Raw genomic sequence first — 72,089 nt, forward strand, 5'->3', positions numbered from 1 at the left:
GTCTTCAAGAAGAGCAGATGCGCGAAACTGTAGACCTATATCTCTGACGTCGATCTGTTGTAGAATTTAAGAACATGTTTTTTGCTCGAGTATGATGTCGTTTTTGGAAACCCAGAATCTACTCTGTAGGAATCGTCATTGATTCCTGAAACAGCGATCGTGTGAGATCCAACTCGCTTTATTTATTCATGAGACCCAGAAAATATTAGAAACAGGCTCCCAGGTAGATGCCATTTACTTGACTTCCGAAAGGCGTTCGATACAGTTCCGCACTGTCGCCTGATAAACAAAGTAAGAGCCTACGGAATATGAGACCAGCTGTGTGGCTGGATTGAAGAGTTTTTAGCAAATAGAACACAGCATGTTGTTCTCAATGGAGAGACGTCTACAGACCTCTGGCGTGCCATAGGGGAGGGTTATGGGACCATTTCCTTTCACACTATATATATATATATATATATATATATATATATATATATATACTACAGCATTATATTATCCACGAAAATGATGCTGTAGTATACAGAGAAGTTGCAGCATAAGAAAATTGCAGCAAAATGCAGGAAGATCTGCAGTAGATAGGCATTTTGTGCAGGGAGTGGCAACTGACCCTTAACGTAGACAAATGTAACGTATTGCGAATACATAGAAAGAAGGATCCTTTATTGTATGATTATATGATAGCGGAGCAAACACTGGTAGCAGTTACTTCTGTAAAATATCTGGGAGTATGCGTACGGGACGATTTGAAGTGCAATGATCATTTAAAATTAATTGTTGGTAAGGCGGGTGCCAGGTTGAGACTCATTGCGAGAGTCCTTAGAAAATCTAGTCCATCAACGAAGGATGTGACTTACAAAACCCTCGTTCGAACTATACTGGTGTATTGCTCACCAATGTGGGATCCGTACCGGGTCGGGTTGACAGAGGAGATAGAGAAGATCCAAGGAAGAGCGGCGCGTTTCGTCACAGGGTTATTTGGTAAGCGTGATAGCGTGACGGAGATGTTTAGCAAACTCAAGTGGCAGACTCTCCAAGAGAAGCGCTCTGCATCGCGGTTTAGCTTGCTGTCCAGGTATCGAAAGGGTGCGTTTCTGGAAGAGGTATCGAATATATTGCTTCCCCCTACTTATACCTCCCGAGGAGATCACAAATGTAAAATTAGAGAGATTCGAGCGCGCATGGAGGCTTTCCGGCAGTCGTTCTTCCCGGGAACCATACGCGATTGGAACAGGAAAGAGAGGTAATGACAGTGGCAAGTAAAGTGCCCTCCTCCATATACCGTTGTGGATGTAGATATAGAACACCAAGGGTTAATACTTCTAACATACCGGTATTGGTGTATGTAATTTAGCCTCCGGATCGTTTCTTTTTGGACGCCCCTTATGTTTTTCTTGTTCAGCACACACAACAATCGTTACCCATCCAGTCTATTTTGAGAATTACTTAATTTGATGTGATATTGGCAAATTGGGCCTGAGCTAAGTAATGTTTGCCCTTTACGTCAGGGGCAGAGGGGTATGTAGCTCGGCCGCTGCAGGGTAAACAGAGTTCACAGGGGGACTATTTTGCTGCTTGTCTTCCAGTGCTGACAGCACACGAGCGTGCGCAACTCCCACCGACTAGCTTCAGTGGCATAATGTGAAACTGAAGTAACATGTATTCGTAAATGCGCGTTATAGAGACTGTCCTCTTCAGACGTGGTACATCGGTATGTATATGTAGCAAGCAACATGCCATCAGATTAAAGGTGTTGTATTATACTGCAATGAGTGGAAGACAGACGGCATTCCAGGTAGTTGGTAAACTTTTACGATAATGTCCCATATTGCCAGTACTGTTGTTAATTAATGTAGCAAATTTATGTAGGTTACCAGTTTGATGTAAGATCGGTAGGGGAAGAGGTGGTAAAGCGGCCATGATGGGACAAGTGGCCAGTGCACATTTTTTGCCCTAACAGCGCTGATGCCAGCCAAAAAGTGGTGACACTAGTTGTAATATACTGCACATCGCCACTGTCTTTAGTGAGATTTACACAGGAAGCTTGTTCCGTTATTTTTTGAGACTTTTTTTTCAACCTCTTTTGGCCTAGAGACGCAGTCCCTTGTTATTTATTTCAGCTTGATAGTTTGTTCCGTGGCTCACTGATGACAGCATGGCGTTGGCGTTCGATTGGGAGTGACCGAGGTTTTCACGCCAATAAGTGTTAGTTGCATACAAGAAATATACATAATACAATCGATAAAACTGACTTCTAGACTCTTTTATACACAAATCTATCATCCGCCATCATATACTTGTGACTATTTTGAAGTAATTAGATTATATTATTCAAAACCATTTCTGTTCTGTGATAGTTGACCTGATACAAAAATCCGATTGAAAACGGCTTGCTGCAGGCACTTGATATTGGTTCAAGTACTGGGTCGTGACGATTTATAGAAAATGTTTCCAGAAATAAAAAAAAAGCAGACATGAGAACCTGTTGCGATGGCACTGGCGACAGTATCCACTTATCTTAGCCAGCAGAAAAGTGTATTTATTTTCAATAAATAATGTTCTTTTTCAATAGCAAATACTTAATGTTGTGCCGTATAGCACGTAGATTCGAAATGTATAAGCTATCAATAACCACGGTTAGGTTAAAATTTACTTTTCCCACTTGAGTGGCAGTTTTAAAAGCACGCCAGCCTGCTGTGCTACCTGAGGTGTCGTCCCACAATGTCAGTACTGGCTCTTTAGCAAAGAAGTATCTCTGCATCATCCAAATCTCTTGCCTGTGGTTTGACATCAACGGTAAACGACCCACTGCAACTAGAGGTCAGAACACAGTTTCCAGTAAACTGACCCTGGCGCCTCAGACGATAATCTGCCTATGACACGTAGACAGAGTTCAGCTTTTGTCATCTGTGTTCGTCAGAGCGAGTCAAACAATCCCATTACCTCCACGTGGTGCAGTCCTTCTCGAAGGACCCGAGCCTACGCCTCTTGCAGACTGTTGTCCCGAGTCCATCTCGCAGCTACTCCATCTGTAGTCATTCCACTGCAGCCAATAGTATGTGCCATCTGTCGGTTAATTCTCCCTTGTTCCCCATGCCAACGACTGGACCATTCTGAGCTTCTAGAAGATGACATAAGTTGCATGTGGAGGTTTGCTGGGCATACTGTACTGCGTTCTTCACTTGGCAAGTTCCACTATCTTTAGCCATTCATCCGTATGAACGGCTTTCTACTACGTTCAAAACTAGCTGGCAAACGCGGCATTGCCCGGGAATTAATTTTGCCAATTTTCTATTAGAAAAGAAATATTATTCACTCCTGCAGCAGACTCGGTATGAGATGATACGTGAGAATTTCTGTACGGTGGCCGCAGCTGCTTTTCATGTTTTCAACGCGATTTTGTAAATGCCTATATGACAACGCTGCTTCATAGCTTCTGTTTGCGCCTACAGCCGTTTGGGCTTTGCAGTTGAAACCTCTCGGAAGTGCTGCCAGGTGTCTGGGATTTCCTGAAGTGGATTCAATTGCAGGAGTGTCTTAGCTGTAAAGAATAAATGTATCAAAACTCTATGCATAGTGCGGAATTTTTTCACGCATCTCAGTGATTTATGACGTCATATATCCTGATCTGTCATACAATGATATAATTTTGAAAGTACATTCATTGGCATGTCTGGATACTGTTGCGAAGAGAGCTAATAGTAAATAAGTAATAAATTTAAACATCATGCAAAATGCGTCAGTTTTCCACGCAACTCACTGTTCCTGACGTCATATCTCCTGAACTACGTTTAGTATCGCTATATAATTTCTCATGTTCATTTAGTGGCATATGTGGATACTATCTGCGAAATATATTGCGAACATAATTAGTACTATAAAAGTAATAGATTTAAATGCATACATTATGCGGCAGCTTTTCACACGTCTCATTGCTTACGACGTCACCTCTCGTGAACTATGTTAGGTAGGTGGGTCTTACCTCCACAGTAAGGGATATGTGTAGCACATTTGCTTGAAATTGATCCAGTGGCTTATAAGGACACACACACACACACACACACACACACACACACACACACGCATACATACAGTTTTATGATGTGTATGAATACTAAAAATAGGGTCACACGATGAAGAAATTTTAACCAACATACCCTACAGGCATACTAGAGTAACATTTTCATAGTGTTTGGTCAAGGAGTTTACGTATAGGTAGAAACATTCGAGACAGTGAGAATATGACTCGGGCATGAAGATGTGCTCAAGGTCTGCCACAGATTTCCATTAGTAACGAAGTACTCCTTAATAGGTCAGTATCACCGAATAGTATAATGTTTTGCAGTTGCACAAGCAAACCTACACAACACAGAAGATAACACATAAAAAGCTGAACATCATTGCGCAAGAAAAGTGCTATTTATAAGCTAAATATATGAATTACAAAAAAAATCCAAGGAAGCGTATCTTATAAGTTTAATGCAGGTGGAAAAGTCCCACACATTCAAATATCTAGAACGTCAAACTGTTTGAAAAAGAATTGTAGCAAAAAAAAAAAAAAAATGGTTCAAAAGGCTCTGAGCGCTATGGGACTTAACATCTGTGGTCATCAGTCCCCTAGAACTTAGAACTACTTAAACGTAACTAACCTAAGGACATCACCACATCCATACTCGAGGCAGGATTGGAATCTGCGACCGTAGCAGTCGCGCGGTTCCGGACTGAGTGCCTAGAACCGCTCGGCCACCGCGGCCGGCAACTGTAACAATCACATAACGCAAAAATATCGGAAAATAGGTAACTGAAAAGTTATACATTATTGAATTTCAGACATTTTTGTGTTTCTCAGACTAACACATTTTAGAAGAGGTCAAGGAGAAAAAAACGGTAGTAATGAAGACAAAAGTATAAACTCTTATATCTGAACCTAAACGACATTATCTCACCAGAGGTCACATCGAGTACAATAGGCACCCAAAAATAAGGAAGGAAAATTTCCTAAAATAAGAACAACATTTTGACTCATTCGGATAGTATGTATACTCGTATGGAGATCATGAGAGGAAATAAGTAACTCATAAGACCAGAAATGCCTGTAAACCTTATATTGATCAGAGGATGATGATTTTTTTCAGTAATGGTGTCACAACCTGCTGCAATTAGGGGAAGTATTGCAGTCTCCACTAACGCATTGCAACTACTTTTTATTTATTTCTAGAGCAATGTTGTCGATCGTTTGTGTGGATATGAAAAGGGCGAGAGAGAGAGAGAGAGAGAGAGAGAGAGAGAGAGAGTGGAGGGGGGGGGGGAAGGGAGGGGAGAGGAAGAAATGATTACTTTGTATGACAGAGATCACGTGTGTGAAAGAAGTGAAGTATTTATGAAGTTTGGCAAAGAGTAAAGTAAAACTGAGCTTAATCTTGGACTTTTCATTGGTTATTTTGATAGTGCATACTGCCTATGATTGACTAGGCTACTGTACCGTAATCGATGTACCATATATATGGTGGTAAAGAGTCTATGTAACAGAGACACATTAATAACAAAAATTTTAAAGTTATACAAGAAAAGGATTAATTCTGACGATTCTTCTAAATTCTGGCTGCAGCTGAGCACATACATCCTGGAATAAGACTGCGTAATTTTCTTTACCCCTTTTAATTTCTGCTTAGTTGCGGGAAAGTCGAGATAAAATTTTAATCTGTGAGCCAGCTCGCCACTAACGAGACTTTGTGGCTGCCGCGAAGAGATGGCGCCGCCAAATAGCTCCAGCAAAGACTTCTGGGAGTTCCGCGTCTCTTCAAAGGCGCCTTCTTAGTACCAGATATAAACCAAACCACGGAGCAGCAGAATATGAATGACACCAGAAATGCGCGCCAGTTATTGACTAGCCAGGAAGAAATTAACCAGGTTCTGGGAAAGGGCGGCCACGAATTCTTGAGCTATAAAAACAAGACCCGTAGGCCCCAGCGGTGATATAGGTTCTGTAAAGTAATTAAGTAAGGCGTATGTATAAATACGTCCTCTGTTACAGGAAATACATCACTGCTCAAGCAATGCTTACTTCCATTGATATGAAAACTAATGAAGACTACTGCAAAATACAGCTACGATACTCCGAATTTCATTATATATTGCCAGAATTTCTGAAGGACAAGGATAAAAAAGCGCCATCGGTTAATACCCCGATAGGCTCCTGAATTTGAGGCACATCGTGTTACTCCACACTGTCAATGTACCACTAAATAATGTCAAATCAAAAGTAAAATTCATCAATTATCTTTTGTCTGAAAAACTCCCTCCCAAGAATAGAGAAATATGCATCCATCTACAAGGAGATTAATAAAACTGAATACTACATTCAACAATGGAAAATCCAGGATGGACTAACGACAATATTACAGGGAGGATGAACTGCTATTCATATTATAGAGGAGACGTTGAGTTGCAGACAGGCACAAAGAAAAGATTGCTATACACTTCAGCTTCCGGCCAAAAGAAATTCTAAAATAAAACATACACACACACACACACACACACACACACACACACACACACACACACACACACACACAAGAACAAGCACAACTCACACACACTTTATCACTGTCTCTGACCGCTGGGGCCCGATTCAACGGCCGAAGGCAGTGGTCATGTATGTCTGAGTTGTGCTTGTGGTAATCTGTATGTGTTTTCTACTTTAGAAGAAGGCCAGACTTACAGACGGCTTTTTGTTGTGCCAGTCTGCAACTTAACATCTACTCCATGGCGAGTAGTAATTTATTGTCACTGAATACGACATTATTAACCTCTGGTCACACCATTCGTCCATGTCATAGGGGTCTATTTGTTACAAATCAAAATGTCACGTACATGGTGCAAATACAGGGTGGAGTAAATAAAAGTGGTCCGGAGAACAGAGTTACAACGTACAAAGAAACAGAGCAGAAGAAAGAAAGTACAGTACCAACCTGCCTATAGCAGATGTTGAAAGTGGTCACCATTCATCTCTTGGCACTTTTTGGCCCTGGTGAGTAAGTTGCTGCAGGCGAATCGAATCTGGACTCCTGGAATTGCCGCAATCTCATCCGAAATCATCTGCTGCAGTTCTTGAAGGATATCACGGCTATTGCGATACTCTTTAGATTTGAGGGCTCCCCACACAAAGTAATCGCACACTGACAGATCAGGTGACCTGAGTGGCCAGCTGGGGCCACGACCCGACTGATCTCTGCTAACAATTCTGTCAGGCGTGAAGGTTGTGTAAATATGCTCCAAGGTTCGGCAGGTTCTATGGGCAGTTTCTCCATCCCTTTGGAAGTAACTGAAGGTATTTTCCTCCTCCATAAATGCAACCACAAATGGTATCTTCTCGTCCGGGCCACTTATATTTGCCGCATCCTGTATAACTATCGGCTTTGAAAAATGAAAACATTGATGTCAGTACAAGAAACAACAATTTAAAACACGTGTATCGTACAAAATTCATTTTAGAAATGTCACACTTGGAGATACCTAATACTGAATGATGCCTATAGTTTCTATTTACCTATGTAAACCACTCATCAACATATAGAACTGTTCGCACAGTGCACTGGCTTGTTAGGTACTGCCCTAATGAAGTTTAGGTCCTCTATTGCTTCTATGAACCACTATGTGATGGTGGTGTTGTAGGACCGACTATTAACCGCGGAATCAGCACGGTGGAGTTTGTTATGTTGTACTAATATAAAGACGCCCGCCCTGTTAGTCGTTCGGTCTAACGCACGGCTTTCCGGATTGGGAAGGAGCGCCTTGTCCCCGGCACGAATCCGCCCGGCGTACTTGTGCCGAGGTCTGGTGAGACGGCCAGTGTGTTGTTTTTAGGTGGTTTTCCATCTGCCTCGGCGAATGCAGGCTGGTTCCCTCAGCTACATTATGTCGGCGATTGCTGCGCAAACAAGTTCCCCCCCCCCCCCCCCCCCCCCGTACGCGTACACCACCATCACTCTACCACGCAAACATAGGGGTTACATTCGTCTGGTGTGGAACGTTCCCTGAGGAGGAGGAGAGGGGCGGGGCTGCTCCACCGCGGGCCTGAACCGTACTATAACCCTGAAAGAGTGGTTCGGTGTGGGGCGACGGAGGGGTGAATCGAACTGCAGTAGTCGTGGGGTCGTGGACCGCTGCGGCGGGGACAGAGCCTCTCCGTCGTTTCTAGGCTCCCCATTAACATACAACACAATACAGTATAAAGACTATCGGAAGAGAAATCAATAGCGGGAACCTTCCATAGGTTGCTCTCTGACGAAGTCGAAACTACAAAATGGATCTGATCACTATCGGACTTATCATCTGAGGTCATCAGTCTCCTCGAATTACAATCGTATATGCCGGCCGCGGTGGTCTCGCGGTTCTAGGCGCTCAGTCCGGAACCGCGCGACTGCTACGGTCGCAGGTTCGAATCCTGCCTCGGGCGTGGATGTGTGTGGTGTCCTTAGGTTAGTTAGGTTTAAGTAGTTCTAAGTTCCAGGGGACTGATGACCGCAGATGTTAAGTCCCATAGTGCTCAGAGCCATTTGAACCATTTTGAACAATCGTATGTTGGGTTATGTTCATATTATCGTAAATTTGTAACAGATTTTGCCGAAATAGCAGAGCCGTTAATAAAGCTTTTAAGGAAAGAGGTCAAATTTCAGTGGACGGAGGAATGCCAGCAAACTTTCGATGAATTAAAAATGAGATTAGGAACAGATTGAACTAAGTATGAAAACAAGCAGGAAGGATGTATCTACACACTGTGAAACTTTCACACATGCAGAATTAAAACTGTACTTTTACAAAAATTGTGTGCATTTCTTTTGGAGTGACCCTCGTATAAACTCCACGTTAAATCCAGAGTTTTTGGAAACGTTGCATTCCTTGCACAGGAAGGATCTATCACGGTCAATAAAGCATTGGAACACGTTCGAAGGTTACAACTGCATCGGAGCAACAGGATAATGACGGTGAGCATTTCAGCCAAAGGGTGTGTCGTTTTTCTATTTTTCTGGAGTATAGCTTTGTGGAGAGTGTGGAAACGTGCTCCAGTAGAGGAGGTGCCCACACATCAGTTGCCTACGGCTAGGGAAACCTGTCTGAACGGTGTACAGGTGTACAATTAATGTTTTGATGTTCTCGTTAGTTTTAGTCTGTAGAATGTGTTTTGTGAACAAGGCATGTTACGCAACCACCGGCCACGTCTGTGATATTTCGTTTCGGGACGAATCGTGTTGAAACTAGGGAAGTGTGCTACACTAGTATTAGTCTTAGTCGTAGGAAAGAGTAAATTTTGTCAAAAGTCAATGAAGCCGCGGCTGGGCGATAGAATCTGAGCCGCTGGCAGAATGTTGTAACACTTGACAGCTAGTAGGCCAGGAAATGAAAACATGGCACTCGCGAGCGCGTTGCTGCGACGAAGGTATTGCGCGCACGATTTGCTTTGTGTGGAACAACAACGAGGCAGCAAACCACAGTGTTGCTTGAAGTTATAGCGATATGAGGCGAGGAACTAAGCCAGACCCAAGTGGAGATTTGTAGATCGCTGACGTTTGGGAATTTAGCCCTGCCATAGTTTCTGTCTGTCTCTGACAATGCGTCAGAAGCGATGGGAAAACTACTATTAAGAGAAGGGCAATTTAAACTAGTCACACAGCGTGCCAGATCTGTCGACAGGCAGGTTAGACCCGTGATGGTCTACGCTTATAGGAGCCAGTCTGGCAGCGATGTTGTAAAGATGCTATGTAAATCTGCACTTCATTTCCATATACTTATTTGGGCTATATTCCGCCTCCAGGGATGCAGCACCAGGGTCGGTTGGAACGGCAGCTGGGTACTTGGAGATTGCACAGTCTGCCTGAAGGAGGGCAGTAACAGAGATCTGCAGTAGATCCAGGAAGGGCCGCTTTCGCTTCCCACCTGCGTACCAACGTCTGGGCGAAACGTACGCTGTGGGATGCGCAGCAGCGGCGCTGGAGACGGCGGCAAGTGTTGTCATCTGGCAAGCACCTCTAGCGACAAGTTTTGGCATCGCATCCAGGAGAGCGCAAGTTCGAATCCCGTCCTGTCCTGGGAGCAGCAGACGCCCGAGGGCCACGGGTGGGCAGTACACCCACTTTCATTCCATGGTCTGACAAAGCAGGCCAAATGGGGCAGAGGGTGGCGTAGACCGGGGACTGTAGCAGTCTCTGAAACTGCGGTCATCAATGCAGCACGAGGCGTAAGCTCTGCCGGGTGGCGATCGGACAGAGAACGGCAGACTTACTGCTGAGAAGCCTTGTTGAGTCCAGCAGCGACGTCAGCATAACGTTGGCCTACCAGGAGTTACTGAGCCGGCTGGACTCGCGGAACAGCACACGAGCGGCACACCGACGCTCTTCTGCACTCATCGAAACACTGTATATTAGGTGAATAAAGAAATGCTACCAAATACTACTGTATCACTCTGCCCTGCCCCTTGACGAGGTTGGACTTCCTCGGCCTCCTGACAAAAGACGGTGTGGTGGATTCTGGCTTCAGCTTACGCACCTGGAACTCTGGTGGTGGTTGGTTCTGAGCACTATGGGACTTAACATCTGTGGTCATCAGTCCCCTAGAACTTAGAACTACTTAAACCGAACTAACCTAATGACAGCACACACATCCATGCCCGAGGCAGGATTCGAACCTGCGACCGTAGCGGTCACCCGGTTCCAGAGTGAAGCACCTAGAACTGCACGGCCTCACCGGCCGACTTGGAGCTCTGGGTTCGACTATCGACGCCCCCTCAACAATAGTCTCTAGTAGTGTCTTGTCTTAATGACCAAAAACTATTGTGGCTAACAACTGATAATATTGAAAATTACTTCATCCAATCATGTTCTCTTGTGCCCCTGTTCAAGGAGAAAATGTAATGTATGTTCGGTTCCTTTGCTGCTGCTAATGGACAAGCCATGTCCTTCACATAAAAAGCCTACCAACGGGTTGGGCACTTAGCAAAGATTTTGGACATTCAAAGGATTCAGCACGCTCTGTATTACTGTGTCCTAGCGCCTTCCTAAGAGAATTTTCAGCGTATCTAATATGTATCAGTGTAATGTAATGGAACAAAGTAATGTATCAATTTAATTACAATAATTTGTGCTATCACCCATTATTGATGTAGAAATATAATACTTACATTATAATAACCTATCAACAATGTATCGAAGTATTAAACATATGAATTTAGTCCAATGCAGCGATGCAAATAATGTACTATGTTAGGTGAAAGGGCTCAAAGATTTTCCACGGCCCCCTCATCTCAGGCTGGCTGTAGTCTGGAATTATTAGATTTTTTGTTAGATATTATTTTACTTTTATCTGCTGTTTTCTGCTTTCTTCCTACATATTGAAGAATTGACTATTGCCGTTTTTTTAAAATACATCGTACGATTTCAAACGTTTACAGAAACGTTGTTTTGATTATATTTTGAAATATTGTACCTTGTATATTTCAGAATATTTCCTATTTCTTGCATATACCTTTAAATTACTTCTTATGCTTGAAGTTCTGTCAGCTTCCTTTTTTATACACTGAAATTGTAATAGCTAAATTACATTATAAAGAAATTTCTTTACTTTTCTTGCATTTGTAATTTTGTTATTATCCTCTTTTCTCGACATTTCCTGTACTTTTAATAATAACTTATAAGACAACATTTGTATCTTGGCACACTTCATTTTTAAACATTTTTCTTCTTGGCGCTTTAACGATCCTTTGTATTTATAACTGCATATAAAGTAATATATTTAGGTTAAATTTTAATTATTGTAAACATTTTGCATTTACAAGTGTATAAAAGGAAATTTGCTTAAGTCGATTATAAATATTTTTTTAAACTTTCTCTTCCTGTTTTAAATTAATTCTGTCTATTTTTGTTAGTAATGTAGAATTGAAATAATTGTATTTATATTAAAAATAGAATACAGCACACACAGAGGAACAGCCACAGCAGAATATGCAGAAACAGGTCCGCATCTTCGTGGCGGTCACGGGCGATGGCATGGCCAGTTGACAAGCCACTTAACATGCAAGTGGCCTCGACGGCTAAGAGAGCTATTTTCTCTTGGGCTTGTTTCTTGTATTAGGTAGCACATGGCCCACCTTTCTGGCCAAGGTGGTGAGCTGCTCCGTAGTGTTTAAAGGAAAAAAATGGATAACGTCCTTAATGTGTTCCATTGCGCTATTAAAATGTACCTGGGTAAGCTCCTGTAACCCAATTACTTGCTCCTGTAATACGGTTATAGTGTTCTGATATTCACGTATCCCCTTGATACTGCAGAGATCATTGAGTCTATTCTCGAAATGAAAGTCTCGCACCTGAACTCTACCAATCTGAGAACGCAATGGTTCCTTTATTTCGAACACTGCAATTACACAGGAAAATTCTGTTAAGGCCAGCTGTATGAGGGAGGCAGTCGCACTACCCATCAGCAGGTCCGCCAGGGCCTCTGTGCAGTCGACTACCTTGTGCAGTCACTGTGCCAGCAAGAATGCGCTTCCTCCAGTATTGTCACTACGAAATTTCGCTTCATTGCATAGCTCATGTTTTCTTAAATCCATCAGACTATTTACCTTCCTTTCGGTCATACTGAAACAAAAACGGAAACAGATTAATATTCGCCAAAACCAGAATCAGTTAGAAATATATTGCTCGTTTTTCTATTGCTCACGACTCACCGCACTCTAACAGTGCTCTGCTACCAAAATGCGATGGAGCAAGTAATTAATAGGGCTAGCTGTGATTGATCGTTACTCGTAATTATATTTTATTCCACGCAAAATACCAATCATCAAGAAAGGAAACTACCGACGTTTGAGAGCTAAAGATTCATTTGCCAGAAATCAGCAGCACATAATTTAATATTAGGTACACCTCTATAAAACTAAGTAAAACACATTTAACCTTATTAGTTATTATCTGACTAATGATATATAAAACAGAGCCGTTTTATGTTAATTTAACAAATCAATAAAAATCTAACTCAAATTTAACAGCAATTTAAATTTAATTAAAATGATATCACAATGTAATCACTAAATTTCTTATGTACGTATTCAGACACTGCTCCATGAATCACAATCATAACATCTCAGCTACAATATCATCGAATGCACAAGTCAAGACCTTGCGACAACGTCGATGAACCAAAAGTTATTCGGCTGTTTATAAGAAATACCGACCGTATGACATCCAAAGAATACAGTAATCCAAAGGCCCCAGAGATCGGCCTCCTGCCGTCTGTTGTCACCGTGTTGCGTCCTCCAGTCCATCATTCTTGCACCGGCGCAGCTGGCGATCCGCCCCAGAGATCTGTAAGCATCTAAAAGCCCTTATATTTTGGGCGCAGGCGAGGTATATCAGCGCTACTACAAACGAAACTCAGCAGCATCCTTCACTGCTGCCGCGTGAACGCCTCACTGGCGTATCGTTGATATTGCCGTCTCGTGAGGCCTTGATAACACTGCCAAATACCTCGCGATCTGATGATAATTCCACAGCAAGCCACGCATATCGAAGTATTTTCTCGAAAACTGGAAATTACAACAGATTGTGAATGAGGACGTGTATTTTAAATGCGTCGTTTCTAATTGCTGTTCCTCCTTGCTATGCTATGAGAATATGGCGTTTCTGCGAGCCCTGAATATCGGTAAAAGAGTAAACGGTAGTGTTAGCAGTTGTTGTACCTCCAATGACATTGTACCAGGCCTCTGCCAAGGTCGCCGTGTGTTTGAGTACTTCTTCTGACCTCACGGTACGTAACATACTGTTTCACGTATCCTAGCGAGCCCAGCTTGTTCACTTATCACAACTATTCATCTGTTCAAAATCCCAGCTTTATGGATGTCAGCAGGTTACCTATATAGTAACATATATTCTCTTCTGTCTTGCTGAAAAGGGGTTAACCAATATCATGGGAGCTGAAACTAATGTGGCTGCTGTCAAAGTGGACGAGGCCTTGTTCTCTATTACAGCATTTACTTGCTTAAACAATTCTGTATTGTCTTCCTTCAAAGCACGTAACTCCTTACGTAGATCTGCATTACCTAGTCTCTTATTTGTTCTATTGAAGCTTCAGTCACTTCCTGAGTGGTAAATTCCGTTGTTCTTGACCTCGTATTGTGTTACCATCATCTAATTCACAAAAGCACAAGGAGAGAAACAAAACAGGATGACGACAAACGCACTTAAATTGTAACAATATCACGATACTACCTGCTATATCTCAGTTTCTTCGGCTGAGTGCCTCCTCATGGTTCACACTTAATACATCTCAAAAGAAAAACTACAGGTGACGATTGAGCCACGCCTCTTGTTCCCAATACGATACTTAGCCCATGCTAAATAGCCACAAACTAGCATGCATTGCTTCCACAACTCACTTTCCACACCCTCAAACGATCGTCCAGTGGCACAAGCCTCACTCACAAACCATAAATGGAACCTTGCTGGTAGACTAACTGCATCGCCACCGCAGGAAATAACCAGAGTGGTGCTGATGATGCAGTACGTCGTGGCTCTCGACGTCGTCCGGAGTCCACTTCGCCCCTTCTGTCTCTAATTGGTAGAAGTCAGCAGCCACTTCTAACGCCAGTTGTAGGGGGTTCACTTGGCCACTTCTGACGGTGATGGTGGATTACATTAGATACCACGCTGAAAATTGCAAAGGCGTTGAGTGTCGGTTAGAAAATCGGCAGGTTCATGGAGACATGTCGGTGTCTGATAGTAAATCATAGAAAGAGCTAGACGTACAACAGTCATAGCGTTGCCGGGTGTGGCTCACTGCTCTGAGTCACAGGCTGATCCTGGTCGGTGAACTGTGCGTAGATCCGCAAGCGGCCTCATGTAAAGGCCAGTTCACTGTACTGTCCCTTCGAGCCAGCTCTGGATCTACAATTTTTTGCGAACCGGGGCAAAAGCCCCCAACCGCTCCCCCTCAGTTGTTGGAAATAGGAAGTCAATTAAGAAAAACAGTTTTTCAAAAATATGTTCAATTTGTAGAGTACATCGTTCTGAAGAGTTTAATATATAAAACATATATGTTCCAGAAAATGTAAAACATGTTATTTGTTCTTAAGTCTGCCAAAGTGCAATCCCATGCCTCTTCACACACCATTCTTCTTTATAAGTCACTGTATTTCACTTTGTGGAATTCAAGCATGTATACTTTGTAATGGAAGCCATCAAATCTACATTCCAGAAAGTGGAAATTAAAATGTCCTGTGGGGCCTCTCCTACTGCCAATCTACAGGTTCGACATCCTAAGCCCCTTAAAGAGAATAAAAGACCCTCTAATACGGGTGGGATTATTTGTACTCGGGAGAATAATAACTTTTCAGAAAATTTGCACTCCTTATTGCCTATCAGCCAACAACTTTCTCTTTTGTGTGACATAAAATTAAATATAGGAAATATAAAAGCAGTAAAGACAAGAGACAACCAAGACAGTACACATTTCTTCAATGCTTAGGTCCCAGCATTTCTTCCCTCTAATCTTGCTAGTTTTACACGGTATCCATCCCTTTCTGCGAAAAACTCTGTCACCATATCAAAATTCGTCGAACGTTTTGCTACATGAAAAATCAAAATGTCGCTCTCTAATACTTAAAAAGCAGATAATACGAATAGTACCCAAAACTAGTGAGGTTTCTCGGTTTGATTATATTTTGTCATTATCTGCTAGATAAAACTAAATAGGCCTTTATAATATTGTAGCAGTTGTAACACACACCAAATAAACGAGACTGTTCTGGCATAAATGGTCTTGTTCATCTACCTCCTTTAAATAAATGTGGCAAATCTGGCAAAAATTTTATGTCAAATGTAATCTTTCTTACCTGTTATTCCTTTTAGTTGTTTATTTCCTCTTCCAAAGTCTGAATGTATGGAATTCACTAATGATTATAACAACGGTTTTCACTAGCATACCCACTCTACCACATAAACAAACAGCAAATGACGTTCACCCGTTCGGGTTTATTCAGCTCAGCTCGTATAGCCCTGTCCCATTTTGTATGCGAGAAGGGTTTTTATTTCTTGATGCGACGGGGATTCCCCTGGTAGAGACATCACGTACACTATATATGCACTCAAAAATCAACTTATGATACGTTCAGAGATAAACTTACGATGTGTTCAAAAGTGATAAAAAACTGACAAAGATGCGCTTCAAAATCATACCAACAACCGATAGACCAACGTGCGTTGTATGCTAAGTGGTTACTGCAACAAGTTTTTTGTTCAAGAGCATGAATTTGGCACCCCCTGAAACTACCGCCCACCCCCGCTAGATTCGGGCCTGCTTCGAGTAGGCGGCATGTAGCGCGGAGTTACATTATCATCATGAAACGCACCAACATGATGCGTAATAAATTTCTCGCAAAATTAATTTTATAACTACTGTGTAACTGTGGTGAGGTTTCTGTCGTATATACCTTTTTCTTATTTTATTAATGCAGCCATGTATATAAAGTCAAAGATTTAACTCAGAGGAACAAATTACAAAAGCATGTTGTAGTTATGGTGTAAAAATACTGGCTTAGTCAGCGAAGCTTGCGCGGAGTCAGGCAGAAGTAGGTTGCAGAGAAAGTGTTGCTAGCTAGAACTGTTCCGCTTCAAGACGCGGTGCGCGATATTATAAGGGAATAAACTGCGAGATTTTTAACATATGACCAGGCACACTACGTGGTTGAAAATGACACACTACATTGTCATCAAGCGGAATTAATATTCAGGAAGAGTACTGTGACACCAAACTTATTGTATGGAGCGACACCAAAGAAGAGGATATTGCCACACATAATAGAGGGATAATGCCTTACATAGAACCAGCAGCAATTCATCAAAGTGAGATCCTACCAGTTTCATCTCCAGACTGTGCAAAGCTAGCCAGCCTAGCAGTTTTCCTTAAGTGAATAACAGAGTGTTAAGTGCAGCGACAGTTACAGAGTAAATGACCTTCACCTCAACCATTTACCTAACGGCGTCCTGTGCTATCACCACTGTTAACTCCGAGAATACTACCAGTGAAAAAAATAGTAAAAGATTGAAAGTGAAGGGCTTATATAATTTCGGTAACTAAGACAAATAAGTGCCATTCGCAAAACTGAGAACTAATCAGAACTCTTTAAAAGTGTAATCGAAATGAATTTTGACGAAATATTACTTTGGGATAATACATTTCATGTTTCTTGTGTGCATTGCAAACTATGATCACTTTGAAAATTACGTAACAGTGTAACGTACAATAATTTATTCTTTCGTAAACGAAACATTACGAACTTCCCAGAAATAACTTACTATGTTAGAGAACAAGTATTAATGAACATATTCGTTTCTAAACCCAATAACAGCATTACAATGAGTAACGCAAAGCCATTCATTAAGCGAGTTGTTTCGCAAACAATTAACTTTTACGTGCATGTGTTCAGGACAAATTATTTTGCTGTTTATCTGATTAACTTTAAATTAAGGTATTATCTCTGTATTTACACCTGAGCTAGATTACAATTCAGTAATTAGTTCGTAATTACAGTCTATTAACAATTAATTATCAGACAGCAAGTTTTGCTCACATAGTGAGCTGGCGACCGTTCTTAAGCAGTTTGCAATTAAAAATTACAACAGATTCAGTTTATTTATTCCAATTTACACTAACTACTTGATATCGCGCGATAATGATTCCGTTGTAACTGTATCTACACTTACACGGATATTCACTATTCTTAGGAATAGATGCCGTTCCCCCAAAAAACAGGGAACAGAGGTAAAGGTGTTATTTAAAATTCTGAATTAACCAGAATTGTAGGTCCGTTATACCGGGCGACCATAGTAGACAGCATAATAACTAGCTTTGTCCAGAGCGTTGCAAAATTAAAATCTAATTGTGAATTTAGTAATACGTAATGAAGTTTTTGGTCAGACAACAGCGAAAGCAGAAACGTTGAATTGGACAATGCAGACAGAACGGCAGCAACGAAGGCTTGAAGCAGGCTCAGATTTATTTGACGGCTTGTTGACTAACGACAGTGGGATAAGTAGAACAGTAGATATGGAAGATATAAATAACGTTACTATGAAACAAGAATTTTGGAACTTGTGGTAAGCTACTATGGGACCAAACTGCTGAGGTCGTCGGTCCCTAGGTTTACATACTTCTTAATCTAACTGAAACTAACTTACGGTAGGTACAACACTCACGCCCATGCCCGAGGGAGGACTCGAACCACTGGGGGGGGGGGGGGGGGGGGGTATGGGAGCCGCGCAAACAATGACAAGGTGTCTCAGACCGAGCGGCTACAGATTATCGATTCTTATCACAAGAACATGAAAGAGACATTCACATAGTGTGTAAATCGTACGGATAAGAAGAAATGAAAACGGAACCAACATTGAGCCAGCCTTGTGGTTGAGAATCAAATCGTTTCCGAACGTGCGCTCATATGATTACAGATGAAATACCTTCTTCACATCAATCACTGAGGAATGATACTGCTTCACTAAGAAATGAAACAGCTCTCTGGATCAATCAATGCGTAATGACCTGACTGAAAAAATTTCCCTGGATACCAAAATTGGAGAAGAGGTAGACATTTTAACAAAACGAATGGACGCTAAAGTAACTCAGAAAGTAAACGAGTTACACGTTAAATCGGATAGTAAAATTATATACGAAAGCAGAAAGAGGTTTGGTACTGTGAAGTGAGTAGTAAAGTATCTGAGTATGAGTAGGTTCACGTAGGAAACAATGCACTACTGCGATTCGTGTACTTGGTAAATCAAATGCGATAGCGAATGAAACTGTGGGTGTTGTCGAAGCAACAACGGGTCCAACGGGTACTGGTGGTACGAAGGCACTAATAAGAGACCAGTGTCCGGGAGCGAGGAAGCAAACTGTCGTTGTTAATGAAGCCGAAAACGCAGGTAACGATACGGAACGGCTGATGCAATTAAATAAAGTGTATGATGGGTTATAATAATGGAAAAGAAATAGTAAAGTAAGCTTTGATGGGAAATGTAATGATAATTATGAAGTTTTGAGACGAATGTGGTGACCAATCTGAAACGTAAGCTGCACAATGATGACATTCCAGATTCAGCCGAAATCGGACTATTTGAAAGGGAAGCCGGCAAATCTATATTACGGAAAAAACATGTAGCTTCTGATAGCCGAATTAAATTAGAAAGCGAAGCGAATGATTGCAATGTCTGTGAGGTGAAGGTAGACATAGTTCGCTCAGTGGACAGCGATGAGGAAAGTGAACCTGCCAGTCAGTTGAATATGAAGAAATTGCAACACGTTTTGTATGAAAAGAAGGAAGGGAGCAGGGGAAAGTAGGGAATGAAAGAAATAGATATATTGTTTGAACGAGATGACATATTGTGGAGTGATATGGACGTGGGGCAAGACCTGCTACGAGAGGATAAAGGTAGCAAATCGAACCTACTGTACTATGTGGAAAGAGACGAAGGTGTTAATCGACAGTGGCAGCCAGATTAGTGTTCTGTCAGTCCTTTTAGGGGCGTATTAAAACAGTTACAGTTGAAATTCCTATTATGGGAGTAAAAGTAATAGTCGGCAGCTCGTGCTCGTGCGGTAGCGTTCTCGCTTCACGAACCCGGGTTCCCGGGTTCGATTCCCGGCGGGGTCAGGGATTTTCTCTGCTTCGTGATGACTGGGTGTTGTGTGATGTCCTTAGATTAGTTAGGTTTAAGTAGTTCTAAGTTCTAGGGGGCTGATGACCATAGATGTTAAGTCCCATAGTCCTCCGAGCCATTTGAGTAAAAGTAATACATGCCACTGGTGTCTGTAGCAAACAGATGAAGACTCAAGACTTGATACAGTTTTCTATTAAAACTATTTTGTTTGAGCATATGTTGTGGTGTACTGAAATTATTGTAAAAATGTGATTAGAAGGTAATGTCATGTCCAATGGGAGAAAGTAAATTAGAAATTCGTTTTCATGACACTGATAGGAGGTTTGAGGTTCAGAATAGGTCTAAGAGGTTAAGTCTAATTTTGTTACCAATGAATGAAGGCTTGAGTGAAGGGTAGAGTGTTATAATGTTAGAAACATGAACATAGTGTCTCTCTTCGATGACGAATTTGCAAGTATAGTTGAAAATGTTTCCAGTATGTCTCCCAAAAAGAAGGACGGGTTGTATAATATTTTGATTAATAGCAGATAGCTATTTTCAGATAAACCTGGTTCGATAAGGTATTTTGAGTACAAGACTGAAACGGTATCTCTGAGTCATTTTTTGGACCAGTGTATCACATACCACTAGCTAGGAAAGATGAAGTGCAGAAAGAAATAAACCTCTTGGAGGAAAGGGGCATTATAAAATAATAAGAGCCAATAGAATAATCAACTCATTTTGGTAAAAAAAGAGATAATATTGGTAGAATCGTGGCAGATGCTCAAAATTGGTTCAAATGGCTCTGAGCACTATGGAACTTAAATTCTGTGGTCATCGGTCCCGTAGAACATAGAACTACTTAAACCTAACTAACCTAAGAACATAACACACATCCACGCCCGAGGCAGGATTCAAACCTGCGACTGTAGCGGTCACGCGGTTCGAGACTGAAGCGCCTAGAACCGAACGGCCACACTGGCCGGCTCGTGACAGATGCACGCGATCTTAACCAGGTTGTGATCTATGAGATAGACCATTCTGAATGTTTAGACAACGTGTTGCAAAATTTTCACAATTTGCAGTATATGATATGTCTCGAACTCACTGCTGGATATTGGCAGATATCTGTGGAATGAGAATTACGAAAACTGACAGCATTCCTTTTCAAAGGAAAATGCTGTCACTATATAGTTACATCTTTTGGATCAAATAATTCTGTCACATTATTCACCCGAGTGCTGGACAGTGTAAAGGGAAAGAGCTTAGTGCCAGAATTACAATCTGTAATCAAACTTCATTGATAGCGACTTCTTCATGGGAGCTGCACTGTGAATAGTTTAATTTATAAATAGTATATCATTTAAAATTGGTAGCATTCCTCACGCTAATGTTTTCTGTCAGATACAGCCTCAGAAAGACAAAAGTTTTGGTGTAGCAACATTGTTGACTTGAAACATTACCACAGCAGAAATAATTATTGTTTATACCACCTGTAAATAGTCATAAGGAATTAATGACTGAAAAATTGTCCCTTTTACATTAACAATCTGTAATGCAGATGTTACACTGAAATACTAGGAGCAGTGCTTATTATATCAAAATAGTTGTCTGTTTTTATTTTTCAAACTGGCGAATGAGAAGATTAGATACATAATAATTACTTTTAGAAGATATGTTGTCTGTGTGATTAGTGACTTCAGATGAACTTAGGCTTGTCATTTAAGTGGCAGGTAAAATTAATATGGGTGGACGTTTGTTAGAGAAGAAAAAAGTGATGTTACATAGCAAGAAAAACAGAAAGAGAAAGAGTGTGGATAACATGCAGATACAAAAGTGAAAGGTGAGGAGGAAGTGCACCAAGCGTTACACCACTAATCCGTTTTCTATTTTCAAGAGGGCAAAATCTGTGAGAAAGTGATTACAAAAAGGTATGCAATGTCTATATGAACCATGTAAAATCAAACATGAAAATAGTGTACTTGGAGAATGTGCTATATTAACTGCAAACGAATTTCATGGAGTATTTCATTATTATTGTGCCGAAGACAGTGCGAAATTTTTACATAGACGTCCTGATTTCATTCCGTGGAAAAGTAAATTATTTAAGTCACTATTTGTTGCTTGTCTAGAGGTTTCCTTGAATATGTAATTGACAATATAGATCCATGAAACTTGGGGTATGTGAAACACGGGAACACCGTGCCTAATAAAATTTACGCTTAATGTATTTGTGATGTAATTCCTGTCATATGTGTATTTTATTATTTTTTAATGTTATCATGTATTTCAGTGTCAAAGGATTAATTCAAAAGAGCTAACCAAAAAAGAATATTGTAATTACGGTGTAGTAGAAACGGTGGCGTTGTCAGGAAAGTATGTTGTTGCATAGAGCCAAATAATATGTTTGAAGTAAGGAGTATTGACGCTGGGAGCGTAAGTGCAGAGTCATGCAGAAGCAGTCGACAGAGAGAGCTGCTGGCAGCAAGCGGTCCAGTGCAGACGCAGTGCACGAGGGTGTAAGGGGTAGGCTGCAATAATTTGAATATATGGCCTGCCATATTAGGTGGTTGTAAATGGGCACATTACATTGTCATAAAGACGAATTAATATTCAAGAAGAATACTGTGAGCCCAAACTCGTTACACGGTGCGACAACAAATGTGTTCAGCACAAATTACCTTACTGGATTTCTGAGTGTGTATGTACTGTGTTTTTATATCTGAGCTCGAGTCGATGCCTTTTGTTCCGTAATCGCCTAATTACTATTCAGTGATTACAGAATGAAGTTTCAGTTCAGTAATTAGTTTATAATTACAACTATAAGGAATTGTCACACATCAGTATTTGCTCACTCAGTGAGCTGGTGACCGTTCATGAGCAATTTGTAATTTAAAATTAGAACAGATTCAGTTCATTTATTCCCAGTTTCACTAACTGTTTAACATTTTTACCTTTTTATCAAAATTTCTTTCGATCGTTATAGTGCGAAGTGGTCGCGCGATAACGATTCGCTTATAGCTGCATCTACGCGTATCCAGATTTCATTATTGGTTCAAATGGCTCTGAGCACTATGGAACTTAACGTAGTGGTCGCGCGGTTCCACACTGTAGCGCCTAGAACCGCTCGGCCACCCCGGTGGGCGATTTTATTAGTCTTCGGAATAAATGGCTTTCAAAAGTAACAGGGAATATTAGGTGTTTGTGTCATTTAAAAATCCTAATTAACAGGAAGTGTAGCTCTGTTACAAACACTCCAGATATAGCATCACCTTATGCCTAAGGCAGGCGGTCAGCACGTCACTACGACAGACTCAGCAGAAGTCAGTCACGTTGGCTGGTGCAGATGCGATTCTCAGCTTGAAATACACTCGTGAGCACAGAGTTTAACCAAGAATCCCCAGTGCACAGTGCAGTGAGAGCGGCCTGCTGGGGCTAGCTTGCAAACCTTGGACCCCCTGTACTCAATCTGACGTCGGTAGAAGTTCGACTCTCATCGCCTTAAGAAGTCCCATTCTGTATGTTTCGGTCGCTCTGCCCTTCGTTTCATTAGGTGTGTGGATCTAGCGGTAGGGCTACTGCAACCGAGCATCCGTGAAGATCCTTAAGCCGTTCGAGAGGGCGTCGCTTCACCTCCTGAGGAACCAAAGTGGGCCCCTGCTGTGTTGTCTTCTCTCCTCGTGCGCGACAATCAACATCAAGTGGCCACAGCTGCAGACGTTTTGACTCCTCTACCGGTCACCTGGCACGCCGTACCGCAGTTTGCACAGCCGCCCACACCCCAGGCTACCAGCTGCACAACTAGTAAACACGCTTTTCCCATTATTGTTTTCTAAAATGGTGTTTGCAGTGAAACGTGTCTATCATACAACATATCAGTAGAAGTGACGGAAGAAGGTACCTACGTTTACAGATCAGTGATACTGAAATGGTTTCGCGCACTACTATTGTTTGTCTGTGTTTATGTGTGCTGTGTTTGAAACAAAACCAGCAACCAGGAAGTAGTAAGACTGTTATTGATCAGTTTCCATCAATATGTCTGGTCTTGATCAAAATAACAACCTTTGTTAAAAAGCGTTGCCAGTAAATCACAGCTGAGGGACTAAATCCGTAAATAGCACGTGACGCGTAGCGCTTTCGCTCACTTGCTTACAAAATTTGCTACATAGTGGCGCAAGAGACTGAGCAGGCCATACTAGTTTTTTTCTCTTTCAAAATGTTACAGACACTTAAAGCAGTACTTTAACTTTCGTATTTATTTTTTAAGCCATTTGTGCAAATGACTTTGTGGATTTGTAATAATATTTTTGCATAATTGCATCAGACACATTATGTAAAATTATAAAATAACACCTTCTGGATGAAAACATTCTTAACAGTACTAAGTCAGTACACTGTATGTAAGTCTTCCATGACAGGTAGTATACCAAGCAGCATAACAAGCTATTGTTGTTGTTAAAGAATGCATGGAATGTTTCATATTATACAAGAGAAGATGTTAACGTAGGTTTCCATCGATTTTCAACGTTTTTGGGAAATTTGAAAAAGCTGCAATTGGCACTAGAAATTAAACGTTTTTTCAATATTCTCTTAAGCTTCATTTTATTTCTTCATTTTATTGTGTTACATATTCTTCTTCCTATATTTCAGCGGAACAAAGTTTCTACTTTGGCAAGACGTGGGCCTGTGTGAATACAACTGGACGATGGCGTGTATGGTATAGATTTTCATTCATGTAAACCCTTTTCCTCGTTTTAGCCTTTTGACTTTTAATTCAATGGCTGTAACTAAACGAGTCTACAAGTTTTACAACTGATTACTATTTTGAGGAAGGCCAGACAAAGGTCAATAGGAAAGTGTCCTATTGCATCGTTGCTGGTTTCTTTTCAGATACACCACAGATAATCAACAGCAACTGTTTGTACAACATGAATAAAATTTATATGTTGTTTATATCTTATCGTGTGAGTAAGGCCCATAGACTTTAGATTTCATGACAGGGTAGACGAGGAGGAGAGAACAATGAAGTTGGATTTTATGATAAAACATCCAGCACTGGCGATTGAAAGATTTACGAGACCTGATGGAGCGAAACAAAAGCAGTGACTTCTAAAAGAACTTGTTACCACGCTCAGCAGGCTGCCAGATGAAGTGGCGAAATACGAGAATAAATGGAGGAAGGTAACATTTCCATGCTGTTATGTATTACTGATTACAGATTGATTTCACCAAAGATTACGCATCTTTGTTGCAATACATTTTTTTTTCTTGTTGATAGTCATGGACAGACTGGAGAAGTGACGTAATGTCAAAAGCTTCTATGTTAAAGAAAAGAAGAATACAGAAGAAGGAATCAGTCACTGTTGAAGAGCAGCTTCTAGGTCTCTTGGGTCCTTGTTTGTTTCTGGACACGTAGCAATACCAGACCCAAGAAACCATAGGTGCCAGCCGCTGTGGCCAAGTGGTTCTAGGCGCTTGAGTCCGGAACCGCGCTGCTGCTTCGGTCGCAGGTTCCAATCCTGCCTCGGGCGTGGATGTGTGTGATGTCCTTACGTTAGTTAGGTTTAAGTAGTTCTAAGTCTAGGGGACTGATGACCTCAGATGTTAAGTCCCAGAGTGCTTAGTGCCATTTAAACTATTTGAAACCATAGGTCAGGTAATGGTGTACATTTCTTTTTTTCTCTAGTCCTTAGGCTTCATTTTTCTAAATTTAATTGGCGAAATTCTGTATTGCAAGACTCAGGCCATGTTTTACATACTCAGAGTGAGAAAGTTGAGAAAGATTGTATGAGAGGTATGTTCAACCAGTAAAACTGAAGAATAATTCATTGCAAATTTAGGTAATTATACTATGTATTTAAACTAGAATAATATAACTTTTAATAAGACATTAAATTCCTGTTGTTGTTGATGTGGTCTTCAGTCCAGAGACTGGTTTGATGCAGCTTTCCATACTACTCTACCCAGCTGCCTTTTAAGATTCAAAATCTGTTAATTCCTGCTGTGCGGCCAGAATCACACAGGAAACCTTTCAACATGGATCACCTGAGTACAAATGACAATCCCGCCAGTGCAGTACCCTTATATACCTTGGGTTCATGATACTACCGTCCTCTGTATATGTACGTACCGCAATCCCACGACTATTATCACCTCAGTGTGTGGGCCACCGTAAATAAATGGCACCAACTTAGCCCCTGTGCCGGCTGGTGGCTGACTTTTGTGTCCAGGACTGCATGTTTTCCATTATGTTTTGTGTGCCGTGGAGTAATCAGATCAGTGTGTGCTGATGATGAAAAGCTTTTAAAGCAATCGTCCCAAAAAATATTAATAATAACGGTTATCCTGTAACTTAGATTAAAGATGTAACTACAATATGGCACCGCTATTAAGTTAGGCAAAGCTTAGTCTAATCTCTTTCGCCAAGATACCACACATTAACCATGTAAGTAGGCTGTTTAGGTTTTTTTATTATTAACGCCACAAAGCGCTATGTATGAAAAATCACTGGCTGCGCTGTGTGCAGTCAGTGGCTAGTTGGCATTGTTGTAATACTCGCCACTGTAGTGTTGGGCAGCTGGATGTTAACAGCGCATAGCGTTGCGCAGTTGGAGGTGAGCCGCCAGCAGTTGTGGACGTGGGGAGAGAGATGGCGGAGTTTTGTAATTTGTAAGACTGGATGTCATGAACTGCTATATATATTATGACTATTAAGGTAAATAGATTGTTTATTCTCTATTAAAATCTTCCATTTGATAACTGTGCCTATTAGCAGTTAGTGCCTTCCGTAGTTTGAATCTTTTATTGAGCTGGCAGTAGTGGTGCATGCTGTATTGCAGTAGTTCGAGTAACCAAGATTTTTGTGAGGTAAGTGAATGTGAAACATATAGGTTAATGAAACTTCCTGGCAGATTAAAACTGTGTGCCCGACCGAGACTCGAAATCGGGACCTTTGCCTTTCGCGGGCAAGTGCTCTACCATCTGAGCTACCGAAGCACGACTCACGCCCGGTACTCACAGCTTTACTTCTGCCAGTACTTCGTAGATAGGAGACGAGATCCTGGCAGAAGTAAAGCTGTGAGTACTGGCCGTGAGTGGTGCTTCAGTAGCTCAGATGGTAGAGCACTTGCCCGCGAGAGGAAGGTCCCGAGTTCGAGTCTCGGTCGGGCACACAGTTTTAATCTGCCAGGAAGTTTCATAGCAGCACACACTCCGCTGCAGAGTGAAAATCTCATTCTGGATATAGGTTAATGTTAGTCAGGGCCAATCTTTCGTAGGGATTTTTAAAAGTCAGATTGCGTTGCACTAAAAATATTGTGTGTCAGTTTAAGCACGGTTATGTGTAATTTTTCTAAGGGGACGTTTCATTAGGCGACCCAGCCAGGATACCTCACTGGAATCTTCTGATTTTTTCTTGTAGTTTGTTTAATTAGTGTAGATATTGTTTATTGCTAGCACATAATTGTAGAGAGAATTTCCTTTGTAGTTGCAGTCTTTCATTGTTGTACAGTAAAACAGTTGTGGCATGCATGTAGATTTGCACCAAGTATTTCGCAGCTGCACTTGCAATTAACTAGATATTATTTTAAGTGCTATGTTAATCTGTTCTCTTAATTTTGCTCATCAAATTGTGCTTTTCTGTGTTATCGTGTGAAATATTGTGACAATAATGGCATGTGAAAAACGTAATACTAGGCTCCAAAGTAAACTGAGAAATGACAGTGAAGACGAAAGCAGTGTGTTAGCGCCACCATCTAATGAATTAACAAATGTTCTAAGTAGTAATTTGGTAATGGTGCATAGGGAAATGGAGCGGGTTGCAAACAATGGTGTAGGCAGTGAAACAATTAGTGAACATGAAAGCATTATCGATCGATCGGTCGGCAACAGCTCGCGTCAGGATTCCGAAATGACAGGATACAATCTTGCAAATACTGTAGATTCACATTTTGCGTCCTCACCATTTTCTCATATAAGTCAAGACACATTTTCTGTTTTTCAAACTGCGAATATTGCTGGTTCAAATGCATTGCTGTATAGCACTGAGGAACATGTTTCAGACACCAGTGCATTGTTATTACAATTAATGCAACAAATGGGACAAAACCTACAAAAGTTAGACACAATGGAACAAAATTTTCAAAATTTAGACACAATGGAACAAAATCAGAGACAAACACAGGAAAAGCTTCAAAAGTTAGACACAATGGAACAAATTCTTCAAGTTAGACACAATGGAACAAATGCTTCAAAAGTTAGACACCACGCTTGAACAAAAACATGAAGATTTAACTAATGAGTTACATAACATTGAATCCAAATGTCAAAAAGTCTGTAATGACGTAAAAACACAAATATGTGAGCATTTTCAACCCATTTTTTCGCGGTATGAAAATGCATTACAGAATCACGAAGCAGCCATAAAAGAACTGCAAACTATTGTTCATGAAAATCATGAGTCCTTGCAAGCTAAAATTGACTCAGTTGCATCTACCGATTCGGTTACACAACTTGCAAAAACCCAGGAAAACTTAATGTACATAGTAGATACGATTTCAACACAAATGGACACTCTGAAACTTGGTTCAGAAAAACACACAGAGGAAATAATTTCACTATCGGATAAAGTAGCCGAACTTTCAGATCAGTTCACTAACTTATCTACAAAGGTAGATGATGATCTGAATGACACAAAACCTGTAGCCTTCACTGACACTGAAGAGTATGAACTAATTAGAAAATTCAAACAGAATCAAAATCAAATCAACACACAGTACAAAAGAGAAAAGAGGGAAGTACAAGATCAGTTGGCTCAAGTAATAGAAGAATTACATATTTCAGAGGGCACTAGCGCTCCAGTACGGGAAGAGGGACATAGAAATACGGAAAAGCCACAAAGTAATAACACAGGACACTTCGGAAATTATGAAAGAAGAAAAAGCTGTGAGTACCGGGCGTGAGTCGTGCTTCGGTAGCTCAGTTGGTAGAGCACTTGCCCGCGAAAGGCAAAGGTCCCGAGTTCGAGTCTCGGTCGGGCACACAGTTTTAATCTGTCAGGAAGTTTCATATCAGCGCACACTCCGCTGCAGAGTGAAAATCTCATTCTGGAAACATCCCCCAGGCTGTGGCTAAGCCATGTCTCCGCAATATCCTTTCTTTCAGGAGTGCTAGTTCTGCAAGTTTCGCAGGAGAGCTTCTGTAAAGTTTGGAAGGTAGGAGACGGATACTGGCAGAAGTAAAGCTGTGAGTACCGGGCGTGAGTGGTGCTTCGGTAGCTCAGTTGGTAGAGCACTTGCCCGCGAAAGGCAAAGGTCCCGAGTTCGAGTCTCGGTCGGGCACACAGTTTTAATCTGTCAGGAAGTTTCATATCAGCGCACACTCCGCTGCAGAGTGAAAATCTCATTCTGGAAACATCCCCCAGACTGTGGCTAAGCCATGTCTCCGCAATATCCTTTCTTTCAGGAGTGCTAGTTCTGCAAGTTTCGCAGGAGAGCTTCTGTAAAGTTTGGAAGGTAGGAGACGGATACTGGCAGAAGTAAAGCTGTGAGTACCGGGCGTGAGTCGTGCTTCGGTAGCTCAGTTGGTAGAGCACTTGCCCGCGAAAGGCAAAGGTCCCGAGTTCGAGTCTCGGTCGGGCACACAGTTTTAATCTGTCAGGAAGTTTCATATCAGCGCACACTCCGCTGCAGAGTGAAAATCTCATTCTGGAAACATCCCCCAGGCTGTGGCTAAGCCATGTCTCCGCAATATCCTTTCTTTCAGGAGTGCTAGTTCTGCAAGTTTCGCAGGAGAGCTTCTGTAAAGTTTGGAAGGTAGGAGACGGATACTGGCAGAAGTAAAGCTGTGAGTACCGGGCGTGAGTCGTGCTTCGGTAGCTCAGTTGGTAGAGCACTTGCCCGCGAAAGGCAAAGGTCCCGAGTTCGAGTGTCGGTCGGGCACACAGTTTTAATCTGTCAGGAAGTTTCATATCAGCGCACACTCCGCTGCAGAGTGAAAATCTCATTCTGGAAACATCCCCCAGGCTGTGGCTAAGCCATGTCTCCGCAATATCCTTTCTTTCAGGAGTGCTAGTTCTGCAAGTTTCGCAGGAGAGCTTCTGTAAAGTTTGGAAGGTAGGAGACGGATACTGGCAGAAGTAAAGCTGTGAGTACCGGGCGTGAGTGGTGCTTCGGTAGCTCAGTTGGTAGAGCACTTGCCCGCGAAAGGCAAAGGTCCCGAGTTCGAGTCTCGGTCGGGCACACAGTTTTAATCTGTCAGGAAGTTTCATATCAGCGCACACTCCGCTGCAGAGTGAAAATCTCATTCTGGAAACATCCCCCAGACTGTGGCTAAGCCATGTCTCCGCAATATCCTTTCTTTCAGGAGTGCTAGTTCTGCAAGTTTCGCAGGAGAGCTTCTGTAAAGTTTGGAAGGTAGGAGACGGATACTGGCAGAAGTAAAGCTGTGAGTACCGGGCGTGAGTCGTGCTTCGGTAGCTCAGTTGGTAGAGCACTTGCCCGCGAAAGGCAAAGGTCCCGAGTTCGAGTCTCGGTCGGGCACACAGTTTTAATCTGTCAGGAAGTTTCATATCAGCGCACACTCCGCTGCAGAGTGAAAATCTCATTCTGGAAACATCCCCCAGGCTGTGGCTAAGCCATGTCTCCGCAATATCCTTTCTTTCAGGAGTGATAGTTCTGCAAGTTTCGCAGGAGAGCTTCTGTAAAGTTTGGAAGGTAGGAGACGGATACTGGCAGAAGTAAAGCTGTGAGTACCGGGCGTGAGTCGTGCTTCGGTAGCTTAGTTGGTAGAGCACTTGCCCGCGAAAGGCAAAGGTCCCGAGTTCGAGTCTCGGTCGGGCACACAGTTTTAATCTGTCAGGAAGTTTCATATCAGCGCACACTCCGCTGCAGAGTGAAAATCTCATTCTGGAAACATCCCCCAGGCTGTGGCTAAGCCATGTCTCCGCAATATCCTTTCTTTCAGGAGTGCTAGTTCTGCAAGTTTCGCAGGAGAGCTTCTGTAAAGTTTGGAAGGTAGGAGACGGATACTGGCAGAAGTAAAGCTGTGAGTACCGGGCGTGAGTCGTGCTTCGGTAGCTCAGTTGGTAGAGCACTTGCCCGCGAAAGGCAAAGGTCCCGAGTTCGAGTTTCGGTCGGGCACACAGTTTTAATCTGTCAGGAAGTTTCATTATGAAAGAAATTGGCAAGGTGCACCGAATTCTGAAATGGAACCGCCGACACGGCGCAACAATGACCGACAGGCTACCCACCGACAAGATGATTTTGACTATAAGCTGTTCATTACTAATGTAAATTCAAAAGATTTAAGAATTCTGGCAACGACATTCATCCACAAGCGTGGTTCCATCAATTCTCTCATTGTTTTCCTCCCAGCTGGTCATTAGAGCACAGATTAGAATTTATGTGTGGCTACCTGGAGAATGAACCAGCTGTAAGAATGCGTTCGGTCATTTACGATTGTCACAGTGAAGGAGAATTTTATCATGCCTTCCTCTCAGAGTATTGGTCTCAAGCCACACAAGACCGAGTAAAACATGGCATCATGATGATGAAACATTTCGAACAATCTGAATTTTCCAGTCTTGTGAAATATTTTGAAAACATGTTGCACAAGAATCAGTACCTGTCAAACCCATACAGCCCCTCAGAACTCATCCGGATTTACTTAATCAAATTGCCTGAACATTTAAGAAATATTATTTTGGCAGGACGTTGCAAAGATGACATTGAAGCTTTTCAGGGATTCTTACAAAAATTGGAAATTGACACTGACAATCGCGGAACGGGGAAACAGGAACACAACAATTACAGGTCACATCCGTCGCAATTCCGCGATGAAAGAAATAACTGGACACGACAAGGCTATTCTCACAACACAAATCGTGACCAAAACACACCACCCGTATGACAACCGTTGGAAGAATAATAGTTGCAGAGAAAGATCGCATTTCCGTAGTAATGAATATGACGGAGATAACCATAGAAACAACCAATATGGGAACGAAAACAATTATTATCAAGGGAGACAGAATAACGTCAGACGCAACGGTCCAGCGCGCAGTTACGATTCAAGGAGAAATTCTCCACCACATAACCGACAAGAAAGAAACTACAGGAACTACCGACATGACGACAGATGATATAATCATAACGACAGAGCGGACTTTCATCAGAACTGGAGGGATTCAAACAGAGCTGGGCCCTCTCGACAAGGTGAATTTGTAGAAGTTAGGTCTCCTAATCACAATAACGGCGCGCGCCAGCAAAGAGACAGACAATGACTCGCACCGCAGGCAGCCGCGTGCGTCGGCTGGCTCAGAGAAAAATAACATAGACGCTGACCTTGAGCAAAATTCCAGTGTTCCTTACCGACGTAACCACATGATAATTGCGTTGAAACTGAAACTCTGCGTATTAGGAAGAATAAAAGATTGCACCACATTTCACATGTAAAACCGTTTATTGAAAGATAATCTGCATTTTAAGTTTGTCTTCGCCATAAAACATTTCACTTCACATTTCCAGTATGCTTTGTCACACTGAGAAACTGTTAACATGCAACAATGTTTTGAAGTTAACTATCCAGTCTAGAACCTAGGGAACATTTTTAAACAGAAATTACGAATGCGTTGTCATAGTGAACAGACGACACACTGTTGTTATTTGTACATTCTTGCTTGTTAGTTGCACGATTACGTAACGACTATAAGGCTTACATACTTAGAACATATACTGTTAATGAGATTTTAATGCGACATTTTGGTTTAGTTGAAAAGACATTCTTTATTTGAAGTACTGTATGTGAGATTAAAGATGACTTAGCATTTGGTTTCTTTGATAGCTACAACGCTACTAATGTGTGACACAATTTACATTGTGCTTTTGCGGTGTATCTGTTTCATATCTGCACAGGTTTTCTGAATTCTTCTGGAAAGTATAACAAGTTTTAGTAGTAACTTTTGTGGTATAACTACAATGAGACATCCTTTTCCGTAGCACAAAAATACGTTACAGTACAGTACTTACTTCATCACGGCAATAAGGGTAGTACCTACGATACCTATATGCAAAGCATTCCACTTTTGTTTATCATGAGGTAAGTACATTGACTTCAGCAGAATTTTGCTTACAGAGGACGATAACTGCGACACTTCCAAAGAGATTGTCTTACAACAAGATGCACAGTTTAGCGCTGCACTACACGTATTTGAGTGATTAATTTTGTACTTAAAACATTTATTTTTAAAGATATTTGAAGTACAATGATACAAAGGTTTTCCGTGATACATTTCATTCCATTGCTGTAATCTATAACAACTGAGGATATAATTACATTAATCCTCAGGGGGGTACACGATTACTTTGTGTACCATGTGTTTGGCAAGCACAAGGAGCCCTAGCTAATATGGTATTTGCTTATACAACTTTACACATCGGTGCCATATTTCCCTATCACATAAATTACACAGCTACCTGATCACATAAATTACACAGCTATCTGACCATTTAACTGAGAGAGACAAACATTTTTTTTTTTTTTGCTACGTCAGTGACACATGTTTATGCAGTTACACAGTTGGATAACTTCACACTTATGAAACTGTATTTTGTCTGTACTTTGTGAAATGTTCATATTTTTTCGGAACCCTTGTGATATTATGAGAGCTTTGAATGATATATTTGGTATGGGGTCATGATTTTTAAAGTACGTTTGAGGTAGATGACACTATTGAAATGCGCAGAGAATTTTTTAGGTTTTGAAATTATTGCAGAAAGCTACGACGTTTTTGAGATTTGACTGAGTTTTTATGATGTTATTATAATGATGACAATGTGTATTATACTGTTGAGGTATGTTTATGATCAATGAGCTGATGCTATATGAGGAATTTGATTGTGCTACGTATTTATTATGATGAAATATTGAAGAAGTGTCGACGAATATGTATATGTGTAATAAGGTAAAGAATAATGAGTAGTGGTTAGGCACTTTGGAGTGTGAAAAATGATGTTGGAAACCAAGAATCGTACTTTAAGAGTTATGAAATGTGTGTAAATGCGTGAATGTACCACAGTGCCGACGAAAATTTTGGTCACTGTTGTATATACAGGATTTTGTTTCTACACATTTCTAACGCAAATTCTCGACCTGTGAAATTTTTATATGAGACTGTCGCCGTAGTGCAAACTGCTGTCGTAAATATTTCGGTAAGAAATTTAAGTGACCTTCACGTAATGCGTGGTGGGCATCCAGCTGCGAGATAGTCGCCTGCGAAAAGCCATTAGTGTGTGCCTTTCAGAGGCACAGGTGGAGGAAAAAAGAGACCATTAACCTCGCTGTTGACATTCCTTTGTAGAAAGCACCGCAAATATGACACGCTCATTACTTGAAAACATATGATTACTCGTACTTTGCGGAACTTAGTGAAATACTTATGAATTGATGGGAAATTATCGTACATCTGCACATCTGATTATGACAAGTGTCTTTCTACGAGAATTGAGATAATTTCTACTATATTTTGAAATGTTTCATGACTACTGAATGATTAATTTATGCTTTACTCTGTACATAGTTGATTATTTTATTTCATATCGGTTTTCCAGGTGTGTTGCATCGTTGCTTTTATAAAATAAAATTAATTGCATTTGCTAATGTGAACACTTTCTGTCAACAGATCTGTTAGATAATACACTCCTGGAAATTGAAATAAGAACACCGTGAATTCATTGTCCCAGGAAGGGGAAACTTTATTGACACATTCCTGGGGTCAGATACATCACATGATCACACTGACAGAACCACAGGCACATAGACACAGGCAACAGAGCATGCACAATGTCGGCACTATTACAGTGTATATCCACCTTTCGGAGCAATGCAGGCTGCTATTCTCCCATGGAAACGATCGTAGAGATGCTGGATGTAGTCCTGTGGAACGGCTTGCCATGCCGTTTCCACCTGGCGCCTCAGTTGGACCAGCGTTCGTGCTGGACCTGCAGACCGCGTGAGACGACGCTTCATCCAGTCCCAAACATGCTCAATGGGGGACAGATCCGGAGATCTTGCTGGCCAGGGTAGATGACTTACACCTTCTAGAGCACGTTGGGTGGCACGGGATACATGTGGACCTGCATTGTCCTGTTGGAACAGCAAGTTCCCTTTCCGGTCTAGGAATGGTAGAACGATGGGTTCGATGACGGTTTGGATGTACCGTGCACTATTCAGTGTCCCCTCGACGATCACCAGAGGTGTACGGCTAGTGTATGAGATCGCTCCCCACACCATGATGCCGGGTGTTGGCCCTGTGTGCCTCGGTCGTATGCAGTCCTGATTGTGGCGCTCACCTGCACGGCCCCAAACACGCATACGACCATCATTGGCACCAAGGCAGAAGCGACTCTCATCGCTGAAGACGACACGTCTCCATTCGTCCCTCCATTCACGCCTGTCGCGACACCACTGGAGGCGGCTGCACGATGTTGGGGCGTGAGCGTAAGACGGCGTCACGGTGTGCGGGACCGTAGCCCAGCTTCATGGAGACGGTTGCGAATGGTCCTCGCCGATACCCCAGGAGCAACAGTGTCCCTAATTTGCTGGGAAGTGGCGGTGCGGTCCCCTACGGCACTGCGTAGGATCCTACGGTCTTGGCGTGCATCCGTGCGTCGCTGTGGTCCGGTCCCAGGTCGACGGGCACGTGCACCTTCCGCCGACCACTGGCGACAACATCCATGTACTGTGGAGACCTCACGCCCCACGTGTTGAGCAATTCGACAGTACGTCCACCCGGCCTCCCGCATGGCCACTATACGCCCTCGCTCAAAGTCCATAAACTGCACATACGGTTCACGTCCACGCTGTCGCGGCATGCTATCAGTGTTAAAGACTGCGATGGAGCTCCGTATGCCACGGCAAACTGGCTGACACTGACGGCGGCGGTGCACAAATGCTGCGCAGCTAGCGCCATTCGACGGCCAACACCGCGGTTCCTGGTGTGTCCGCTGTGCCGTGCGTGTGATCATTGCTTGTACAGCCCTCTCGCAGTGTCCGGAGCAAGTATGGTGGCTCTGACACACCGGTGTCAATGAGTTCTTTTTTCCATTTCCAGGAGTGTAATTTTATGATCAACATTCTTCAAAAAATAAAAAATTAAAAGGATCACTTGGAAAGGGAAGAACAGTAAGAAGGGACTAATAACAGTAACTGCATACATAATTTACTTTTCAAATACTTGGTAATTTTTATGGTAGAATAAGTTGTGGTGCACCACTTTAATCATATAGTCATTAAGATGTGAATATACATTTCCCTTATCTGCGTTGTTGTCTTTAGTGTACTATTTTTCTGCTTGTGGGTTTGTCATGTTTAGGTATTAGTTATTACATTTTTTGCTGCTTGCTTTGCTTACTTCCATTTTTTTGTCATTGCTGTTTGTATTAATTGTTTTGTGCTGCCGCATTGCCTCGTCCCTTACTTAAGCATCTGAGCTCAGTAGATTTAAGTTAGCTTAAGAGGGGGTATACTATATAAGAGAATGGCTTACGATGAATTGGAAGGAATGCATTGAGAAGCTATAAGAAAATGGTTTGGCCAAAAAAAGTATTTTGAAAGAGGATAGGAACAAAAAAAGTAGGTTTTAGGGACAACAGGTTTAGGTAGGATTTTCTTGGAAATAAATGATGAGGTAAGATGATGGAAAATAAATAATGAGATAATAAATATGTGAACATATTAACACAGAAAGCATGCTTGTTTTGGCTGGAGCAAATGTTTAAATAAGAAGGACGATCTAAGGATTGAAGTTTTGGGTTGGACTGCAGTACCAAATGTTACACTGAAAAGAAAACCCTGTCCTTTCCTTTTGTGTTATCCCACTATGTGTTTGTCTGCCTTTGTGTATTTGTTTTCTTCCTGTCTCTGTGTACTGTTTCATAGAATTTTTTCTCTTCTAATACCAAGCTACATTCACTATGATGAGGAATACTGTTATCCTCAAGTATAATTTGCATTAATAATATGTTATTTACTTCGTAAAGATGTTTAGCCATTATTTGTTCTATTTTGTTTTAATGCTCATGTGTGAAGTTGATGTTTGAAAAGTTATTCTGATCTTTTATGTATGTACTTATATCATAATTCCTGTAACACTGATGTATATGTTATTTCTATTCTTTTGTAAAGCCCCTATAACTACAAATGTTATCTGTATTTTTATGTTCTTTAATGATGTATTTTGTACTTTTGTTATTGTATTCTTATGTTATAAAACTGTAATTGATACCAGTTCATCAAATTAAGTAACTTTTAAGTTACATTTCACTGCACACGTTTCTGTTGGTCATAGTATATGGACAATATGTGAGAAGTAGGGACTGATAGTGTTTGCACGTGTGTTAATAATTCAGCAAGGGACTGGATAACAGCATTGCTGGTTCTAAGGACATTTTAAACAATTTTTTTGTGAGTGGACAAGTGGTGGTTTATGGACTTGATTTATTGTCCGCAAGACTCTTCGATGGTGATTGTGCACCTGTACGGTAGCAGCAGATGGCTGCTGGCCGTCTCTACAAGGACTGAAGTGGGTCTGCATCTTTGATGGCCCACCAATACCATTATTTCTACAAGGACTGCAGTGGGTCTGCACATCTGGTGGCCCACCAATACCGTAATCTCTTCCAGGACTTCAGTGGGTCTACTCTGTGATGACCTGCCTACCAATATTCTTCAAAACTTCGACTGACTCTGCTGTGGGTTTGCTCTGTTGTGGACCATTACCTGTCTGCATGTCGAGAGTCAGCACTACCTTTCCGCTGGAAGGACAACACTACTTCTTCAAGACTGCATGGAAATCCACTACTTCCATGTGCATTCTCTGTTACTGCTCAGAGTTTGAGAAAAACCCTGCAATTTTACTGTGTTGAACGATCAGGACTGTCTTCATGGACTATGAGAAAATTTTAGCTTTTGACCAACATTGTATCAATATGTGTGTGCATTTCATGTCTTTGATATTGTAATCATGAAAAATTTTTTCAAATCTGTATTGGCCATTGCCCAAAACAATTTGTAAAATTTTTTTGTGGGGAGCATTGGGGCTATGTAAGTAGGCTGTTTAGGGTTTTTTTATTGGTAACTCCACATAGCGCTATGTATAAAAAATCACTGGCTGTGCTGTGTGCAGTCAGTGGCTGGTAGGCATTGTTGTAATACTCGCCATTGTAGTGTTGGGCAGCTGGATGTTAACAGCGCATAGAGTTGCGCAGTTGGAGTTGAGCCGCCAGCAGTGGTGGATGTGGGGAGAGAGATGGCGGAGTTTTGTAATTTGTAAGACTGGATGTCATGAACTGCTATATATATTATGACTATTAAGGTAAATACATTGTTTGTTCTCTATTAAAATGTTTCATTTGCTAACTGTGCCTATCAGTACTTAGTGCCTTTCGTAGATTGAATCTTTTATTTAGCTGGCAGTAGTGGTGCATGCTGTATTGCAGTAGTTCGAGTAAACAATATTTTTGTGAGGTAAGTGATATGTGAAACGTATAGGTTAATTTTCGTCAGGGCCATTCTTTCGTAGGGATTTTTAAAAGTCAGATTGCGTTGCGCTAAAATTATTGTTTGTCAGTTTAAGCACAGTTGTGTACAATTTTTCTAAGGGGACGTTTCAACCACCACAGAAGACGTACTTACTAATTGCCATCTTTCACCTCATTTATTGTCTGCTCCTTTTTATTCTCTAAAGACAAACAAAAAAATGTTTGGATAGCAATTCACATCACCTTAAGAAGCTGCTGAATCGTATCAGAACCATGTTTTTGAGGTATCAATACATGGTGGTAAATATTTTATGAGAATTACTTCTAAAGTTAGAAGAACACGTATTAATTTTCAAGAAATATATTTTCAGAAATAATGAAACGATTTGTACTAAAAATTATTCTTTCATTAATTTTGTAAATAACTTACAGAGGTTGCTTCCATGTACGTTAGTGGCTGGTTAATGAATGCTTTTAACGCAACATTAATGTTAAGATTATTTAGATATACCACCTTGCTGGTCTCCGCGAAAGCTTTGGAATGGTTTTTTATGTATCATCACTTTGCTGCACGGGTGTAAAAGATATATCAGATCTTGATGTAAAGCTCTTTGAAATCTATCTCGCTTTCTTGGCTTGGTAAATGTTGTTAACGATTTTCACAGAATATCTATCATTATCATAATTGAGATCTGGTCGTTTTCCAGACCCCATGAACCTGATTTGACGGAAGTAACAGCAAGGCTAGACATACAACTTCATTATTCAATCTAGTATTCAGTCCAAGTCGAATAATAATGAAACTGCATTTGTATGTAGTGTCACCTAATCAAGACTAAATATGACATAGAATATACACTGGTTTGAGAAACGTAAGGACAGAAGCAACTTTTGCAAGCAACACAACTTAATCAGATTTGAACCATATATATGTTACAGTACAGAAAGTAACTGGACGAAAAACGCTTTGAGACGAACAAAAATTACGATTTTGTTCAAAGGCAGCAGTAACATTAAAGTCAACGTGATTCATGATCGTCCAATGGAGATTACAAATGGTCGAACATGGTTTTTAGTAGCGTATGTGAACACAAAGGACGGTAGTGCATGCTCGGCAAAGTTTTCCCGTAACAGCCACAAGGTCGATAAGGAATTCTTGTGGTAGAGCGTTCCATTAGACCACCAGTGAGGTTGACGATGGCTGGATGGCCGCCGGCGCGTATGGACGTGCTACAGTACGTCTCTGCAATGCATCACTCACGTGCTACGTGGGATTTAAGTACGGGGCACGATCAGGCCAGAAAGCATCTGCCGAATAACCTCTCGTTCAAAGATGTCGTCTTCTGGAATGTTCGATGAGGTCGCGCATTGTTATTTATAAAAACGAGATAAGGACCGAATCCACTCCTGAAAAGGAACACGTGGGATGGAATGCAGCCTACAGGGACTATGACTGGTGTGTGTGCTACGATCAAATATTTGGAATGTCAGTAACGCATGACCGTGCGACGTCATGCCTCCACCCACCGTAACACCTGTATAACCAAAACGATCGTGTTGGACAATATTGGATGTGCCCTCATATGACGAAACGTGGGAGCACGTAACGCACCCAGGAACACTGTCGAACATGATAATATTGGTTATCCAGACGTTACAGTGTGGGGAAGCACAATGTTGCATGTTCCTGCTAATCTCCAAATCTTTGAACATGGTACACTCGCTGAATATACGTTAAAAAGCTATTAATGGAGGCAGCATAGAGTGCATTGTTTGGCTACGAGTGAAATTGCAAAGCCGTTAAGCTGCTGTCAGGATAGAAAGTTTTGTTTCGTTCACAGGTAAATTTTTATTCAAGTTTCAAAACTCACAACGGTGTCAGTGCAGAAAGCTACTATGAGTGATTAGTTCGCGATTCCTTGCATCTAGAACTGCCATACAATGACAAAATCATACTGTTACTGAAAAAATTAATTGTTCAACACTTTCAACGAGTCGCAGGGTTTTTTTTATCCATTGAGTAGCTACAGTTCTGTATTGCTGCAGAAGATACTATCTCATATTTAGAAAAAAATATTCAGTAACTCAAGAGGAAAGAAAGATCTAACAGTGACAAGTCCTGGTTACATAGCGTAATATGAATATGTATCATGTTTATTATTCTCATGGTCAAGAGCTAACTACCTGTTTCTTCTTACTGCGGAAATTTTAATGATAAAAAGCTAGTTTGCAGTTGATTTCGATTCCGGATATGGGTAATTTATGATACAATGTTCAAGTTGCTACACCCATGAATGACAACCATACAGAACTGCCTAAACGTGATACTGAAATACAGTGATCCCCTGGCATGATGACAGTGTCCTTGGAGAGAATACAAGCGTACAAATGTGACCGACATTCGTGACGCATTCAGAACTCACGTACACTGATAAACTTTTTGTTTGCTACTTCCTGCAGATGCGGTAACGATAGTACACTTCTGTAGGATTATGGCTTCCTTAATTATCTTACAAAATCATCTACGGAGGACCATGCGCAGCCCCGAGGCTCCTCGTCCACTGGATGGTATTTCCCGCTCTCTGCCGCCAGTCACCCTTTACGCCGATCTGCAGCAGCCTTATGGATCCATCTCACCACTTTTTCCGTGGTCTGCCTGGTATTCTTCTCTGTGGAGTAAAATCCATGATTTCGGAGGCCGCTAATATTTATCCATATGTCTAACAACTTTGCCAATGTAAGCAGTTTAGTTCTCATCAGACCTGTAATGTTTGTTCTGTTAATGATCTCGCCCAGCTCACAACTATGCCACATCCTCCATTACCTAATGATATCTTATTGTATTGCACCACAGATGTTTCTTAAGACTCTCCGCTACAAAACGAGAAGATTAGTCTTTTTTCTCAATGTTTCGCAACTGTACACCCCTACTGGTTTTATTAGTGTTTTGTACAGCTGATGTTTGAAATTCCTTGACATTGTGCGCAGTATGAAATGGTCACTCAGACTGAAGTAAGATCAGTTTTCGGCTTGGTTCCTCGAGTTGATTTCTGCCTCACGAGATGAGTCCACTGTACAGATTACCACCAGATTTTTAAAATTGTGGATCTCTTTGTACGATCGGGTTCCAACTACCAGAGACAGGATTGGAATTCTCGAATAGGTGTGACTCGTGCTCATCACCAGATACTCAGTCTTCGAATGATTCAAAAGGAGACCGATTATGTTCGCTGGTGCTTTTAGGTTGTTGCTCACCTGCATCAGTCCTTCCTTAAATCTACACAACAGGACCACATCGCAGGCAGCGGTGAAATGTGTGGTAAAATAATTGCAACCTTGTGGATAGACAAATCAATAAGTTGACATATTCTGCATTTTTTTAGTCAATAATGTCATATGGGATAATGTCGTAGTGCAACAGATCCACAAAAGTAAGTGTTCATTGCTCCAAAACGCGCATTAAGAATAATACGTCTTGCAGACATATATATAAAACGTTAGGCATTTTCAGTACTGATTCACAATATATTTATTCCCTTGAAATGTTTTGTAAATATCCAATGCAGTTCAAAATAAACAATGACGTATATAATTACAGTAGCAGAAGAAGAAAAGTGGTGTTCATAACTCCACATTAATGCCAGCTTTAGCAACAACAGGTTTGCATAGTGCTACCATCAAAAATTTTCATTACTCTCGCAATGATATAAAATATCTGACGGACAGAAAACTCCACTTCAAAACAAACTGAAAAAGTTTCTCCTTGGCAAATCCTTTTACTCGATAGAATAATTTCGAACTTTGCAAAGTGTGAAAGGATAATGACTAGGAATTACTAATTCGAAAACATATTAAAAATATTTGGTTCAAAATGGTTCAAATGGCTCTGAGCACTATGGGACTTAACATTAGAGGTCACCAGTTTCGTACAACTTAGAACTACTTAAACCTAACTAACCTAAGGACATCACACACATCCATGCTCGAGGCAGGATTGGAACCTGCGACCGTAGCGGACGCGCGGTTCCAGATTGAAGCGCCTAGAACCGCTCCGCCACACAGACCGGCTGACATGGTCTGAAGTGAACCTACTATGTTAGTACATGAGGTGCTCCCAAAATAAGAGAAATTGAAAACGGTAGACATAACGGATTTATTCCGAAACATGTATAAATTAGAACCACATTAACGGGAATACAAAAGGGTTATTTGAGTATGCACTGGAATTGCTGTGAGATTCTAGAAATTCAGCAATAAATTTCATAGAAGCAGTTTAGGCATGCCTTCTAAATGGTGACTGTCACTTCATTTACGATCAGTGCTTGCTATTTTGTTGACATAAATCTCCGAACATATAGTGGTAATTAGCCACATCGACTGTGAAAATAAACGGCAGCGAACATTTTCATGGGCGGTATTTCTGGTCCATTTATCGCTGTAACGGTCTCTGCTGATCAATACGCAAGCGCGGTCCAGCTGCTGTTCGTGAGCATTGCTCTACGGCGAACGGATGACGCCAGCATTGTACTATAACAGTGATAATCTACGTTTCCCATTTCTGGTATTCTTCTAAATATATTCTGTGTCAACTATATTTTTATATTTTATTACAAAAAATAATCACTCATTACGCACTATATTACACTCCTGGACACCGGTGTGTCAGACCCACCATACTAGCTCCAGACACTGCGAGAGGGCTGTACAAGCAATGATCACACGCACGGCACAGCGGACACACCAGGAACCGCGGTGTTGGCCGTCGAATGGCGCTAGCTGCGCAGCATTTGTGCACCGCCGCCATCAGTGTCAGCCAGTTTGCCGTGGCATACGGAGCTCCATCGCAGTCTTTAACTCTGGTAGCATGCCGCGACAGCGTGGACGTGAACCGTATGTGCCGTTGACGGACTTTGAGCGAGGACGTACAGTGGCCATGCGGGAGGCCGGGTGGACGTACCGCCGAATTGCTCAACACGTGGGGCGTGAAGTCTCCACAGTACATCGATGTTGTCGCCAGTGGTCGGCGGAAGGTGCACGTGCCCGTCGACCTGGGACCGGACCGCAGCGACGCACGGATGCATGCCAAGACCGTAGGATCCTACGCAGTGCCGTAGGGGACCGCACCGCCACTTCCCAGCAAATTAGGGACACTGTTGCTCCTGGGGTATCGGCGAGGACCATTCGCAACCGTCTCCATGAAGCTTGCCTACGGTGCCGCACACCGTTAGGCCGTCTTCCGCTCACGCCCCAACATCGTGCAGCCCGCCTCCAGTGGTGTCGCGACAGGCGTGAATGGAGGGACGAATGGAGACGTATCGTCTTCAGCGATGAGAGTCACTTCTGCCTTGCTGCCAATGATGGTCGTATGCGTGTTTGGCGCCGTGCAGGTGAGCGCCACAATCAGGACTGCATACGACCGAGGCACACAGGGCCAACACCCGGCATCATGGTGTGTGGAGCGATCTCCTACACTGGCCGTACACCTCTGGTGATCGTCGAGGGGACACTGAATAGTGCACGGTACATCCAAACCGTCATCGAACCCATCGTTCTACCATTCCTAGACCGGAAAGGGAACTTGCTGTTCCAACAGGACAATGCACGTCCGCATGTATCCCGTGCCACCCAATGTGCTCTAGAAGGTGTAAGTCAACTACCCTGGTCAGCAAGATCTCCGGATCTGTCCCCCATTGAGCATGTTTGGGACTGGATGAAGCGTCGTCTCACGCGGTCTGCAGGTCCAGCATGAACGCTGGCCCAACTGAGGCGCCAGGTGGAAATGGCATGGCAATCCGTTCCACAGGACTAAATCCAGCATCTCTACGATCGTCTCCATGGGAGAATAGCAGCCTGCATTGCTGCGAAAGGTGGATATACGCTGTACTAATGCCGACATTGTGCATGCTCTGTTGCCTGTGTCTATGTGCCTGTGGTTCTGTCAGTGTGATCATGTGATGTATCTGACCCCAGGAATGTGTCAATGAAGTTTCCCCTTCCTGGGACAATGAATTCACGGTGTTCTTATTTCAATTTCCAGGAGTGTATTTGACTCCGTATAATTTTGTTTCCATCAGTTGTAAACTGCATGGCTAACTAATTTCTACTCGGCTTCCTCTGAAGCTGTATCGCTGACCTAACGTTTGTAGGTAAGAGTAGCCGAATTCCTCCGTCATCAATACAATTTAAAGATTTATAGTGCAGTACTTCATCAAATTTCAAACATAAGTAGGACCGTCCATTCTTCCTTTCCTTCCAGAATCAAATAGCCAAAAGTACTGAGTCCGAAAAATACTGTTGCAGAAACTGAAACAAAGGCATCTGACTCATTTATTGTACACCAAAGAAAGTATGCATTGTTACGTCCTAGTTGTTAGAATTACTTCTCTACTTCCAAAGTAACATTCTCCATGTGGATGTGTTGCAAAACTTAGGCTTTCTTCCTGCTGTTCTGTATTACATAAGTGACAACATTTTGTTCAAAGCTTCGGGTAAAAATTTACATAAAAGCCCCGCGTGGTTGTCGAATGGTGTTTATTATGCACAGCTAGTGAGCGTTGGGGTAGTCATATCTACAAATGGGTTGCCAGTGCCTGTAGAATGAGTCTCTTATAGAACGGAAATCGGTAGATATGATGTACTTGTACAAACAAACAAATGATTTTAGAAAAAAGTGGTAATTTTTTCAAGAGGAAGAGCTTCAAAAATTGAGCATGTCAATAACGCGTTGGTTCACCTCTGGCCATTTTGCAAGCAGTTCATTGGACTTGGCACTGGCTGATGGGAGTTCTTGGATGTCCTCCTCAGGAATATTGTGGCAGATTCTGTCCAGTTGGCGGGTTCGATCTCAAAAGTCTCCATGATGCTCAACCGTTCTCAATTGCGGAGAGATTCGGCGACCTTGCTAGGCAAGACAGGTTTCGGCAAGCATGAATACTAGCAGTAGAACCTCTCGACGTTAGTGGGCGGGCGTTCTGTTACTGAATAGTAAAACTTAGATGGCTTGTCATGGGAAGCAACAAAACGGAGATAAGAATATCGTCAACGTACCGCTGTGTTGTAACGGTGCTGCAGATTAAAACCAAAGGGGTCCCGCTACCATCACTGCCGGTTGTTGGGCCGTGTGTCTGGTTGGTATCCAAGCACTGTCCGGGAGTCTACAGAGATATTTTTGCTTTAATAACTCATCCAGTTCTTCGGAATTTGTAATCATTTGTTTTGTCCGTACACGTAAAGTCCTACCAGTAATACAGCGACACTGCAGCGACTCTGTTAATATTCCAACCATACAGAAAACTTCATTTTCTGTTAACACACACAGCAATGAAACGTACTTGCAAGCGAAAGGTTGTAAAGGCACAGCCCTTCGAGATCATGAAAGGTCCACTATGTGAGCTTCTTTCAAATTGTTAGATTTTGCGACTGATGTACTATGGTTTATTTGGAAGTCTTATCAAATGTAATCATTGCGTCATCATTAATGGTAGTCAGTTTCCCCAATCTTTCAGTACTTCCAGATCCTTAGTAAATGTGGTTAGTAAGAATATATCTATATGCAGGGTGCTTCAATTTAGCAGAAAATATATAAATTTGACATCCATCGACATGGAAGTGTGCGCCAGAATAACAGAAAATATCAGCTGGATTCGTGTAGAAATACAGACAGTGACTATGATATCCATAGTATCTCAGGCTAATAGGAAGCCGGGCATGTATTCGATGCAATGTTGCTGAGGGAAATATTCCAGCAGCCACCTTGAGTATTTATAAAAATAAGTATCTAGGTGGGAAACAGTTACAAACATAGTTTTCGTTTGCAAATAAATTCCATAGCTGAATGAAGTTTTCTTTATGGTTGGAATAAATTTCTCTATCGGTGCTCGTTTCAGAAGCCGAAAAAAAAAAAAGATTACGCCTTACTATGGTTCTAGGCAGGAACATGTCACATTTTGCAGCCTCGTTTCCCTGGTACATAGCTGTCTCATGCTCCTCGGAACACTTACGGTAAACGTCACTATCCGCCGCATTTTCCTGTCTCTATGTAAAGACTAATATGAAGAATTACTGTAGGGAATTTGATATGTTTCCACTAGTATAGAGACTGATTCTGGAGGAAAGTTTGTGTACATAATTTATTACCGCTACGCGAGACAATTCGGCTGGCCACAGATACTTATTACTACCCGACCGAAGCTGGGATATGTCGTTGTTCTGATGGTATTTATGACAATGAAGATGATAATTTTGAGGAAACTGCAATTAATTAATTGTTCCGGTGTAAGAACTATCAGCTGATACCTGTTGTGTCATGAGACGGATTTATTTATTGCTGTTCATAGACTAAACCTACTGTTTTCTTGTAATGCAGATTGTGTAACACAAGTTATAATTACACAAATAATATAACAAGCATTCATACAATCAGTATTCAATGCTGAAAATATTTCCTACAGGCGGCATAATCTGACCTAATAATGCAACAGTTAATCCCCTAGAACCAATATCAGCAATATGTTCCTATTACATTGTAATTTTTGGATTCAGAAACATATTTAATTTCTGAAACTATTTAGAGGGAAAATAGTTTTATAATTTGTAATTTCTGACACTGAACACAAAATTAACCTAACTTATGGTTCAAAAATTCAAACCTAGAATACGCCCTTTTGAGTAACGGATTAAAAAACACTCCCTGGTCGAATTACGCCTACCATTGTCAACGCAACACAAAAATTCGCGTTCTCATTAATGAGTATCGATAACGACTGTAAGCTTTCTGTGAGCTGTAATATTATTGGGATTTCCGTAGTATTAAAAAGCTGTGTGTACCCTTGGAAAGGCACGTATCTGTATATTAAATGATCAACTTACGAGATGAGACATATTCTTTGAAAGACGTTTGTTTTATGTAATTTACATAACTGTAAAGTTGCGCATCTAGCGCGGACGCTAATACATCGATTGCGCAGTCAAAGAAACATTTTAACAGAAGCTGAACTGACGTTCCGCTTCGATCTAAAAAAAAAAAAGAATGACAGAAAAAACTTTTGTACATCTTCAGGTTTTATTGTACTTCTGCTTGTAATGTGAAAACGTAAAGAAGGTCGACTTTAAGCCATAAAAGTGAGCGGCCTTGGCAAAGTTCAGACAACATTAATAATTAATAAAATTCAAGTAATTTACCTTCGAAACTGTTTATCAGCAAGTTATTGTTATGAAGGTGTTGAACAGTGCAAGAATTGTCTTTAACGAAGGAGAAAAGTAATGACTGTAATTTGTGACAAAAACGTGAACCAAGGAGACAGCACAGGGCAGGCTGAAATCTGATCGCACCATACAGTTAGAAAAGTACTTGTGTAAGTTATACCGTTTATAAATAAGCCCTAAATGCTTCTGAGATTTGTTTGAATATATTTAGTGTTTACCAGATTTCTTATTCTATTCTTTTCCTTTATTTTTTTTACCTCCATGTCATATTATTTTTGTAAGTATCAAACAGCCTTTACTACAGCAGAGAATACTGCGGCATCCTGGTCGTAAACAGAAGGCCGCTCCTTGTCTTCTATACAACTTATTTATTAATGGCTTAATTTGCAAATGTAATTTGAAGAAAGAAATTCAAATATATTTAACCTAAATTTTTTATCATACTAGATGTGGCGCCCGAACAGAGACCTGAAAAATTTTTTTAATCTCTTCTGTTATTGTTTCATGCCATCATCCGGTGGACATTGGGAATCCGTAAAGGAAGTACTGAACGAAACCGAGGAAGTATTAAAAAATAATTCGAAAAATAATAGTAGTGCGCAAAACGACTGATGTAAGTACGGTTTTGATTACGTAGAGGATCTCGCGTCCTGTATAAAAAAGCTGATTTCCGGAATTTCTTTCCTTTCTGCTTCATTTTATCCTGTCGCTATTATTTCCTTGCAGAGTTGCTTATTTACGTAGTTAGAATTCATTTCTGATCATCTCTTCATGCAAAGTTTATCTGTTAGAATTATTAGCATCTTCATTGTTTCTACGGTTAAGAACACAAGATGGATGCCATAATAGCAAGATTAAGTGACTAGTAGGTGTTTGTCACTTATTTTCAAAGTTGTCTTCTACCCGGTATAGCTCTGCAATTGTCAGCTACCGCTGTTTGACTATCAGGAAGTGTCGCAGTGTGCGCATCTGAGAGTTGACGATTGGCATGCTGCGAAACATTTCTTTGAGCAGTTACGTTATAAACTTGAAAATAAACATGTCAGATGACAGAGTCAAGGCGACAAACGGTGTGGTTGTCGTTGATAACACAGTTGTCAAGTCATACCCACTACGTTCGCTAACGAGAACAGGCAGACGCGATTCGCGAATGGAGAGAACGGCAGACGATGATGGTGTGCGTGACGCATCGTCACAGCAATCATCGTCACAGCAAGCGGAAGAAAATTCAATGGTTGAAATATTGAGAATTTTTTTTTTCGAGAAAGAGAACAGGAGAAACTGGTAAGGGAAGCATATAAATTACAAAAAAGGGGTGGAGAACAGGAGAAACGGGAGACAGAGCGAAAATGGTTTGACCTAAATACAACCATTGGTACAATGAAAAATAGGTTAGATAATATTGATGCCAACTTAGAGGCAAGAATAAGGACAGTCACGGTGGAATATATCGCCGAATTAAGTACTAAAGTTAATGAAAGGATAGAAGGTATTCTGCAGAAGGTAGATGCATGTGAGACCACAGTAGGTAACGTGCAGAAAGTGATCAAAGTACAAATCGAAAGTTGCCAGGCAGTTACAACGGAAGTTTCAAAAAAGTCCGCTGAGTTCGGAGCTAAAGTAAACAAGCTTGCAGACAATGGCATCACTCTGCAAGGCCAGGTCAATGACCTGACACAGGGGCTATCCGACATTAACATTGAAAAGAGAGTGAATGATGCTGCAGCAAACGTACGTTCCACGATAGGAAAAGAATTTGTAGAATGGGTCGAGACTAAAGAACAGTACATAAAAAACAAGGTTCAACATGACTTAAAAGAAGCCGTTAAGTCAGACTCAGCAGAAGTTTTAGCTGCTCCAGGTACATCGGGAGATACGCTTCTCAGTGAATTAGGAGAGCTTCGTAGAGTTTCTCACCGAGATCTTCCCGAGTGGAAACGACACCTCACTGAGGAAATCGAGCACTTGAAACAACAAGTCAATAGTTTTCCTAATGACAGTAGAAGTGAGTATTCACACTTGCTTTCTTCAGAACATGAATACAATAATAATCCCGTGTCTTGTGTTAAATTCTCTCCACTTGTACATGATCAGAGCAGTAAGAATCCGTTAGTACGCAAGCAGAATGATCATGAAAGAAGAAAGCGTTCTCAAGCACCGCGTATTCCAGCCTTTTGTGCCAGAGAAACGCAACATCCACCCATTGGTCTTTCTGAAGTCATTTAATGGTGTTTTTCCTGAGAGCTGGGATGACAAGCAACGTATGCGCTTTATAGTAGGTTACATTCAAGGAGAGGATTCTGTCTGGGGAACAGGAGTGACTGACTTTGAAAAGCAGTTTCTGAACAAATTCTGGAGTTCTGGTATACAACAACGCCTTAGAAAGGAAGTATATAATGCTGAACAATTTAACATGAAAATTGCTGGTCTCCGTAGGTACTTCGAGAAATACCAGCGAAAAATACAATTTTGGGACACGCCCATTTCCACGAAGTACATAATTATGATCCTTAAGTCAAAACTACCGGTACCAATCAGGAAGAAGTTAGTAAATGTCAGTGACGACGACACGGAGGCTTTTCAGTCAGTACATGACAACCTTGACATGATTGAAGAAGACGTGCGTGCAAGTGCGGGGAGTAATCGTAATCTTGGCCCGCACGCTACACAGCCGCACGGCGTAGGCGCAGACTCAGGTGTGTCATACCAACCCTACAACACTAAAGGACACGACGTTCCCTGTGATAATAACAACTACTATCGCCGTAGCGGGAAGCAGAAACATAAATTCCAGGACCAAAACAGGTACCGCCCCATATACCAGACACCACAACAGCAATGTGGTAATCCACCATTTGATGATCGTTATCACTACAATGACGATCGCCAAGGCAATAATAATTTCAGTGGAAAAGGACGTTGGATTAACACCAACAGTCAACAGCAGTATGGTATCCAGCCTAGATTCCAGCATTGTTCTCAAGGGAGAAATGCTCCAGATCCTTCAAAGCAATACAAACAACGGTATGCTCCAAACTTTAGGACTAGTGCCTTCACCTTTTACTAACAATCAAGTTCAAACTCATGAACCTCAAAATTCTAGCATCTATTATGCCCGAGCAAACCAGCCAACACACACCATCTCGGTTGAAATTCCGGCAAATAGCCCGCAACTAAGGTGGAATACGGAAGCAAACTTCATACCGAGCGTACCGCCTGGTACTTCAAAAGTAATTGTGAGCGAAATTCAATCTAATGAACATGCGGGAGACTAAAAGAAGCTTCTTTTTCTTGCCTCCTTGGGGAAGCTGCGGAACATGTTGTGGGCGATTTCATCAGAGGTCAAATCAACCTTATACGACATGACAATGACTGTTACTTACGAGATGACTTGCTGAAGGAGAATGACGTTTTGAATGGTGAGGATTTATGGGAAAACCAGGTTCAGGCATCCACTATGATTCATATTCAAGATGTATCACTTGTCGCTATAATAGATACTGGTGCCAATATCAATGTTTCGTCTTTATGTGTATATAAAAAAGTGAGTTCTGTAGCAAACGTTCTACCATTCACCATACTATGGACTTTTCTAGTTGTTAAAAATCGGCCAGTACCTTGCCTCCTAGGAATGGAGTTTCCACGTAAGAATCGTGTCATTATAGATTTGTATGAAGGTACATGTACTCTCAGACGCAGTCATAAGAGTGTAGGGATTCGGCTGAAGAGGACCAAAGTTAGGTGGTCCAGCCAAGAACATAAAGTAAAGCTCCGCAAGCTCACATCTCGACAACAGTATTTCAATCATTTAGACGAGTCAGGAGTTGCGGACGAATACTTTGACTTATTACCGACACATGAAGAATTACTGACGAAGGCTAATGAATCTGACGGATTAGGTGAGCGACAAAGAAAGGAACTATACGACCTGTTTGACACAATTTATCAATGTGTTTTCTAAGAAACCGGGAATCATAGCCAACAATGTATTCGACATGAAGGTTAAGCCCCACAGCACCTACTGTGAAACCACCTATGCAATTCCGCAATCCTGCAAGGAACCAGTACGACAGGAAATCCGCAAAATGTTGAACTGGAAAATAATTGAGCCCTCTGACTCTCCATATTCGAGCCCATTATTATCTATATTTAAACAGGGCGGAAGTGTTAGGCTTGTTCTAGACGCTAGGAACATCAACCAAATTATTGTTCCTGTGTGTACCCGACCGGAAGCATTGAAGAAGCAACTGCAAAGGTTTTATGGTATCAAATTTCTAACCTCCATCGACCTTCGAAGTAGCTATTGGCAGGTGAAGTTGTCGCCATCTTCAAGGAAGTAAACGGCTTTTATCTTTGCGGGTCGGTCATATCAATTTTGTGTCCTACCCTTTGGCTTGAATATTAGTTCAGGTGTCTTTATTGCCGCACTTGACCATGTCTTAGGTCATGATTTACTGGAAAAAATAACTGTCTATGTCGATGATATCTTACTAGCCTCTACATCATGGGAGGAACATCTTGACCTGATTCGGAAAATCTTCGTGAGGTTTGCTAACTTTGGCGTTACTGCCAATTAACGTAAATCAAACTTTGTAAAAAAGGAAGTAAAATTCCTTGGTAATATTATCCCTTCTGAGGGAATCTCTTCCGATCCTAACAAACTGTTTGCAATAAGGAACTTCCCTGTGCCCTGCACCAAAAGGCAATTTAAAGGGTTTCTAGGGTTAACGGCTTTCTTTCGTAGCTTTATACCAAATCAATCCATGAACAGTCCAGTGTTGCACAATCTATTAAAGGAAAACGTTCATTGGCTATGGACCTCTGAATGTCAGCAAGCCTTTGGCAAAATCAAAGAAGCTCTTCTGAAAAGCAATATCCTCAGTCATCCGGATATGAATTCCGAATTGTGCATTTCTTGTGACGCCTCATTTCAAGGCTTGGGCTCTTGTTTGTTCCAGCTAAAGAAAACTGAAGATAAAGAAGTGATTAGGATAGTTAGTTTCGCCAGTTGTGTGCTGACGGAGTGCGGAAGATCGTACTCTGTTACAGAGTTAGAAGGATTGGCAGTTTTGTGGGCGTTCCGCCGTTTTAATTATTACATTTATGGTCATCCGATCAAAGTGTATTCCGACCATCAAGCTATCAGCTTTCTCCTTTCGTGTAAGCTCTATCATCCGGGGCTTACTCGCTCGTGTCTATTTCTACAGGAGAACAATTTCGAAATTGTTTACGTGAAAGGCAAGAACAACATCGTTGCAGATGCACTGCCACGCATGCCGGAAGGTATGCCGGAGCCTACGGAACTTGTAGAACAGGTTTACAATCATAAGATACTCCTTATGAAAGATCCCTTGAATCGTAGTTATTTTCTACGTCTTTGCCGACAGATGGGTACTCTGCAAGAAAGTGACCGTAAATGGAAGAGAGTCAAACAGTTTCTACAAGACAACCCAATCATCGTTTGTCGAAATTTTATAAATCACACAATGGTGTTTTATTTCATCGTACATCTATGTCGACGGAGCAGTGGTGTGTTTGTATTCCTGGGGAGTACGTTGAATATCTCATATGGTGCACTCACCTATCCTGGGGACATTATGGCCCCGAGAAATGTAAAAGAAAGATTTCTGTCTATTGCTATGTACCCAATCTGCATAAGAGAATTATAAACTGCTAAGCACTTGTTTTATCTGTCAGAAGGCAAAGCCCTTCAACGTTTCGAATGTCATAAATTTGAATCCTATCTACACTGAGCGTCCTAACCAAATAGTCAGTCTCGACTATGCACGTCCACTTGTGAGAGGAAGAGGAAGTGCTAAGTGCCTTGCGGTTTTGCTAGACCTCTTCACTAAGCACGTGCGTTTATACGCGATGAAGTCTTCCAGTGCAAAATCTTTAATAAGACGAATAGAAAAGGATTATTTTCCTCGTTTTGGTAAGCCGGAAACCATGTTGTCTGATAATGCTTCAAACTTCGTTGGAAAAGAGTGGAGACAGTTTCTTGTCAATAATGGTATTACACAGATTCTAATCTCAAGATTTAGACCGCAAAGTAACACGACAGCACTAGTCTTAAAAGAATTTAATCGTTTTATTCGCACCTACGTACCGAAGCAGCAAACACGGTGGGTCGATTTCGTTACTCCATTTGAAGAGATTGTAATTTATCTTCCGCACACTTCGACCGGTTTCACACCTTCAGACCTAATCTCCAGGCAAAAGGAAAGCAATGAATGGACTGATCCTATCCCCAAGATACAAGGTCCAGAAGTCAACCTAGATAATAAGTTACCACAAGCCCTGATCTCTCTCACAACTCAGGCCAATTTAAGAAAAAAGGCATTTGACAAGCACGTTAATAAAGTTCTGTCGTATCGCCTGAACGAGCGTGTTCTTCTGAGGACATACTTCAAACCATCTCTCATCTTACGCAAAAATCGTTAAGTGGCAACACCTATACGAAGGACCGTTTGTTATAGTCAGGAAGCCACATATTGGTTGTTACGTGTTGGCAGATTCAGTTAGTGGACGAATAAAAGGACTTTACCACCATGTAGACCTAAAGAAGTACTATGAAAAACATTAAAAAATATCATTTATTATGTTCTGCAACTTGAAATAAGAGTGTGATTTGTTTAGAAAGTATGTGAGTCAACAGCATGTACATGTTTTCTGCAGGTGACGTAATCATTTGAGTGATGTGGACACAAAGTAATGATGGAGCTTGAAAGATATGAAGTGATGAAGAAGTTACTCTACGTATTTGAAAAAAAAATAAGATTTGCCTTAGTTTTATGGTAGTTTTAAGTTTCTTGAGCAATAGAGGGCTGCAGTCGTTGAATTGAGTAAGGGATGTGCCAAAGTGCCACCTGCTGCTTTAGTTTTGAGTTATGGGAAAACTGATACATTGTAATCTGTAGATTACACCGAGTATAAGCAGCAACATATAGTTAATGTACAAAGAAATGAATAATGGTACTCGCAAATGACTGAAGTACACAGACAACCAGTTAAGAAATATGCATTTATAATGATAATTAGTTCCTGTATTGGAGAAACTTAGAGATACTATTCCTATGCCACGAGTATCATACCGAAACCTTCGATACTAAGATACCTAGTTGAGGACTGAGATAATCTGCTTATATTCTTCTTCTATGTCCGCATGGCGTGATTTTGAGGTATATTTGAAGATGCTTTGGAAGCGGATTTGTGCGACATCTTAATACTGAACTCAAGTTACGTCGAGCTAAACTGATTATTTCACCTATTATCTATCGTCGTATCTTTCATTTCCTTGCACTATTCTATTGTAGTTTTCTTCTTCAGCATTCTTACTTTTCTACCCTACCCGGTAGGGGAAGAAACTTGGAAATTGATTCAAAAGACTTGACGTGTGCATATTGTGTGTATTGACGATCGTGGCTCGTTGGTTAATGCGTATCTGTAGTTACTTATGGATGTAAATCTGATTTGCTGTGAGCAAAAGCATCCTAGGATATATGAATAATTTTCCCGATTTCTGTTAGATGACGTTTTGAACGTGAACTGTTCGTCACGCCAAAGAGGGTATATTTTACTGATGATTAATGTAACCGAGTAAATGAACAAAGAAACTAAAAAAGGCTGTTATAGAACAATAAAAAAAGGAAAAGAATAAGGTTTAAAATACATATAAAATCTAACGTGCTTCAGAAGCACCATTCAGAATAGCAAACACGTTTTTCGTTAGGTCTTGGACAGTAATTAAAAAAAAACTATGTATGTTTTTAAATGATCCCTTTATGGTAAGTAATTTTGGTATTACCTGTGGTACTCTGTGGGTAGAGACACCAACATCAATACGTATGGATTGCTCCACGTGTGAAGTAGCATACAAGTATTCTCACGTTGTAACGACGATACAGTGACTGTCAAAGGATAGACATGCTAATGTGCTCACTGCAATAAGTGACAGTAGTCATTTTATCGATGACTGTTCTTCGTCAATGGTGCAGTCAATTTACCGTCCAGGTTGACCATGTCTCCTTGATGAGCTGCTCCAGTACCCACGTTTCAACAAAATGCACAAGTTAAAAAGAAAAGTGGTTGGTAGCCACTGAACTATGTGCCGCGTGCAGGAAGCGGACTGCCACCGCTCTTGAACCGCCAGTTCGTTACCACGTGACTGTGAAGCACCGTGGCAACATTCAATGACTGCTCGCCGGCCCGTACTCAACAATAAGCATTCCCCTCCATAACAGGCGCGAGCGTGCTCCAGATTTGAGATGAAAATGGACATTAAAATAATAAAACGTTGATAAACTACGCACAATTTTAGTATATTTACTTGAAAAGGACACTAATGATGACTTTTCCTTACCTATGAAAATTGCTACGGCAATATTGCTAAATGCATTGCTTAAGAAAGACCTGCACAAGACGAAACGAGTTTTGCTAATATTTGTTAATGAAAGAATATAAAACCTATACACAAAACATGAATAATATATAAAGTATATGTACATAGTCTATGTAGTAATTTTTATTGTCTTAAATTCTTACTCTATATTCCCTTAGATTAAGATGCTAGTTAATGAGCAAGTCCTAATACAGATTTTTTTCTGGATTTTCATGTGCTGAAACATGAATTGGATTGAGATTAAGACAGCTACCAAACTGACTCATTCGTCATTGAACCAGTCATCAACTCCCCTGTTTCCCGACATGACCCGATGGATCGTCGAGTCAGGGAATAACACCTCCCCCTTCACATAGTGAAATTCCCAGTGTTTTCCACCAGAATGTGAAAAGGTGATCCCCAGTTTTAGTGCATTGAAAAGCGAAAGGTGATGAAAGAATTCCCCTGTGCAAATCACCCGAATTCATGAGAAATACTCCCAACTACAAAGTGAAGAGTGACGTAGCTACGAGAAACACTGATAAAAGTTTTATGTTCTGTTCAAAATTGGCAGAAATACACCAATACTTCAAATGAATACCTGTAATCTAATTTCTTTTCTTCTTGTCAATATCTGTGGATATATTTATTTGATTTGTATTTGTATCTATGTTCGTATTTCAATGTTTCTGTTGATTGAATGAGAGTAATTCCTGAGAATACCCAAAAAGGAACCTATATTAAATCCTTCAACACTTATAATGGCATTTGGTCACTACCAAGTCTGTTAATGATCAAGCAACTGTGATTAGTTTTGACTACTTAATGTGAAACGTATATACCTCTATATGGTTTATGTTATGTTTGTTTTGCTCCCTAGAAGGAGAGATCCTTAAATACTTCACTCACTAAGTACGTGAATCCGATAATATTACGACTGCGCTTGAGTCATAACGATATTTCAGAATCATTACTCCTCACGCGGGAAGCGATGTAATATTATTGGGATTTCCGTAGCATTAAAAAGCTGTGTGTCCCCTTGGAAAGGCATCTATCTGTATATTAACTGATCAACCTACGAGATGAGACATATTCTTTGAAAGACGTTTGTTTTATATGATTTACATAACTGTAAAGATGCGCATCTAGCGCGGACGCTAATACATCGATTGCGCAGTCAAAGAAAAATTTTAACAGAAGCTAAACTGACGTTCCGCTTCGATCTAAAAAAAAAGATTGACAGTAAAAACTTTTGTACATCTTCAGATATTATTGTACTTCTGCTTGTAATGTGAAAACGTAAAAAAGGTCGACTTTAAGCCATAAAAGTGAGCGGCCTTGCCAGCGTGCAGACAAAATTATTAATTAATAAAATTCAAGTAATTTACCTTCGAAACTGTATATCGGCAAGTTATTGTTATGCAGGTGTTGAACAGTGCAAGAATTGTCTTTAACGAAGGAGAAAAGTAATGACCGTAATTTTCGTCAAAAACGTGAACCAAGGAGACAGCACAAGGCAAGCTGGAATCTGATCGCACCATACAGCTAGAAAAGTACATGTGTAGGATATACCGTTTATAAATAAGCCCTAAATGCTTGTGAGATTTGTTTGAATATATTTAGTGTTTACCAGATTTCTTATTCTATTCTTTCACTTTATTTTTTTTACCTCCATGTCATATTATTTTTGTAAGTATAAAACAGCCTTTACTACAGCAGAGAATACTGCGGCATCCTGGTCGTAGACAGAAGGCCGCTCCTTGTCTTCTATACAACTCATAGCTGCCCCATTTATTAATGACTTGATTTGAAAATGTAATTTTTTTATTGTTCATTGTTAAAGGTTCCTTAGGTAATTGTAAATTTTATACTGATTACGTAAAGAAATCCTTGTCGTTCTTTTCCAAATAATAGACGTTTTTGGGTAATAAAAAACTAGCCTCCTTCTGACAACGATCAGGAGCCGACCAGAAGAAGGACGTCATCGACCGCTTTCGTGTTTCCTGTGGCAAAGCTGTGCTAAACTGGGAACACGACATTCTAGTGTGAAACACAATATATATATATATATATATATATAATTATCAGACTAAAATTGAAAAAAAATTCAAATATATTTAACATAAATTATTTTTATCATACTATAGGAAGAAGACGTAATTTAACATCGGTCTGTGAACTACATCATCATAACTATATGTGAATATTTCTGTGAGTTGTGAAAGTGTATCGAAATCTGAAATATAATAATGGGGTAGAATTACATCATAACCAAGACTGTTTATTTAAAGAGAAACACGGAAAACAAAGCTGCTTCAGAAAGCTAACACAAAAAGAAGTAACCCTGCAGATCCCCGTCAAGATTTCGCCTTCTTCAAATTAAGCACAATTAATCCAACCAGTTCTTCCTTACTGTGTTTGTCTTTAGATAGCTTAGTTTATATGACAAGGTACTCTAATTTTGTTTGGTACAAAAAGTGTCACAACGACCAGTGAGCGAAGTAAGCATCGACATTGAGCATAGTGCTACAGCCAGGATACACGTATGCAAACATTAATAGGTTGTGTCTGTTTTGCAAAAAAGAAAAAAGGTACCGTATTTAGAATCCCTATTTCCATGTGAAACAAAGAGGAAATTTTAAGACTGATGCAGAAGCCATACTTGTCATGTGAGATACAAATTCTAGATTGAAGCCACCATATACTAAAAAAGCAAGACGATATCATAATCCCGAATCGGCTGTTTCAGAGTGACACCTAGTCACACATATGACCTTTATTTCTCAGTTCTGTGTCACGTACTACGATAGTAGAAACTATTATCATAATACAAATACTTAATTATTGGTATTTAGCAAAGATTGATTAGCATATGTCGCATTTACCAGTGTATGTTATCGAAATAAATCAGCAGATAGACGTGATGGAGGCTATGTTTTCGCAAGCAGACATAGAAACAGTTTCACGTGACCAACCCAAGGTAGATCAGCTGCATCATATTCAAGGAGAGTTAGTACATCGTGAAAGTAATGGCCTGGGAAGCTTGCAAAGCATGTTGGTGCAAACGTTTCATATCGTTAATGCTATTGCACAAAAAATGTTAATATTACTACAGAAATTATCAAAAATGCACAATCTAATAAAGAGCCTCAGTTTAATGTCAAAACTTAAACAAAGAAATTTTAGATAGAAATCAGGCAACCTTATATTCGAACACAGCATCTGAAACCACATAAATTGACAAAGTTACTGCACTAACCACCCAAATTGATAAAGTTATAAAGGAGTTAGTTTACACAAATTTCCAGTAATGTGGAGGAACTAGATGAGTGGGTAGGAAATAGAGAAAAGAGGATTGACAACTTGGAATCCAGGTTGAGAGCTGTCGAAAAGCGAATGATTGACTTAGCTGAGAAGACGAAAGCTGAAATCGGTGCTACAGAAACCAAACATAAGGTTGAACTTAAAGTTGTTAATCAGAAAAACAGCGGCCGCATTAATACACTTAATAATAAAATTTAACAAATTTCTAAAGATGTACCAAACCAATTTCAAAAAATAGAGCAAGCAACAGATACAAATAAATCAAATCTGCATGGAAATGTTTTAATGTACAGAAATAAGAGGCGCAGTTACAAGAAGGAGTCTGTTCGAAAACATTCTTCACTGCTGGGTATTCTAATGAATCAAACATGTCTGTGGAAAGCTTTCCTGGTAATAAAGATTTTCACTCGGTAGATTTCATGCGGCACTGTGAACACAACTTTATGCATGTTATGAGTGATGACCTCAAAATGAAATTTGTGGAACGTTTCTTCGATGGCGAAACTTTGTCTACGACAAATCAAATTAACTGCCGTAATTTAACGTTTAAGAGATTGAAATAGGTTTCTTTTAAAAACTTTTGGGTTGAGGTACAACAGGCTACAATTAAGAGTCAGTTTCTCAATGAATCTAGGTATAGACAAAAAAAAAGAAATTATGAAGAAATTGTGTGTGTTAACCGAAAAAGCTAGTACATTTTGGTCAACCATTTGATGATTTTACCCGAATAGCTGCAATCAAAAAAAGGCTACCTGAATGAATACAGTTGAGGTTAGTTTACAGATGTGAAAAACTTAGGGATCAATTCCTGACTGAAGTACACAGACAAGTTGGGCTGACAAAGTCACCCTGGACAAATTAATGATTACAGAAGGCCTAAATGAGGACACATAACCACAATATTTCTAGCTAAAAGGACAACTACCATGGAGTGGGCGGAAGTAAAAATCATTACAGTAACTGCAGTTTAGTTGGGGGACATGGAAGAGGTAGCCAAAATGTCATGATGACATGTATAGAAATGTTTGCTTGAAGGTTGAGGTACACAGTGGCTCGAGTACAATCAAACACAGCAACATTAAAGATCACATGACGAAAACATAAATATACACTCCTGGAAATGGAAAAAAGAACACATTGACACCGGTGTGTCAGACCCACCATACTTGCTCCGGACACTGCGAGAGGGCTGTACAAGCAATGATCACACGCACGGCACAGCGGACACACCAGGAACCGCGGTGTTGGCCGTCGAATGGCGCTAGCTGCGCAGCATTTGTGCACCGTCGCCGTCAGTGTCAGCCAGTTTGCCGTGGCATACGGAGCTCCATCGCAGTCTTTAACACTGGTAGCATGCCGCGACAGCGTGGACGTGAACTGTATGTGCAGTTGACGGACTTTGAGCGAGGGCGTATAGTGGGCATGCGGGAGGCCGGGTGGACGTACCGCCGAATTGCTCAACACGTGGGGCGTGAGGTCTCCACAGTACATCGATGTTGTCGCCAGTGGTCGGCGGAAGGTGCATGTGCCCGTCTACCTGGGACCGGACCGCAGCGACGCACGGATGCACACCAAGACCGTAGGATCCTACGCAGTGCCGTAGGGGACCGCACCGCCTCTTCCCAGCAAATTAGGGACACTGTTGCTCCTGGGGTATCGGCGAGGACCATTCACAACCGTCTCCATGAAGCTGGGCTACGGTCCCGCACACCGTTAGGCCGTCTTCCGCTCACGCCCCAACATCGTGCAGCCCGCCTCCAGTGGTGTCGCGACAGGCGTGAATAGAGGGACGAATGGAGACGTGTCGTCTTCAGCGATGAGAGTCGCTTCTGCCTTGGTGCCAATGATGGTCGTATGCGTGTTTGGCGCCGTGCAGCAGGTGAGCGCCACAATCAGGACTGCATACGACCGAGGCACACATTGCCAACACCCGGCATCGTGGTGTGGGGAGCGATCTCCTACACTGGCCGTACACCTCTGGTGATCGTCGAGGGGACACTGAATAGTGCACGGTACATCCAAACCGTCATCGAACCCATCGTTCTACCATTCCTAGACCGGCAAGGGAACTTGCTGTTCCAACAGGACAATGCACGTTCGCATGTATCCCATGCCACCCAACGTGCTCTACAAGGTTTAAGTCAACTACCCTGGCCAGCAAGATCTCCGGATCTGTCCCCCATTGAGCATGTTTGGGACTGGATGAAGCGTCGTCTCAAGCGGTCTTTACGTCCAGCACGAACGCTGGTCCAACTGAGGCGCCAGGTGGAAATGGCATGGCAAGCCGTTCCACAGGACTACATCCAGCAACTCTACGATCGTCTCCATGGGAGAATAGCAGCCTGCATTGCTGCGAAAGGTGGATATACACTGTACTAGTGCCGACATTGTCCATGCTCTGTTGCCTGTGTCTCTGTGCCTGTGGTTCTGTTAGTGTGATCATGTGATGTATCTGACCCCAGGAATGTGTCAATAAAGTTTCCCCTTCCTGGGACAATGAATTCACGGTGTTCTTATTTCAATTTCCAGGAGTGTATAAACTGAGTATCACTGAGTTTGCGGTTCACAATGTAAGACACACTACTAAAGATAATGCAGGGCCCAATTTTACCGTTGCACGCTTAATCGGAGTTTTAATTATGTTCAAAACAGAGTAATTAATGTGTTTCAAGTAAACAAGGAAGCTGTTAATGATGAATTTAGGAGTGGTCACTGGAAAGATCATTTAGGAAGTCAGAGTAATGGTGAAACATTAACTGGCGAATTTTATTCAGAACAAGGGTATATATATGTATATAAATTATATGATCAAGATCTTGATGGTGAGTTAGAAGGATATGATTAAGCGATGGTGAGGACACTGAGTTTGATGATTAGTTTCACCATAAAAACTAGGACGCAACAGATGAGAGTAAATAAGGTATTGGAGTGTAACATTTTAATAGATGATATTGAAAAGTCAAGAGCTGATGTTGACAGTGATGAATATGATGAAGGTATTTATTTTCTAAGTATAAAGAGGGAAGATATTTTACCAAATGAAGAAGGTGAAGTTCCAGATACTGTAGACTTGTCTGTTGAATGAGCGAGTTACAGGGAAGATATGAGTTACCTGAAGTCTAGGAGGTTGGAAATACCTAATTACGCTCAAGATTCAAGTAGTAATTGTGGATGAAAGTCATAGGAGTGGTTAATGATGTTACAGAGGATAAAACAGTAACGAATTTTTGCAAAATATGAGAAAAAATGACGGCAGTAGATAAACAAAAGATTCCAGAATCGTTGTTAACTATAACAGTAAAAATTGCAAGAAAAATAATTGACTAGGAACAAAATGGACTAAACATGAAATCTCTGTTTGAAAATGATTACGGTAAGGTAAGTACTCACAGTCCTGAAAGAAGTCTAAAACGATTTGATAAAGTGACTTACATTGATAATCAAACTTACATATAATGTGTCTTATTAGATGAACCTATTGACCCTACAGACACTGAATTGCTATGAAGTCCTATCATTAAAATAAAAATTGGAGTAATGGGAATATGGAGCCTGTTAGACTCTACAAGTCTAATTTAAAGTATATCAAAAACCTCAGTGAGGAAATTACGAAAAATTCCAATTACTTTAAATTTCCAGTGACTGAAATATTAGAGGAGCTACAAGTCGACAATGTAAGGAAATGAAATATCATGACTTAATTATCCTTGACATGTAAGGGAAGAAAAACACCTTTTTCCTACATATTTCATCATGAGGGGAGTCATTCTGTCATTACCATGTGCTTGACAGACACAAGCATCCAGCTATGCAATGTTTACTTCCATACAAAATATTGTGAGCACTTTACTGAAATTTTAGTACTACTTTCTCTCTGTTTCAAGCGTTTATGTGTACAATCTACCACGAAAATGTTTTTGGTCGGACAGCAGAATCATGAACATTTTTAGGTAAACATGTTTACGTAGATGGCTCATCAAGGCTCATCTGACGAACCTAACGTATCTTGTGTTTTATAAATCAGTCCAAATAATTGTATTTGATTCAGTACACTTGTATGTTTCTTAGGTTAACTGACACAAATTTAATGCATTTTGCATTTGCATGCACTTGCCTACTTAAAGTGGCATCATCTGAACAAAGAGTTTTGAGAAAACTTTAAATGTTGATATATATGTACACTTATGCTCATAAATTTAGGATAATGCTGATACATGGTGAAAAACCACTCTGGTGGGTGGTCTGCGGGCTTAAATCACATCGCAGTATGACCATGCGGCTCATTGTCGCTGGCATCAGTACACATACACAGAGGTGTGTTGGTGCATGTGAGAGTACGGTGCAGCGAGTAAGTGTGCAGATGTTTCAAGACTTGCTAATGGTGACTGTATGTTGAAAAAGGCTCAAAGAACACATATTGATGACGTTATGAAGGGTAGAATACTAGGGCGACTGGAGGCTGGTCAAACACAGCAGGTCGTAGTACAGGCCCTCTATGTGCCACGAAGTGTGATCCCAAGATTACCCCTAAGATTCCAGCGGACAGGAAACGTTGCCTGGCGCTGCAGTACGGGACGTCCACTGTGTACGACACCACAAGAAGATCGATATCTCACCTCAGTGCCCGCAAACGCCCACGGAATACTGCAGGTAGACTTGCTCAGGACCCTACCGCAGGCACTGGAACAGTTGTCTCCAGACACACAGTCTGCAGACGACTGAACAGACATGGTTTGTTCGCCCAGAGACCTGCAAGGTGCATTCCACTGACCCCTGGTCACAGGAGAGCCCGTAAAGCCTGGTGTCAAGAACACAGTACATGGTCATTGGAACAATGGTCCCAGGTCATGTTCATGGACGAGTCCAGGTATAGTCTGAACAGTGACCCTCACTGGGTTTTCATCTGGCGTGAACGAGGAACCAGATACCAACCTCTTAATGTCCTTGAAAGGGACCTGTATGGAGGTCGTGGTTTGATAGTGTGGGGTGGGATTGTGACTGGTAAAGTTAAAATATCTTTGATTCTGATAAAGTTGGTGCGTTAACACGGAGGAATGGTCTAGTTCTAGGGTTCGTTTTAAGAACATTTATGTTAGTATGGAAATCTGAATCTTGTAGTTGAAATAGATCCCAACTTTTGTAGAAAAGAATACAGAGTTCAGAAGATACATTTGCAGTGGCATCAGTGCGAAGAAACATGCAGACACAGAGGACATCCAACACCAATGTAAGTCAACCAACAGTTCTGAATCAAACAATAGCATCATCGGTAGCTTCTGACACCACCAACGGAAAGGACTTAGTACTGTTTCAAGAGATCAAGAAAAAATTGTAACAACTGTTTATTCTTTGTTTCCACATACATATTACCTCTCTACAACAAACTTTAAAACGATTTTCATCGAAAAGGCAAAATGCAAACTTGGTTTCAGCAATCACGCGAACCTTTAAAAGTTGCTACTGGGCAACATATTATAATCATAATCATAGTCGATTGTACATGGAATTCTAAAGGGGTATTGTACCATTTTAGTCATGATGCCTACAGATATCTTACAGATCTCTAGTCCAGGTTTAAGATTTCGTGTACATATAGGTCTTGCCACTTAACCTAACTGTAAGATATTGGTAGGCATACATTTAAGAAGTATAATATCAGTGAATTAAGATTTTTCCGACTATAGAAAATTTTCATCAATTATGATCAAATCTGCAAACAGAAAGCATAAATTATGATACAGACCAAATCCTTGTTGCATCTAGTCAAGTCTGTGAGTTTTAACAATTAGGAAATAGCGTTCTGACTTCTAACAACAAACCAAAATCTTGTCAAATGTGTCCCAGATAGAAAGTAGCCAAATCTGAGATGTGGGAAATGCGTCACGATTTATTATTTAGAAACATATTTAATTCACCTCTTTATTCACACAAAATTCCTTCTATAATTTGTTGTTCCTGAGACTGAACACAAGAGTTACGTAACTTATGTTTGAAAAATACAAAAAAAAGAAAGGCCTTTTTATGATTGGATTGCAAAACCGTACCATAATCAAATCGAGCATACCATTCTCAACACAGCATACGAATACATGTTATCATAATTGAGTACCTATAACGACTGTAAGATTTCTTCACAATCTATATATTACTGTTCTTGAAATGTTATTAAAATATCTCAGAAACATCTAAACAGAAATCAGAACAATATTTTAGGATTTAACCTGGAGATTTTACACAGTCTTTAATTGCCCGTAGCAGATGCTTCATTGCCCTGTCATATATGCTCGGAAGTAGACATACTTCAAGATCTCTCTCATGGTAATTTTATGTGAAAATTTTTGTTAATTCTGAAACTATACCAAAATCGCAAAATTAAATGATCTGGTAAGATGACTTCATGGCCAAGCTTGTTTCCTTAAAAAGAAACACGACGTATAATGCTGCTACCAGTGCCTATATTTAGAAGCTTGCACAAGGAGAACCATCCTGGGAGATTATTGTCAAGACACTGACTTCATCAAGTTAAATACAATTAATCCACATGACACACTGATATGAAGTTCGCATGAACAAATTGCAAATCTAATTCCCAAAGCCAAAGTGTTGATAAATGTGTGGAAAGAGTCAAGGGCATGCATAGTGAGGATGAGAACTCACATGGAGAGCAATTCCCGATATTGGTTCATGACCTGGCTTGGCTGTGAGGTCTAGAGAGTCGGTGATAGCATCTGGCTTTGCAGTAGCTACGACGGTGACGAATGGAATGCAGTTGGTAAGAGCAACATCCCGTAAAACACGGCTTAATACGCAGAGAAATGCCTGACGTGACTGCTCGCCAACATTTGCCAAACATTGTCATCAGTCTGCATCTAAAAATAGAATAAAATGGTCGTTCTAGGGTAACAACTCTTTCTGCTAATAGAACATCATGTTTCTCCTATTCAGGATGACTCGTACCCACAAGCACTTATCCAAACAAAATGCAGGCGTATAAAGAGAGTGGGGTGAGGTGCGGTCTCAGTTTTGTTTGTCCGGCTTCCAAAAAACAGGAGACTGATAAAGCCTGCACAGTATGACCCCTCTAGCTCCTCCGGCGCCAGTGTACACTGGAGGGACCGTTGCTACTGAATTCTGTTAGCACCTACCGAGAAAGGGGTGAGGGAATCGTAACGAAGTAGCAGCGTTCAAACGAGCAGCGGCTGTTGTCATTAGTCTCCATCTTGTGGATTTCAGTTAATGAATTAACTACTAATACCATCGTGACTGAAATTTCTTGTGTCGAAAAATCAGAAGAAGTGATCTCTTTTACTTGGTAAAAACTTTCTAAGCAAACTGTTTCGACAGACTTTGCTGTCATTTTCAGATCATGAAAAGTTTTTGTTGTAAAATGTAATCATTTTGAGTTGGACTTCACGCCAAGTTGTGATGTAGATAAAATGTAGCACATTGTAGAAATATTTGTCATACATTAAACATTTAAAACCAAAAATCATCGTATGCACTTGACCGTGTCCACATACGTAGCGTTCACAGACGATTGTGACAAAAAAACACTGTACATAATAAATTGCACAGTAGGACATCTGTTCACGTTACTTGGATATGTTCTATATATTGAAGATCAGTATGATCATACTGAAACTTTGTACCTGGAGATGTTATTGATCGCTCTTCATCAACAATCCAATGAATTTAAACACGGAAGAAAGATTTCACTGAATTCGAACTAATTAGCACTCAAAATTTAAATTGTATTACTTCCAGCCTTCAGTTTTCATTAATTAAACAATATCGTTATTTAAGGCAATGCTCTCCATATTTGAAGTGCCATAGGGGCTTCTCATTATGCTATCAAGTACTGCCTAGGATGTCGTTTGCCATAGAGACATCGCTGCTAGTTTTTGTGTCTCGCCTTTTGTGATAAGTACTTGCCTGCCCATCGCGATTCACTGGCTGTAATTCGCATGAAAATTGCATGCATACATTGGTTAGACTGACAACCTGCTTAAGAGTCCGAAGTGATGGCATTGTCATTTCAATTCTGCCTAATTTTGGAATCTTAACAGTATATACCTTGTTGAATATCACTACGGCGACTTGTATGTTTTCACCACGTGTTACTACAATGATTTCTAATGGGAAGTGAGAGAGATTTCTACTCTTCATTTATGGCTCTTGTACACGCACGACGTCTAGGTTTATTTCCTCGACTTGCTTCCCAATTTCAACTGCGTCCATTAACCTTCTCATTGCTTTTATTTGGGCAACTCTTACACGGTTTTGAAACCTTCGGATTATGGTCGTCAGATATAAATGGTGATTGTGTGATGATGCTTTGTTTTCTGGAGAATCCTTGAACATATTCCCAGTTCGATTATAATAAACTTTCTTGAGACTGAGAAGCTTATGTTCATGAACAGGCGTGGTTTTAGGAGGCCTCGCTTGTGCGAAGCTCAACTTGCTTTTCTCATATGTTGTACTGAGAACCTTAGATGAAGGGCAACAGGCCGATTTCATATTTCTAGAATCCCGGAAGGCATTTGACATGGTGCCCCATTGCAGGCAGATAACGAAGCTACTAGCGTATGGAATAAGTCCAAAGATATGTCAGTGGTTCGAAGATTTCTGAAGTCCAAAGATATGTCAGTGGTTCGAAGATTTCTGAAGTAATAGAACACAGTATGATGTCATCGACGGCAGATACTGAACACAGACAAGGGCGTCGTTAGGCGTGCCACAGGGAAGTGTGATAGGACCGCTGTTGTTCTCTATATAGCTAAACGATTTGGCGGACAGGGTGGGTTGAAACCTGCGATTGTTTGTCGGTGACTCTGTGTCATACGCTAAGTAGTCGAAGTCAAATGACTGTAGCAAGATAGAAGAAGACTTAGACAAAATTTGTAGTTGGTCTGATGAATAGCAGCTAGCTCTAAATGTGGAAAAATGTAAGTTAATGCGGATGAGTGGGAAGAATAAACCTGTAATGGTCGTTTGTAGTATTACAAGTGTTCTGCTTGTCATAGACGTGTCGTGTAAATATCTGGGCATAACGGTGCAAAGCTATTTGAAATTAAACGAGCATATGTTAAGTGTGGTAGGGAAGGTGGATGATTGACTTCAATTTATTAGGACAATCTTAGGAAAGAGTGATTTACCTTCAAAGGAGACCGCATTTGGGACGCTAGTGCGACTTATTCTTGAGTACTGCCCGAGTATTTGGGATCCGTACCAGGTAGAATGAAGGATGTTGAAGCAATTCAGAGGCGGGCTGCTAGATTTGTTACCCCTAGGTTCGAACAACACGTAAATGTTACTGTGATGCTTCGGGACCTCAAATAGAAATCCCTGAAGGGAATGTGACGTGCTTTTTGAGAAACGCTATTGAGAAAGTTTAGAGAATCGGCATCTGAAGTTGACTGACGAGCGATTGTACTTCCGCCATCATACATTGCGCCTAAGGATTACTCAGATACGTGATATAGGTCACATACGGAGGCATATAGACAGTCGTTTTCCCTCTCTCTGCTTGCGGGTGTAAAAGGAAAGAAAATGGATAGTAATGGTAAAGGGTACCCTCTGCCACGCACCGTACGGTGGTATGCGGAGTATCGCTGTAGATGTAGATATACCTGTTCCAATATCTATTAATCCATTCTCCTTGAAGTACTTCTCGTGTAACTTCTACTCGGTCCTTCATGTTAATTGGCAAATTAAGTGCCATTATTGGCCAGGAATGGCAAAGAAAAGTCTGTTCTTCAGGATGTCTGAGTAAGCCTTAAAATGTCCTCAAATTCTATGTAGCTATGGTCTGAACTGTACCACCTTGAGATCTCTGTATACAAAAGGTAGCTTCCAGGCTGGCTGACTGGCTCATTATCGCCACGGCCACACCGCTAAGGATAGAAACTAGAAATTTGGATAAACTGTGGATCCTATACTGCAGGCGTCGTTTAAGCAGGGAGTTTTTGAAATTCCAGTTCTAAAGGGGTGAAATAGAGGAGCAGATTTTTTTGAAAAATGCCGTTTTTAAGACATTTTTGAAACTTGACATACAAGAACTGGTATTTGGTTTCTCGGTCAGAAAGAAGGAAATATATGTTTCAGCAATTCAGGAAATTGAACCCTATGGGGGTGAAAGCCTTTTAGAGAATATTTCATTATTAAAGAACAACTAAAGTATTTTTGAAGCTACATCTACGAACACTGATATTTGACTACTCCGTTATAAATAAGAAAATACATCTTTCAGTGTTTCTGGAAATTGAGCTCCTAAGGGAGTGAAATGAGATTCGAATGTCTTTATGGAAATATTTCGTTGAACAAGCATATTATGAAGCTAAAGCAATGAAAATTTGTATTTGGCTTCTCAGTTAGAAATAAAACATACGCATGTCACTGTTTTTGGAAATTAAACCCCAAAGGGAGTGTAGTAATAAGTGAAATGTTTCATGAAAATATTTCGTCGTGAAAACATTTTTAAAGCTACATCTTTGAAAATTTTTCTTCAACTCCTCAATTAGAGACGAAAATGTACACGTTTCACTGTTTCTGAAACTTCGACCCCTAAGGGGGCGATACAGGGTCAGACTGATTCACAGGCTCATCATCGCCCAGCTCAGGACGCTAAGGATAGAAACTTGAAGTTTGGAGAGGATATCGATCTTATACCCAAGGCATCGTTTAAGAACGAGTTGTCCGAAATTCCACTTCTAAGGGGGTGAAATATGAGATGAAAGGCTTTTTGGAAGTATGTCGCTATTAAGAGAATGCCGAAGCTAGAACTACGAAAGCTGGACTTTGGTTTCTCAGTCAGAAAAAAGTACGGTTTTGATAATTTTTGGAAATTCAACCACTAACGGGGTAAAGTAGCGGGTGCAAGTTTTCTTTTTTTTAAAATTAAATGGTTATTAAAGAACCACTGAAGGGTTTTAAAGGCTACTTAGATGACAACTGGTATTTGATTTCTCAGCTTGCAATTTAAAAAAAAAAAAAGAAAATTATAAATGTGTTTCAGTGCAATAGGGGACGAAAATTTTTAAGAAAATATTTCCTCACAATAAAATAATACTCTCTTTCAAATTCTGAAGGTGGCAGGGGTAAAATACAGGGAGCGAAAGGCTATTTACAATTTGTACAGAAACCAGGTGGCAGTTATAACAGCCGAGGGGTATGAAAGGGAAGCAATGGTTGGGAAGGGAGTGAGACAGGATTGTAGCCTATCCCCGATGTTACTCAATCTGAATATTGAGCAAGCAATAAAGGAAACAAAATAAAAGTTCGGAGTAGGTATTAAAATCCATGGAGAAGAAATAAAAACTTTGAGGTTCGCCGATGACATTGTAATTCTGTCAAAGACAGCAAAGGGCTTGGAAGAGCAGCTGAACGGAATTGGCAGTGTCTTGAAAGGAGGGTATAAGATGAATATCAACAAAAGCAAAACGAGGATAATGGAATGTAGTCAAATTAAGTCGGGTGATGCTGAGGGAATTAGATTAGGAAAAGATACACTTAAAGTAGTAAAGAAGTTTTGCTATTGCGGGAGCAAAATAACTAATGATGGTCGTAGTAGAGAGGATATAAAATGTAGACTGGCAGTGGCAGGGAAAGCGTTTCTGAAGAAGAGAGATTTGTTAACATCGAGTATAGATTTCAATGTCAAGAAGTCGTTTCTGAAAGTATTTGTATGGAGTGTAGCCATGTATGGAAGTGACAAGAGACGATAAATAGTTTTGACAAGAAGAGAATAGAAGCTTTCATGTGGTGCTACAGAAGAATGCTGAAGATTAGATGGGTAGATCACATAACTAATGAGGAGGTATTGAATAGAATTGTAGAGAAGAGGAGCTTGTGGCATAACTTGACTAGAAGAAGGGATCGGTTGGTAGGACATGTTTTGAGACATCGAGGGATCGCCAATTTAGTATTGGAGGGCAGTGTGGAGGGCAAAAATCGTAGAGGGAGACCAAGAGATGAATACACTAAGCAGATTCAGAAGGATGTAGGCTGCAGTAGGTACTGTGAATGAAGAAGCTTGCACAGGATATAGCAGCATGGAGATCTGAATCATACCAGTATCAGGACTGAAGACCACAACAATAACTCTTATACAATGACCTCTCTTTCTCCCAGCCTGCAACTTGCTCTTTGATCCAATCAAATAGATAACAGGCTTCTTGAGCCATTATAATCTTCCTCTTTGTATACATAGAAATGCTTAGAAAGCCACACCGTTTTATGGCCATCGATTTCATTATGTTTACTACACGCAAAAACAAATTACTGTTCGCTTACAGCTCTTGTGATACGGTTACAACCTTCTTCAATAGGAGAATAAGGTGTCACTGATGATTCGCATAGTATTATTCTGTGCGTAGCTTCTGACAATAACGTTAAATACCTCTGTTTGTATCAATTAGATACTACAACGTTGCAAAGCAATAAGTTAACGCTTTTCCCTTGGTTTCACAAATAATTTCAGCGTTATTAAAGTCTACCACTCTGGGACTTGTAGCTTTCTAATTTAATCTGGGGTCTTACTTTCCACATCTACTCCACGCGTCTTCCTTGGTCGTAATTTCATTGTAAACCTCAACCCACAGTAAGTAAAAAGGTGCAGAAGATGAAGTTTGAGCGCAGGAACCACATTAACTGAGATTAACGGCCTCCACTACTACTATAGCTCACGGAACTTGTGAAGAAATTATGTTGTAAGCTCAAACAAGAAATACAGTGTTTAATTAGAACTTAGCTTTACTGCATACCCTTTCACACGTAATCAACTTGTATTTAAGCGAAATATGAAGGATATTACAATAAATCAATGTGATTTTTAAACGAACTGAAGATGTAACAACTGAAGATTAACATCGTCATATATGGAATGTCTGATGATTAAAATTTAAATTTAAATATTCTTATCAAAACTTAAATATACTATACTGATGTTCCAGAATGATACAGGACGTTTCA

This window comes from Schistocerca gregaria, chromosome 2, assembly GCF_023897955.1.
Source record: "Schistocerca gregaria isolate iqSchGreg1 chromosome 2, iqSchGreg1.2, whole genome shotgun sequence".
Taxonomy (NCBI): Eukaryota; Metazoa; Arthropoda; class Insecta; order Orthoptera; family Acrididae; genus Schistocerca; species Schistocerca gregaria.